This window comes from Cajanus cajan, chromosome 6 (genome assembly GCF_000230855.2).
Source record: "Cajanus cajan strain Asha chromosome 6, NIPB_CcT2T_4, whole genome shotgun sequence".
Lineage (NCBI taxonomy): Eukaryota > Viridiplantae > Streptophyta > Magnoliopsida > Fabales > Fabaceae > Cajanus > Cajanus cajan.
Window position 1 is genome coordinate 36,521,133 of NC_138522.1, and position 70,555 is coordinate 36,591,687.

The following is a 70,555-nucleotide window of genomic DNA, read 5'->3' on the forward strand; positions in this document are numbered from 1 at the left end:
ACCTCTTCTCTCACAAACCCATTTCCTATCCCAGGTGCTCCCCTTCCACAAGTTCTTCTAGGCCCGTTTGCGTTGTCACTGGTGTAAGCCTTTTATTTATTCATTCATTCATTTTTTGCTGTGTTACTATTTAACTGCATATATTATCATTAAGAAACCTCACCAACCATTTATCATGCTTGAAGTCCAATAGTGTTAAGCTTGACAAGGTATATTGGAAAAAAATAAAACTCAATTTTCACATCTAAGTTGGTTTTGTAAGCTTGAACTAGACCCATAATCTACTTTGTAAAATGTTATGAGAGCTATCTTAAATCCAATTTAAAAATTCACATTCCATTTATCAATGTACCAAACCCATTGAACGGGATGTGAGTGGATGTATTGGAAAAAAATTGAAGTTTTACATCAATTAGAGTTAAGGCAAAGATAGAGAATATATGTATTGGAACAAATCTCACCTTATAAACCCGTTTTGTTAGACCTATAATCCACTTTCTAAGATATACTCTATCTATTTTATTATTGGAATTCCTCAATTTCTTTTTACTTTTGGTTAATTTTGTTGGTGTAGGCCACGTCTGGCCTGGGATTAACCGCTGCGTATGAACTATCGAAGGAAGGATATGTTGTTGTGATTGGTAACACTTTATTGTTAATCTCATTTGAATCTCGATACTAGTCATGTTTTTTTAACTGCTTTGCTAATCATGCTAGAGTAATCATATATATAGTTCATATTTCTAGTCAAAAGAATGGATAAGAGCACACTATTATTAATATACTCTTTTCAACTTTTTCTTTATTATTTGTGAAAGTGTAATGTTTGTCTCACACCATTTATAGAGTGTGAGAAGAGTGCAAGGAAGAGAGAGATTGAAAGGGAAGAGAAAGATAAAAAAAAAAAAGGGGAATGTAAAAGTAATTTGAGAGAAAGTATGAAAAAATTGAAACCCTTTGTGAAATCCTGTACTAGTTACGCTAGCAAAGAATGCGGCCAAGTTTTTTTAGTGGAATCCACACGAGATTCACCCAATAGTGGTGGAAAGAGTGTGTTAAAAATGTTTTGTTTGCATTCTTCTTCTAGTCTATGCAATGATGTATACTTAAGATTCCAGTTGTGCATGCAGTTGGACGTTCACAACAGTTATTGTCAGAGGTATTTCCTACATCACTTTTTTAAAATCATGGCGATGATGACTCCACACTTCATAAATTTCTTATCACTGTTCCTGCTGTCTGATAGACCATAAGAAAAATCAAAGATTGGAATAAAGATGCCCGACTCAAAGCTTTTGAGGTTGATCTGTCATCAATTGAGTCAGTTGTAAAGTTCAAAACGTCCTTGCGACAGTGGCTCTCGGATTCTAATTTGCATTGCTCGATACAAATACTGATAAACAATGCTGGAATACTTGCAACATCACCTAGAGTTACACCTGAGGGCTACGATCAGTAAGTAATAAGAATTTTTTTTTTCTAACCTTCTTTGGTAGTATTAAAGAATTTTTGCCTTATCATTGAATAAATTTTGTGCTTGCGCATGCTGTGCAATGCATAGGCCACATGCTTGCAAATTATATTACTTCATGACTGTTAATAATCTGTTTAAGCTATGTAAATGGTTACGAGTGTTTGTCACATGTAAAAAATTTGGAGACAATGTTGACTTGCATGATCAACATAAACTTTATGGAATCTGAACCTGAGAAAGACACATGGAAGTGTTTATATGAAAAATAGATTTATTTTTCTAATTTTATACTTGTTTACTCCATGAAGGTGAGCCTTTGAGCAACAGTAGGGTTGTTGCCTTGTGACCTAAAGATTTAAGGGTCTTGGAAACAGCCTCTCTGCTTGCTTGCTTATATATACCCTTCCCGTAATATACTAGATGGTCACACTGCCCCCATTTTTTTTATACAGCTCTTTGTTTGTTTGGTATCTTAGTTTTATAATTAGCAGTAACTTTTAAAATGTACAAATGTTTACATTTTTTTTTCTCGCAGGATGATCAGTTCAAATTATATTGGCGCATTTGCTTTAACCAAGCTTCTATTACCACTTCTTGCAAGTAGCCCTGTATCTGCCAAAATTGTGAATGTAACGTCCTTTACACATCGAGCTGGTAGGGATAACCATTATAATCTTTACTTCTTGGTCTATGTTATTGTCAGATGATTCAACTATTTTAATTTTATTTTTTTTCCATAAATTGTTCGTCACATGGTCTCTACAACAACGCTTCTCCTATTGAAACTGATCAAGCTCGTTTCTTTAGTCACTGATGTGCAGGTTGATGAGGAAACTGTATCTGGGAAGAGATTTTTGAGATCAATGTGCTCATCATATCCATGTGCTCATATCTATGAGTATTCTAAATGTAAGCTGAAAAATCTGGATTATGTTATACAAATTACCTTGTGTCTTTTGTCCTAACTAGCATTTAATTTTGCTGAAGTATGCCTACTTCTCTTCTCATATGAGCTCCACAGACAACTTTGTCTAATGGGAAAATCTCATCAGATATTTGTCAGGTATGTAATTACTTAGCTGCTTACTTCTATTTCATTTTCTGTCTTGTTTAAAAGTGCTGTGTACTTTTATATGTATTGTAAAAGTTTTGGATACTTTTACTGTGAACTAATTAATGCATTACTGTCAACTATGTTGTTTGAATATGATCGTCTGCTTGCATCTATTACTTGAAGACCTTCATGAATTAATTCACAAGTTTTAGGGGGACATTTGGAAGAGCTTACTTGAGCTTATGGAAGTGGCTTATGACTTCCTATAAGCTCTTTTTAGCTTATTTCAATAAACTATTTAAGTTAGTTCTTTTTACTTATTTCAATAAGCTATACAATCAAGTTTATGAATAAGTTCTCAGTTGATAAGAACTTATTGAATAAGTGCTTATTAAACTGTTTATCCAAGTGTGCAATGGGTTTCCTATGTATTTTTCTGCCCAGCCCATGGCTTCTTTGTTTTTGGTGAAAGCATTTGGACACAGAGTGGCTTGATTGCCAATCTTGTGCCATGGGTGAAATTCATGCATGTATGTTTGACAAACCTGTAATTCTCGTGGTTTTGGACTTTCAATTAAAGGCTTAGATTTATTATCAGCCTGTGTTGTTGGGATGTAATGATGTTACTGTCAGTCTGTCACAAATCTTTGGCTCCGTACCAGGATCAGTGCCTAGTGAGGCTTCTTACCCCAGCCCCCTTCCTTGCCCCCGAAAAAAGACCACGAGTTTTAAATTGCTCTGAACCAGCTACAACCGCATAATTATCCAATGAGAGCATGTTTGGAAATATTATCTTCCCACTTTCAGCTGTTTTTTCTGGGAAAAAACTGTTCCCAAAATAAGCTGTATGTTTGTAACAACAGCTTAAATTTGTAAGCATTTTTTTTTCCTGAAAAATAAACTGTTTTTTAAGAAGTTGAAAATTTGAAGCTTATGATTATTTTTCAATATACATATACATATATATATATATATATATATATATATATGTATATTTTAAGCCGATTTACTACATGAAGCTGATTTTTTGTTTTTGTTGTATTCAAATAAAATTAAATATCTTAAAATTCCTTTTCAACAAGCTTACTCGAACAAAATTTCATGATTATAAATAATCGATTATTCATATAATCGATTATTGAAATAATTTAGTTTTTACAATTTATAGAAGAAAAAAAAGTTTAAATGTAACCAGCTACACTCGTTTAATCCACCGGTGGTCAATTTTGAACTAGAGTTGTCTAAGTAGAACCCAATAATGGCTTTATTGGAGTGGGTCCAGCTTGTTTGGTTAGAGGATCCAATCTGCTGGGTGAAAGGGAATGAAAATTCTCAAAGAATAGAAGGAAAGAAAAAGAGATGCAAAATCTATTAAACTTTCTGTATAATCTTTATTCTCGTGTATCAAGGATTCTACTTCAACTTTTACATTCAGTTTCTGTATTGTTGCACATTAGTGTTGCGGATCCTGGAGTTGTGAAGACAAACCTCATGCGGGAACTTCCAACAATAATATCTTGTTTGGCATTCTTTGTATTGAAACGTCTACGGTTGTTGCAATCCCCTGAGTGTGGGGCTAACTCTATTATTGATGCTGCCCTAGCTCCACCGGTAAGTACTTTGGTACTTAATATTGATTTACATTTTTTGCAGCATGTATTTATTCTTACCCTTCTTTGATGGTAAATTGGTAATTCATCTTGAACTCGGCCTAGGAAACAGTATATTGGTCAATTATTTCAACAAACTTTTACATACATTAGAGAATCCAGATACACTTTATAAAACACACACAAATGGATGGTTTCAGGTAATAGGTTTCTCTCAATTTTCATCCAGAGTAACTATGCGTTAATATTCATGAAATAAAATTTCTCTTAAAATAGGAAACTAATATGTATGCTCACAAAAAATATATATTTTTCCTTCTGTTATTCTTGTACTACTAAATCCTCTGAAGCATGGTCTGAACGTACAAGGTACTGGTACACATCAGTTACACTTGAGTACTCAACAATTTTTTAATTTTTTTTAATTTATACACAACCTGAGTATGACTCTAACAAACTAGGTGTGACTTGGGATATAACTAGGTATGCCGCCTCAGATATTAGCTATAGGGATTTTTCCGTCTTTCTCTCAATTTTCCTATTTTCTTTTTGCTATTTAATCAAACTCATCCATCCTTGTGAAATGAGAGTTTGTTAATTTATTTTATTGTAAATATTTTCATAAAAATATATAAATGTTTTATACTCTTTATTTTACTATTTAAAAGCTATATTTGCATACTCATCTTTAATTTAAAATTGTTGTATTACATACCAGAACCACAACAAGAACTGGGTACCAGAACCACACACACTGGTTATTTAAAAGCTATTTTCCTATTGCATATTTTGATCTTGAAATTTCTCGTCAGCCAAATTGTCCTATGTATCAGGTTACTTTTTATTTGCTGTCTGTCTAAATCATTTCCAGTCCTGCATCACTTCAGTGGTTCCCAATTTTCCCAATTTCTCCAGCAGCCGCAAACTATTGATCTGTGAATTTATGATGTTTGTTGTATTATTGTAAATGACCAAACCATCTACATTAATTTCTCATCTTAACTAAAGTAATCGTTGCCTAATGGAAGTAAAAAAATCTGTCTTATATTGATTATTCCATTTAGGGTTTGTTTAAAAAAACTTTATCAAAAGAAACTTCTGGGAGGAAAATATAGAGAGAAAAAATGAAATATGTTTTTTCACAATCTAAAATTAATTTTTTTTTGGTATAAGTTAATTTATAGAAGCCTTCTTATATATTTTCCAAAAAATTACTAATAAGTTTATATATTAGTTAGTTTTAACTTATAAAGAAACTTACTTTTATTTTTATTTTTATCTCAAAAATATTGATAGAGAAGTTTATCCAAATAGATTTTTATTTAATTGACTTCCAATTGCTGGAAACACCCTTTAGCATCCTTTTGTTTCCTCCATTTTATGAAAATAAAATAGCAGGGCTTATGCCAATCTCCATAAACATAACTTAATTTTGAGCTCTGCGTTTATCACTTCATCCACCTGTACCTAGCAGTTCAGACTGCCCCTTGCATTTCACCATTAGTTTGAATAATTCATCTAAATAATTAGTTGTGGCATTCTTTATGCTGATGCTTACACTGATCTCTCATGCCTGCTCTAATTTTTTTTTTTTAATTTTAATTCTCCTCTTTTTGCCTTTGAGTTGATGATGTTAAATGGACTCGCATTTTTCAGGGAACATCAGGAGCATACTTTTTTGGGGGGAAGGGTAGGACTATAAACTCTTCAGCACTTTCACGTAATGCCAAATTAGCACGTGAGCTTTGGGAAAGTACAAGTAAACTGCTATCGGTGACCCCTTTTGGTGCTGAGGGAAACAGCTGGTAGCATTGGTTCGGATGTCATGTCGTATAACAAAGTGAATAGGTCGCAGTTGGCCATGTAGATTGACAGATGACAACCCATTCTTCGTATGAAGTTGAGGTTTATATTGTAAGACATGTTTGAGAAAAGTACAATACAACTATTTGTGTACGGTGTACCTTCGCTTAGTAATTGCCAGCAATCATTATATTTTTCAGCATTACCACCAGTTGTTTACATTTCATTTTCTGGTATTATAATTAACTCATGTGCCAAGTCATTGTGATAATGCAAGTGTTTAGTTTCTAATTAGTAGATTGAATTTTAATGAATCATTAAAACCGGTCTAGCAGTGGAGTTTGATAGAATAAACAAGATTTTAGGTTTTAACATTTTTTTACTAATAAAGAAAAAGAGATTGAATTTGAATTTAACCAAAAGAAATTTTAGGAAAGAAAAAGAAAAAGAAAACCTTAATGGTCTTGCACTGTAGAATTACATGTGGTGAGTTATTTACTAAGAGATCTCTATGATTAGCCCATTCAAAGGAGGACATATGACTGTACCAAAAAAAAAATTACCCTACCAAAACAAGTGGGCATATGTTACGTTGTTAGGGTTTAAAAATGTTCTGTAAATTGGAAGGCACAACTACCGCAATGTTTTGTGAGAAGAATGAAAAAATATTGGCATAATGACTTTCAATTAAAGTTTTTTTTTATATTTAATTTATATTAAAAATAGTTTAATTCATTGTATATATTATTTTGTCTTTGATTTAGTAAGTATATATTCATTGATTACATGACACTATGATTCACTCTAGAACAGGCCAATAACCCATTGAATCTAAAACTTTTCTTTGTTTAGATATAATCAATATTATAGTCTATGTAATCTATAAGTTAATTATTTATTATATTTAACTAAAATTTTAAATCATTTATGCATATAAATAAATATTATATTTAAATATGTAAATTATATTTAAAATTTAAATTAGTATATTTTTAAATATATTAAATTATATTTTATATTTATTATAAATAATGTACATATATTATAGCACAATATTATTTTATTTATTGATAATTTATTTTAAAAATATTAAAATTTAATTCATAAATAATTATGATGAATAAAAATTGAATTAAATATGAAGTTAAAAGAATCTCTAAAAGTCTTATCATAAAAAAAATTAAAAATATTTTTACACATTATAGTCATTTGTATTTTATATAGAGAGGTTGATTTAATATGAATTAGACTACATACTTCTAAAGAAAAGAATAAAATCCACTTTAACTTGTGATTGTTTTTGAATTTTAAAATAAAATTAAGTCAAGGATAAATTAAAAAAAATGATTGAATTGCAATACAATTTTTTAGTTCTTTAAATTTGTCGCAATCTAACTTGTTGCACCTTTAACACAATTGAATTATCGAAGTCTAACTAAATGGTTAAATAGAGTAACGTGAGTTGTTGTAAATTACCTTAGTAAAAAACCAAAACAATACATGAATAATGATTGTATCGTTATAGTTCCTATAGGTTCAATAATTAAAAATTCAAAGACAATACATAGTGCTATTTAAATTATTTGTTAAATATTAAAGACAAATATTTTTTAAATTGTGGATTGAGATAAAAGTGAAGGATTCAATCCAAACTGATTTACCAAAATTTTCAACAAAATCAATCAATTTGATCCATACTTCTCCAATTTAACGAGTATGGCTTCAATAGTGCTAAGTTTAAGAATACAAAAAAGTAACTTTTAAGTTATGAAACTCGAAAAAAAAATATAAAAATATAAATATAAAATATCTTTTTTAAGGAAACCTAACATGAGAGTTTTGTTGGCCTTGTAGCCTTGAATTGTGACAGAGCTGTTATGCATGCTGGTAGCTTAGCTGCTTGCGGTGATGTAGTTAGAGGTCATACAAGTGTCTTTATTTGCGGCTTTGGAGCAAAGATAGATGGTTGTTCGATTCTTGAAGCATAATTATGATGAGACATTCTTTTTTATCTTAAGGTGGCTTGGGCTGTAGAGGGTTTCAAAAGATTCATGTGGATTCGAATTCTCTAAATGCAGTGAGACTTCTAAAAGGAGGATGTGGTAACATACATCCTTGTTATAGTATTGTTACTGAGATTCATGTAGTGTACCAGGATGGAGGCAACATCACTTGGAATCATGTTCTCCAAGAGGCAAACTAGGTGGCTCATAAGTTGGTTATAGTGTGGCACTTGACTGTATTCCAAGTGCCCTTCGAGCTGCCATTGGAGCTGGTTTATCTCAAATCTCTTTTCTAAAAGGCTTTTAGTTAGTTACTTCTCGTGTAATTCAAAAAAAAAAAATGGTGGGTAGGTGAGAGTTGAGTAAATTATATATATGATGTATTAGCTTTCATTCTCATTGTCATTGTACACACAAAATAAATGTTGAAAGTTTAAATGCATGTTATGAACAATATAATTTATAACGAAATTATTATCATCAATTTGACACAAAAAGTAGAGAGAAATATGGGAAAATATAAAAGAAAATAGAATTAGACAAAAAATGTGATCAATAATGTGACATTTTTTATTCCACATGTTATAACATACAATATATTGAATAACTGAATAACTTCAAATATAACTAATAAACTCAAAATCATACAGGTAGAAAGAATTATATTTTAATATAAACTAGACTTAACAAAAATATTAAATTATAAAGGAATTAAAATTAAACTACTTAAATTAAATAACATAAATTAAATTCTAACTAGTCCTAACTAATTTTTGTGTGTAATGTATCCTATTAGAGTATAACTCGTCTATGAAGACTAAATCTTATCACCAACATCTTCAACATCATGTTGAAGATTACCTGCAACAACATATAAGAAGAGCAACATAAAACAAGGAAGTGACAAATATCTCACTCTAACTCACAACGTAAGATATAACCAGACAACCAAACACAAACAATACATATATCAATATAACACAAACATATCGATCATATAACATATTTCATCCATTCACAATATAACAACTAAATATCACATAACATTAAGGTGCATTATGCAATGGACACAGACTACATGTTATCATGCATGTAACATTAGTAAAAATATCACATATCACACTTGTGCATTGCTGCTAGCAATATACGTAGAGTAGTCTAAGAGTACATGTCAGGTCACATCTTTTACACACTCTCATCAGAAGGACATACTACAAGGATTTGGTTGGGATAACTAAGTCGTGCAAGATACATCACATGCTCACGAGGGCAAGACTAAGACTTCCAAACCAAGTTACCCCTAAGGTTAGTTCCCAAGCTTTTACACAAGGGACCTTTTTTGACGGTGTATTTCATATCATATCCTTTAAAAACATTTTATGTATATGATGCATGTCAAATAAACTCTATGCATTACATTCACACGGTCTTATACCATAACACATCTTATCATATCATATCATGACTAAGCGTCACTTAGACTTTTCATCATATGAACCTCACAGGATCCATACACATCAAATGCATCAATGTCAAGGCACATCAATCAATTCATACATAGCTCACAATATGTCATATCAATGACATACTCACACATTACAATTAATTATTAAGTAATACAATGATTACACAATATCATTGAATACACTTCAAGTAAGAAGCATTATGAGATAGTTTAATCATATGTTAGCGCCTTAACCATAGCCACTGAGATCAATGTCACTAAGAATTTCTAGCAACTTTATTACTATTAGACATGAAGTCCTTAGATATCGCTATCGTTAAACCACTTTAAGTCATTAACAATCATCTTACATCAGAACATATTAACAATTGTTTTAAACCATAATTCATCCTTGAAAAACATTGATATAAGTACCTCAAACTATTCATAAGATCAAACACTTCAAGGGTAAAACTATTCATCATCCTCATTACAAACTACATTTCCATAACTTAACCTTCTAAGACATCATGTGATCTAAACGTCCTATATAGAACTATATATATATATATATATATATATATATATATATATATATATGATATCAAGTTGATCTTAATTTTATTAGAAATACAAGAAAATTATCTCCAATTTCTATGTTGAGCCTAAGAGGTAATTATGCCATCTACTATTGTTAAAAAATACAAAATTGCAACATTTCAGTTTAGACCTTCGCTTACTAATTTAATCATAACTTAAGTTCTAGATCTCTTTTTTAATTGATTCTAATGGAATTTGAAAGCTAACATTTAGGAGTACAACTTTTATAGAGATTATAGAAACTAATTCTATCATTTAAGTCTACTTGAAAGGATTACAACGTACATATGTTACATTTTACACATAAAATATGATGCTCATCTTTTAACTCACATAACTTGGTCATTTCTTAGCACTTTTATTTGATTCTTAAGTCTAATCTATAGCACCAAATGTGTACTTACTAACCCAACAATCGAAACTCAATTTCATTAATCACACATAGAGAAATCACATAAATACCAAGGTATGTTCTTATTAGAATTTTCAAAATAAGGCATAACTCGCACACAAACACTTTTCTTCCAATCCAATCGAAAAAATATATAAATTAAAGTCTAATACTACTCTATTATACCATCAATTACTCAAATACAAAATCAATTTCACATTCTAATTACATACTCCTATTAACTACTCACATAATAACATTTAGGGTTCAAATTCACATACAATCCAAATTTCACAATTATATGTTTAATAACAAAATTAGAGACATATACAACCATACTACATCAAATAGAATAATAAAGAATCATATGGAAGATCAAAAAACACATAATGAAATCAATTGAGAAAATCCCCTTCATACAATACAAGCAATAAAGAAGGGATTGAGGGTCAATCCTACTACCTAACATATACATTCTAACTCATTCCTAGAGTGAGACTACTCACTCCTCCTTTACCTCGATGAAGGACGTAGATATTTGACATGTTAACTCTAGTTTTCCTTCTCATTCTTTAGAATGATAGAAAATGAGAAGCTTAAAAATAAAAGAATTTTTGGAACCCCTTTTTTAAAACTTAATTCATACTTAACCCTTTAGTAAAAATTCTTTAACTGTAATTGTCTTTTTCTTTCCCTCAAATATTAAAATTTATAAATAAATAATATATCAAATAAACATATTTCTTTTAGGCCAAATAATTAAAATAAAATATATAAACAATTACAATAAAAACATAGTTTTCTCAAAATACTTATTATAACAAAATATCATAAAAATGCATATTTCTCTAATAAATATTATACAAAATAATTTTTATAAATATTCATTATTTAAATAAAATACTCATAATTATTAAAAGTCTCTAAAATATTTTATAAAATTAATTTAATTAATTAAAATAATTATAAGAAAATAATCCTAATAAATATAAAAATAAATAATAATTAAACTATTATATTAGTAAAAAATTTGATGTGTTATAAACATCACAATTCTTAGAGATTGATGAGTTGAAGAGAATGTGCTACAGAGAAATGAAATTCTTTTACAGGAATCAAAAGTTCTACTAAAAAATATAAAAAACAAACTTTTTAAAGTAAATAACTTTTCTATTACCAAAATGTAACTTATGTACAAAAGTTAAAGTTGTGCTATTTATATGTTGGACCTTTAAACTCAGATGTTCAATCCAAACTAAAACCAACAATAATTAGGTCAATACAATTAAAAAAAATCTTAATATAATATTTGACTTATATAAAACCATTTTACAAGCATAATATGATCTTCATCATAGACCCGCCAAGTTTGTGCCTGTTTTAAAATCACCCTAACCTAAAATGGATTTGTGTAATAATGCACATGTTGATTTGCTTAAACATTCTTGCAATATACAAAGGGAGTTATTTATATACAAACTAGTTTCAACAATCCGATTGTTACTACTACATATGTATGAGGTCGGATGATTTTCTAGTTCTTTATAGATATTTGTGGATTCATGGTACATGAAGGAGCACATCTTTTACTGTCAAACTAAAACAATAAGTGATATTCAAATAGTAATAAATTAGGGTATGAAGAGCAAAAGTTATAATAAAAGGTCATGGTTTTGGAAGAAATGAAGCATGAAAGGTTATTGGTAGAATGAAAGGTTATTCATAGAAGTAATATACTATTAAATTTTATACAAGATGTGATATGAATGCCACATAATTGATGTAAGTATCATTGAAAAAAACATGTGTGTAAAATTAATTTTTTTTTTGAAAAGATTACAAGGAAAAAAATAGATCACTTTTTGTGAATGAACAAGTCAATGTTTTAGAATTAAATAAATGATTTTATTAATGAAGAGGGATCCATTCAATAACTCATGTTCTACATCAAATTTTAATAATTCAACCATTAGATTTAAAGTTCTTAATGCATAGATAAAATCTATAAATTTTTTAAAATTTTGAAAATCATTTGATACTTCATTTCATTAATTTAAATTGACAAATACTCATAAAATCATTTTATGCATTGATTTGAATTAATGAAACGAAATATCAAATAGTTTTCAATTTTTTTTAAAATTTACAGATTTGATCTATGCATTAAGAACTTTAAATTCAACAGTTGGATCGTTAAAATTTGATGTTAAACATGAGTTATTGAACAAAATAAGTTTAGGTAGACTTACTCTTAAAGTAAACGGATCCCTCCTCTTTATTAATATATAGTTAATTTTTTTTTTGAAAAAAGATCTATGTAAGCCTTTTTATACTTTTAACTAATTATGAAGTAATTTAAACATTTTTTTAAGAATATATGATATAAATAGATACATATACTAATTTATACATTTAAAAAAAAAAAGATATTTTCTTATTATAGGATGAGACTAATTACTTTAAAATTTTATCCAAGTGAAATTTTTGCTTTTTCTCAAAAAAAAAAGAAACAAAGAAATTCTCCAAGGCTATATTCAAATAATCAAATCTATGTTAACATATTTAAAGAACTTAACTATCTACTAAACACACTACATCTTGTTGATTCATATAATAATTTATGTACAATATTATATTTTTCCATTAGATTATTTATTACATATCACATCTCATAACTTATTGTACATTTTGTTAATTATACAAATAATATTTCTCCTTTTTATGTAATTATATATATTATAGATGACAAGTACCATTTAGTATAGATAAATTGACTAGAATTAGACAAGACTACTATAAATAACAAAATTCACCCTTCAAATATTATACTCAAGACTTGAATACAATATTGTCAATTGGGTTAGAACAATCTCACACTAGTTGATTACATATTTGATAAAAAGAATTTATTTATAAAAATTATAATGATGAAATAATTCACACTAAAGATCTTATATATATTATTCCAACTCTCACTACTATTAATTTGTTTACATATTCATTACTTAGTCATTCATTATTATTAAATGATAATATAAAAATCTTTACACTATTTAGTATAGAGATGACAAGTACCATTTAATATAAATAAATTGACTAAAATTAGACAAGACTACTATAAATAACAAAACTATTATAAAAATTATAATGATGACATAATTTAAACAAAAGATCTTATACATATTATTCCAATTCTTAGTATTTGTTTACAATTGTTTACATATTCATTACTTAGCCATTAATTATTAAATAATAATATAAAAATATTTAAACCATTAATATATTTTAATTACATTCTAAATAGGTTGGATTTTTGAACAACTTTTTTGACCAAACTGGTAAATCCAATTTAGTGTTTCATGCATAGCAGCTATTCACACCCACCACAAAAATAAAAAAAACCAAATAATCATAAAAAGAAGAAGAAATTAAAATCCTCAAGGCATAAGATGCAAACCCAACTCCGAAGATGACGAGTTAAAAGTTAACCCTGGTTAAGTTATTTGGGTCCCACTCCATTATAAAAAAGGGTATATGGATCAAGAATTAAAAGAGAAGAAAAAAAGAAGGAAAAAAAAAGGTATTAACCAGCTCAACACAGAGAGGGTTCCCATTTTTCAGTAGTAAATTGGGGGAAATTAGATTCTTCACAGTTGTTGAGGGCTTTGACAGATGGGTCATTGTACATGGTGACGGTCTTCTCAGATTCAAATTCCTCAACGTCAGTCACACAGCTCTCTCCAATCAGGTAATTTCACTCACTCTTCCTCACTCCTTCACTGCATCAACACATCGCTTATTTCCCTTTTCTTAGATTCGCGCTTCTACCTAGGGTTTCAACCTCAATTTGTAGATTTTCAGTTTCCTGAATTTGACCGTTGTCACTTATTTTCAAACGCGCTGCTCCTGTAGATCCGTGGCGGGATTCTGACAACTTGGAATTCGGTGGCTGAGAAAGAAAAAGAGGTTCGACTCCGAACATTTCGCTCTGCTTTTTCTCCCAACATTTTTGCTTGTTCGTTAGGTTTCGTTGCGAAGTATCGTGCCGGCTGGTGTTGCGTGAATTTCGCGTATTTGGGGATTTTGGGATGCTGTCGATGATTCGAATTTTGTTGTTTATTTTGATTATTACTATTATTATTGTTATTATTCGGAGTTGATGCTTTTGATTTGTGATTGCTTCACGCTGGGTACTGAAAGCTATGAAATGCGGTATTAGTACTGTATTTGTTTCCAAAGGGGAAAAATTGGGCAGAGAAAAAGCAATTATTATGATTTTGCAAATGAATGATTATTTATCGGAAGACATTGATCTTGTTCTTGTGGTTATATGATTGGAAAGAGTGCTGGTAGTTGCATTTTTGGTTGGGTAAACATGTTTTATATGATTGTTATGGTGGTTTGCAGTTTGTTTTCGTGTAGATCTGTCTCACCGTCCTCCTTGATAACTGGAAAATATTTAGACTATTATAGTTTAATACATGCTTAGAAGTGTGTTAAATTCGGCCTAACTTTCAGTGTCAGTGAACAACTTAGCATGGAGAAGAGTGAAGTTTTGAAAATTTATTTTGATTACACAGATGTATCTGTATAAGTATTTGAGTAGGATATTCTATACGTGGATTGTCTTAGTGTTATATAACAACAAAATTCTTATCCCACTAGGTAAAGTTGGGGTACATGAATCACATGATGTCATTGGGCTTGGTTTAAGAACAAATTCTTAATATATTATTCACCATGATATCTCTCTCTTAACAATCTCCTTCAACGTCATTCTTTTACATGATTAAAAATCATGCAATTTACTCTCATTTCCAGTGACTTCTGAATGTGTCCAAACTCCTTAATTGAGTTTGTGTCATATCTTCCTCAGTCGGTGTCACACCAATGTCTTTCTATACACAGATCCATCTTAACATTCTCATTTTTGTTATTGTCACATTTTCTCTTGTAATCTCTATAAAGTGTAACAATCACTTCCAGAGTATAGCCATACATATAGCAGAATGATAAAATTTCCTTTTGAACTTGGTAAGTATTTTCCAACCACAAATAGCCCCATGATACCTTTCTTCCTTTTATCCATCCAACTTATATCATGTTATAAATTATACTGTGTTGAAAAATATAAATTAACAGAGAAGGGAGATTGAAAGCACTGCTAAACATTGTGCCACGTTTCCTGCCTCTCTTTTCACTGTTCTGATAAAAAAAAAAGAACTATAGTAAATGGAACGTGCTTATAAATATTTTGGCCTTCGGAAAGGAATCTTTTAGGTCATAGGAAACTTAACCATTGGCCTTACCCTAGAAGTTAAATTGAAAGTGGCTACATAGCTTGCCTAGTGCCTACTGAGATGATATGTGCAATATTTATTATTAGAGAATATTGAGTTGCTCACACCTTATTGTGCTGCTCTCAAGGGGGGCTTACTGAAAGGCAACATGTCATCAACAAATAAACAAGTAAACATTCATTTATGCCAATGCATTACCTTTACTGCTTTTCAAAAAGGGCTCTTGATGATTTAATCAGGCTTTGTAACTATATAAGTCTGCTATGTAAGTTCTATACATTGATATAATGGCTAAATGTTGCGAATGAGAAAAGGGAAATTATCCAGTCTCTTTCTACATAAGTTCCAGCCAAAATTATAGTTAAGGATCTGGGATTGACTGAGAGAAAACAAATGCTGAGATTGACATTGTTACACCCACATATCGTGCTTCCATCAATCACACTGTAATATTGATATGTATAGTCACTAGGCCTGGTTGGAGAACATGTCCGTACCTGTAAACTGTAGGATTTAAGGTTACATTCAAGGGAACGTCTTATCATTTCTCCTCTTTATTCTTCATTTGAATTTATGGTGACTTGCTATATAATCTTTCAATTTTTTCCCTAGACAACAATTACACTTATATCTGGTTTCTGTTTGACACACACATAACATATATTGTTCCATACATGCTGTAATAGAGGTTTCCTATGATAGTGCAATGCAAGTGACCCCACATTTAATTATTGAAAATGAAACTTCTTTAGAAAGTGCTCAAACAATGTCACAAACTACAGCTTTTGCCAACAATTGTTTTGAATATCTACTTTTGAATTGTGATGCATACTTTGAAAAGTTGGTTTTGCTTATAAATGTTGCTCCACACACATAAATCTTAAAAACTTTAGTGAGTGTGTCTCAATTTCTTTCTTCATTGATTCAGGTACAAGGTTTAGGGGTTTCCTCAAGCAAAGGAGGCCTGATATAAAATCCAGTAGTTGTGGTTAAATTCTCTGCCTTTTAACTAGCTGAGGAAGTAAGAAGTAACTTACCAATAAGACTACTGGAAAATGATGGAGTGCAACAAAGATGAGGCACTTAGGGCCAAGGAAATAGCTGAGAGGAAATTTTCAGAAAGGGAATATGTTGGTGCAAAGAAGTTTGCTCTCAAGGCTCAAAATCTGTATCCTGATTTGGAGGATATTTCCCAGCTTTTGACAACAATTGATATTTATATATCTGCTGAGAATAAAGTAAGTGGAGAAATGGATTGGTATGGTATACTTGGAGTGAGCCCCTTTGCTGATGAGGAGACTGTCAGAAAGCAATACAGGAAGCTGGCTCTCACCCTTCACCCTGACAAAAACAAGTCTTTAGGTGCAGAGGGTGCATTTAAGCTGGTTTCAGAGGCATGGAGTTTGTTATCAGATAAGACCAAGAGACTAGAATATAACCAAAAGAGGAGTTTGAAAGGATTCCAACATAATACTCCCAACCATGTTGGAGCTCAATCAGATGTACCCAGTTCAAACGGTTTTTATAATGTAAAGAAAAATGTAACTTCAAATGTGGGGACTGGTAATGGTCGGGCACGGGCACCTTCAACTCCAGTTCCTCCACATAAAAAGGCTGAAACCTTTTGGACTATCTGTAAACGGTGCAAGACACATTATGAATATCTCAGGGTTTATTTGAATCACACCCTTTTATGTCCAAACTGTAATGAAGCTTTTGTTGCTGTAGAGAGGGGTCCACCACCCAATGTTTTTAAGCCACCAAATTGGTCTTCTCATCAACGACATCAGACTTCCCAACACCATGCTGGAAGTAATAATACAAACTTTCAGTGGGGTTCTCACTCCAGAATGGCTGGTTTTGGTAGCACTGATGGATCAACATCTGTTGCAGCTCAAGCTGCAAGTGTTGTGCAGCAGGCAAGTGAGAAAGTAAAGAGAGAGGGTTCTTTTCACAAAGCTGAAAAACCCATGAAAAAAAGGAGGACAGATGATGTTCGGATTAATGGCTATCAAGGATACATGGCAAATCATATGGCTACGGGACATGGAGCAGCTGGTTTTGGCAGCTTTTCTGAGACAGGAAAGGCTAACTTGGAAACTGAAAGGAATCATGGTTTTTCAGGTTTTCCTGGCAAGCATTACAGCACAAGAGAATTGTCCATGTTGGAATTACGAAACATGTTGATGGATAAGTCACGCCTTGAAATTCGTAAGAAACTTCAAGAATGGAAATCCATAGCTGAAGCAAAGATTAACAAGGACAAAGAGAATAAAAGACAGAAAAGCACATTTAATGGCAAAGCAACTGATTCAGAGAAGCTGAGGGAGCCCACAGTTAATGGTAACAGGCATCCGGACATTGATTCTTTCCCTGTCAGATCTGATGATACAGTTGAAAAGAACCAAACTTATGTTACAATCAATGTTCCAGACCCTGATTTTCACAATTTTGACTTGGATAGAGATGAAAATTCCTTTGCAGAGGACCAGGTATGGGCTGCTTATGATGATGATGATGGAATGCCTCGATATTATGCTAAAGTTCACAAGGTGATCTCCATAAAGCCATTTAAAATGCGAATTAGTTGGCTTAACTCTCGAAGCAACAGTGAATTGGGCCCAATTGATTGGGTTGGTTCTGGTTTTTATAAAACTTGTGGGGATTTCAGAACTGGCAAGCATGAAATATCTGAATCGTTAAATTCATTCTCTCACAAGGTTAGGTGGACAAGAGGCACGAGAGGCGTGGTTCGTATCTTTCCAGGAAAGGGGGAAGTCTGGGCTCTTTATAGAAACTGGTCTCCTGATTGGAATGAACATACCCCTGATGATGTGATACACAAGTATGATATGGTGGAGGTGCTTGAAGATTTCAATGAAGAAGAAGGCATATTAGTTACCTCCCTTGTTAAGGTTGCTGGTTTTAGGACTGTGTTTCAAAGGCACATGGATCATAATCAGGAGAGGAGGATTCCTAAAGAGGAAATGTTTCGATTCTCTCATCAGGTTCCTAATTACTTGCTTACTGGCCAAGAAGCTGATAATGCTCCAGAGGGTTGTCGAGAGTTGGATCCAGCCGCTACTCCTTTAGACCTCCTTCAGATAATAACAGAAGCTAATAAGACATCGGATAATGCTTAGGTAGCCCGAGGAAGACATGATGCCCAGTTTGCCTGAAGAACATGCCTTTGAAATGGGAGAGAGAATGCTTCTAAACCTTGTAGTAGAGCAGAAATGTTAAACGAGGGTAGTAAACAGAAAAAAAAGGATGATAGATAACAGTGCAAAGGATAGAGATGTTGGTGTGACTGATGATGCAAAGGCTTGAGAATCAAAATGAAGATCGATGAAAATACACTCTTTCATTTTGTAAGCCTGACACAGATATTCTATAGTGCCCATTTGGTGTTATAAATGGATCGAAGGGGATCCACAGCTTTCCGGTTTTTGTTGTATAATTTCCAGACATGTTATTCGTAGACTCATGGCAGTTATCATTCATCATTCTGCAAGCAAGATGAATAGACTATAGTTCTGCCATTTCATGTCGTCCATAATGCCTGGTGCTTTGCTTTCCCAGTTTATGGACGTGCATATTCTGTCGTATGTTATGAGTTTTAGTTACATCTGATTCATTTGCTAATTGCAGTGTCTTCCCTAATACAATGATGCCAGTGATTTGTTTAAAGCTGCACTTTTCTTTAATTGTAACTTTGCCGATTAAGATTACAGTCAAATGCCCTTGTTCTTCTCGCACGATCTCCGGGGAACTGTTCTATTTTTAATGGGTAGTGTTCTTTGTATCCGTGTGATGCACGAGCCTTTTTTAGGTTATATGTGGGGTGTTGATTAAATTTATACCCTTCCTAAAAGTTTTTTAAATGATTTTTTTAATTGAATATCTTTGATGTAGGTTAGAGAAGTATTTTTTTAATATTATTTGTATTCACTAGTATTTTTCTCAATAGTTAAAAAATTGTAATTCTTTAATTGAATTGTCAATTTTAACTGATTTTATAGAAAAATATTTTATGTCATAAGTAGAAAAATAAAATTGTATTTAAGCTTCTTTGAATTTAAATATACGATAGAAAAATATTTATCAATTATATATGACTATATCCAGATTAAACTTTTAAAAGTATACACACCTTGTTTTCTATTAGCTCTTTTAGATTATCATAGTTTTAAACATTTTTTCCTAGTAAGTAAATCCATCAAACCTTTCAAGATTTTTATAGAATTTATCAACTCGAGCAAATATAAAATTGATAAAAAAAAAAGATGCTCTATTGATATTGAGTGCAAAAAACCCTTCAAAATATTCAGTAAAAAAAAAAGACCCTCAAAATAATTTAAATACATATATTTTAATTATAAACTTTTCATCTTCTTTTAATAATACTACACTAACTTGCAATAATCATTGTGCCTTGCATTTGTAAGATATAGTAAAATATTTGAGATATAAATTTTTACCTAAAATAAAAATAATTAATGTGGGATTGTTCCAACATCCGAAAATAAGATAAAATGTTTAAATGTTCTTAAACTCATGACTGTAAATTCAAACAATAACACTTAATTATTAGGCCAAAATGATTTTTTTTTGATAAATATATGATAGTGATGATATATATATTGAATCGAAATTAACATTTCACGTATGTTTACTCTAATTGAATAAAGAAGTTATATTATATTATATTATTGATACTATTAATAATATTATTTATAAGTTAATACTAAAATATTATTAGTGTATTAATAAATTATAATATATTTTATTAATATTTTATAATTATAAAGATTTTGACCTATAAAAACTCAGTTTGTGTTTTCGTGTATTTAGTTTAAAATATAAAAAAAATAAAGTTATATAAATAATATTATTAATAGTATCAATATAATATAATATAACTACTAATGTTAAAATGAAACTACATGTCTTTGTGTATTATTTTTTAAAACTAAAAACAAAATTATAGTGATCGATTAATAATTAGAGGGTAAACAGTTTTTGAATAATTATAATTATAAGGATATATTTTTTTTTTAAAAAAATGGAGGAGAGAATAATTTGAGAGGTAGTAATAAAAGTAAAATTGTCAAAAAAAAAAAAATATACCAAATAAAATAATCTCCCTGATTAATAACTAGTGGAATAAAAGATACTTAGTACCTTAGTGATATCTTCATTGAATACACAGATGTTTTCAATTATCGTATATTTTATGGATAAAATTTATACAAGATAACTTTTATGGCCCTTATTGATTATTATCATATATTTTATATAATTTTTGTAAAAAAAATTGTCAACAATAATGTGTATACCAAAATCGTAAATTGCTTTTATCTATAGGTATAATAATTAGTAGGAGAAAAGGTAGTACGTAGTTTTGTTGAATAAAAAAAGGTTTGGCAATTAATTTTGATTGTGTGAACTGTTTACTTGAGAAAAAATATAAGAAGTTTAAATAATGAATTTTATGGTGAAATAAAAAAAAGTGGTTAAAACTTGAAAGGTAATTTATATGGTTAAAATTGTCTAAAAATGTATACATAAAAAAAGATTAGTTACTTAGAGAAGACACCGTGTACCTTCCATAATAAAAGAAAAAAAAACAATTATCTTTTATGGAATGATTAGTTACTTAGAGAAGGTGATGGTAGTTAAAAGGTAATTTATAAAAATAAAAAAGTCTTAATAATGTGTAAACAAAAAAAAGTGTATCAACTTTATATATTGTTATAAATTATAATTTTTATTCATATGTCAAAGAACATATATTTATTACTAGTAAATAAATAAAATTCATACATTTCATTAATATTAATAATATATTTATGAGTAAAATAATAATTTATTAAATATAAATTTGAATATGTTAATATACTTTTATACAAAATATAAATATATAAGATATGATATAAATATATATTAAAAAGAATATCAATTAGAATATATAATATGAATATAAATTCTAGTTGCTAAAATGAGAAAATTAAATGCTCAATACTCATATCATGTATTTTTAATTAACTTTTTATAATATATTTATATTATTAAATTATTAAATATTTTTTAATATACTAATAATATCATTAATATAATTAACATTAGTTTATCTGCAATATTTTTATATATTACATTATCACATCATATCACAAACACTGCATCATTTATCATATTATCCATTTATATATGATAACAAAAATTTTTTGCTAACTTTTAAATTTAAAATTGATGGTGAAACTAAAATCGTAAATACATTTAAAAAAATATTAAACTTGCTGTGTAGATAAAATAGAACAATTATCATCTATTATTATCTTAGGCTCTGTTTAGGTGAATCAACAGAATATCTAGTTCATGGTGGAGAGCTAGCAGAAACATGTGGTTCATCCCTGAAAAATTAATAAATATTGTTAGATTTATGAATATTTAAATGAATGAATTAAATTTATCATTTAATTTTTTAAATTAAATTTATATAATAATATTGAAAATCTTTTTAGATCTTGATATTTTCAACTACACTACAAGAAAAATACTAATTTTCGACATAAATTTTTGACGAAATTTTTTTACAGAAACAAGTAAATTTTCGATGTTTTTTTTTTCCGACGGATTTAAATCTGTCAAAAAAAATAGCATCGAAAAAAAAATCCGTCAAAAATAATTTAATATGTCGGAGAATTTCGTCAAAAATTATAATTTTTTTTTAATTTTAATTTTAATTTTAATAAATTTATTAATGTAACAGCCTTCATATTTGGCCTCTCAAGGATTCTATTTTACGACATTTCATTTTTTAGCGTGTTTTATCCTTAAATCAAACATATAAAATTCAAAAAATGTATTTATTCTTGTTTTATTTTCTAATTATCAACCATTAATAAAATACTAACTTAAAATCTTATCTAATTATATTATAATATTCTCATATCAAATTTAAAACTAGATATTAGTTATACAAAAATATTAAGATCATGTAATAAATTGTTAATAAGATTTTAGTTAAATAATTTAAAATAATTAATATTTCAATTATATTGTTAATTAGCAAATAATTTATTCTAATGTTAATTAATTTTTAAATTTAATTATTAGTAAAATTTAATAATTTTTAATTTAATAATTAATTGGATCAATGAAATTCAACACACACCATGAGTTATTGAGCGGAATAACTTTACCAAGAGTTATTTTGTAAGTTATCTTAAATCAAACATATAAAATTCAAAAAATGTATTTATCCTTGTTTTATTTTCTAATTATCAACCATTAATAAAATACTAACTTAAAATCTTATCTAATTATATCATAATATTTTCATATCAAATTTAAAACCAGTTTTTACATTTTCGACAAATATAAATTTGTCGGAAATATTCCATCAATAATATAGCTTTTCCTACGAAATTTTTTTTCATCGAACATATAAATTTTCCAACAGATTTAATTTTATTTTATAAAAAATCATCTTCGATTAATATAAAATTTTATATATATGATTTAAGAGTAAATAATTTTCAATTTAACGGTTGGATTTACAAAATTCACATTTAATATAAAGTTATTGAGCGGTGTAATACTTAGTAAAATTTATACCGTGCAATTATAACTCCCCTCATATATATATATATATATATATATATATATATATATTAAATGTGACTTTTACTAAATATTACACCGCTCAATAACTTTATATTAAATGTGAATTTTGTAAATCCAACCGTTAGATTGAAAGTTCATATCTCTTAGATTATATATACAAAATTTTATATTAATCCAAGATGATTTGATACTTCATTTTTATAAAACAAAATTGATGTAATATATTCATTTCAAAATACACTAAAATATGAACACTTTGATTACCTTCCAGTTGTTGTTCAATTTTAACAAAATTTGATATACACGTATAAAATGATATGAACTTTCAATTTAACGGTTGGATTTACAAAATTCACATTTAATATAAAGTTATTGAGCGGTGTAATACTTAGTAAAAGTTATACCGTTATAATTATAACCCTCTCTCTCTCTCTCTCTCTATATATATATATATATATATATATTATGTAATTTTAAGCTTATTACTTCTAGAAAATAAAAAAATTGTTTTTTCTTCTAAAATATAAAACTACTATTTATGTTAAATAAACTAATTATTTAATAGAAAACTCATGAAACACACAAATATGAAAATATTCACACTTGAACTTGCTTACTATAATTTTAAAGACAATATACTAACATCTCTAAGTATTTTATATATCTTTAAAAATAAATATTATTTATATAAAATAATTGTTAAGATCGAAGATATTAATTTTAGAAGGTTTAAATATATTTTAGTCCCTATAAGATGGGTGATTTTGATTTTGATCTTTGTAAATTTTTTTCTTTATTTTTCATCATTGTAAGATTTATAAAGATTATTTTGTACTTGTAAAATGAGTAAATTTTGATTTTAATCATTGTAAAATATTTTTCTTTGATTTTCGTCCCTCTAAAATATAAATTCACTAGTTTGATTATTTTAAGGTAGATAAATAATATTTATTTTAAAAAACTATTTTTTTAGAGGTGTTAAATATCAATATGATAATAGTAATTGTTGTAGGTGACACCTAAGATAATTATTTATCTTTTTTTAAAAAAAATAAAAAGTAGTTAAAAATGATTACATAAAAAATAAGAATTAAAAATAAAAATTCCAATTTTAGAAAATGAAAAACAATTTTTTTACAGAAACTAAAATCAAAACTTATTAATTTTATAAGGATTAAAGACATATTTAAGTCATTTTAAAAAGATAAAATTAAAGAAAAATATTTTTAAAAAATAAAAATAAAATTTATTCATTTTATAATATTAAAAATAATATTTATAAGTTAAAAAAAAAGCGATGATTGGATTCTCGAAGAGTTCAAACAAGGTCTTAAATTTTTCGACGGAAACAAAAATCCGTCAGAAATGTCCGACGGATTTATATTTCCGTAAAAAATTTCCAACAGAATCTTGGGGTTTATATTTCTGACGGAAATTTCTAACAGAAATTTTCGTCAGAAATTTTTTGTCAGAAATTTCCAATGAAAATATAAATCCGTCAGAAATTTTCCGTCGTAAAATATAAATTTTCTGACGGATTTATATCCATCGAAAATTTTCCATAAAAAATTTGCATTCTTCTTGTAATGCTAGTTCTTCTTCCCTCTTTGTTCTTGTTCTTCAATTTCTATCCATCGCGCATCGTCTGTCATTGAGGACCATTTGCTCTGATAAACCTAAGTTTTGGTCCACCTATTTTAGCATGACTGATCCTTGTAAACATAGACATCATTCGAGTTGTGATGCTTTCATGTGTTGTTCCCTTTTTTTATTTTGTCGGGTGCATATTGTTCACACGCTACCTTTTGCTTATTGTAACTCCATTATATGGTCACTATCTTGCTTGTTAGACCCTTTTGAAATTGCTTCTAAATGTAGTTTTTCTTTTTGGCCTTGTTTGGATTATGGGTCTAGCCTTATTGTGCTCCCCTAAAGACAAGGGGAGTTCACAATATCGTCCTTGATTTCAAGAGTGAGTTTGGGTTGAGTGGAGGAAGTGACACAACTTTGTGACAAACCTAAGTTTTGGTCCACTATTCTAGCATGAATGATCCCTGTAAACATAGAAATCATCAGAGTTGTGACGCTTTCACGTGTTGCTCTCTTTCTTTATTTTGTCAGGTGCATATATTGTTCACGCACTAGCTTCTACTTATTGTAACTCTATTATGTGATCACAATCTTGCTGGTTGGAGCCTTTTGAGATTGCTTCTGAACATAATTTTTCTTTTTGATCTTGTTTGTATTATGGGTCTAGTCTCATTGTGCTCCCCTAAGGAAAATGGGAGTTTATTGTAACATTGGTAACAATATCATCCTTGATTTCAAAAGTGAGTTTGGGTTGAGTGGAAGAAGCAACACAACTTTGTGACAAACTTAAGTTTTGGTCCACCTATTCTAGCATGACTAATCCCTGTAAACATAGACATTATCATAGTTGTGACGCTTCCACATATTGTTCCCTTTCTCTATTTTATCGAGTGCATATTATTTATATGCTATCCTCTATTTATTATAACTCCATTATGTAGTCACTATTTTATTCGTTGGATCCTTTTGAGATTGTTTCTAAAGATAATTTTTCTTTTTAACCTTGTTTAGATTATAAATCTAACCTCATTGTGCTGTCCTAAGGACAATGGGAGTTCATAGTAACATCGGTAACAAAATCATTGTTGATTTCAAGAGTGAGTTTAGATTAAATGAAAGAAACGACGCAACTTTGTGAGCCTCCCATCGGTGGTGGGGATGGAGAAATCTTTGGACCTAGAGGCCCAAAATCTAGAAGATGCAATCAATGTGAAAGCTGATTTGGTGACGGAAGAGAGAGAAGATGGCAAAGGAATGGAGATAATGAATGCTGTAATCAATTCATGAATGTTCAGACAACCTTGTTATTATATGGGCGGAGGGAAAAATGGTGTTGGAGAGGGAGACTCTAGAAAAAAGAGGAAAGATTCCAGTAGGAAAAAGGTTTTAACATGCAAACTAATGGTAATTTTACATAAATAAATTAAATAATTAAAAAATATATTTAACTAGAATACTACTATTTTCCTTATCCATCCATAAACCACACTAAAACATTATCCACCGTAACAGTTAACTTATTGCTCTTGTCCAAATCCAATACACAAATAGGAACTAGGAAGGCTTTCTGAAAGTCATAAAAAAAGATGAGAGTCATGGCTGCAGTCATAAGATGACAACATGACTTGATTGGTTTAAGGAAGCATCCTATGAAGATTTAAATTCCAAAACCTTAAAGAAACACAGGAAGAAATAGAAGGGATTTTTTTTTTTTTTTTTTTTTTTTTTTTTTTTTGCAAGACCTATAATGTAATTTGGCCATCGTTAGAACTCGTGGATTGCATCAGCATAATCCAGTATATCCATACTTCCCATACAATCAATATTAAAAATAAAAAGCATTACAGAATTGATGAAAGAAAATCTTACGGTGCATCATACAACAGCTAAAACTAAAATAATTAAGATTATACCCAAAAACTACTCAAATATTTTTTTTTAAAAGAAAATTTAAAACCACAATAATAAAAAGATACCCCTAAATCAGTAGTCAAAGAGAAATTCTTTTTTAGGTGTAAAAATTATTGAAGTGAGTTTTACTTTTACCTATGAAGCCTTATTCATAAGCACTATTAGATAATTCTACCTCTATATTAACATGCAGGACTTATTATTGGTAGAATCATGATAAGGTTACAATTCTCAATCCATACAACATCTATATATTATATAAACGAACTATTGTCATTGAACAAGTACAGTACTGTTTTTATGTAATTTTTTTTTTTTTGAGAATTTTTTCTAAAGCATTTCTTTACGAACAATGTCGTTTATTTATTTTTTAAATCACGAAAGTACATTCTCCTTCTTTAACATTGGGTTTGTTAAAGCTGATGGACTTGGCTCTCAACTGATAGCACACTTTCATTTACAACTATGGTTAGGTTCGGATAAAAGTTAGCATTTTAATGCACATTTTTTTTTGTCTTTAAAGTACAAAATAAAAAAAAATGTTGTTTCACGAGTAAAAAGTTTTTCTTACATCAATCCAAACATATATAATAAATGTTGGTTTCTCTTTGTTGGTATAAATTACTAATATATTTTATAAAAGGTAATTTTGTTAAGTAGGATAAATTAATATTTTCTCTCTAAATATTTAACATATTAATATATTCGAGATTCGACCCAGAAATTTCTATTTAAGCGAAAACATTCTCATGTTAATTGATTCATCGGATGAGTAGTAACATGTTTGCTTCTCTTGTCAGTGTATTACCTGAACTCGACGTGTAAGTTACCGTGCATGTTCTGGATTTTCGCTGTGGTGTATACTATTAAAACAAGTTTTCTATTTTCTTTTAATTTATTCTAGGAAACAACAAATTACCTTGGTTCATTTTGTGAAAGAGGATTGTTCCTTTGAAATTATATTTAATGCTGTCTCTTGTTCAAAGACATGTTTGCAAATGCCATCTGCATGAGACAGAGAATCCCACGGGCACTTTCAATGCTGATTTTATTTATTTGATCACTGACTAGGCAAGTAAAAAAAAATGGTGGAGGAAGGTTCATGGAAAATTCATAATGGGTCAAATTCAAGGAATTTGAAGAAAGGTTCATTTCATTTGCATAACAGAGCCAAATCACTTTGCTTGTTTACTAGATCGCTCATTATTTTCGTCAACTGCAAAAGATGGCTCTTTATTTTACTACCTTATTTTATAAACTTTCGGTTTCCTTAATGAGAGGCCTAACCTCGTAGGGGTGTTTGGGTAAATGTCCACTGTTAAATGAAACTATTGACTCAACTCACCGACTCTGCATTCTGCATGATTCTCAGAGGATTTCAAACATGTGGTCCTAATCCTAATGCATTCTGCATTTTCTTTTTCCAAAAAGTTTAGATAAGTTACGATCCGAAAATTCACCAGAATTAAGACACGCTTCAAAATTCCAAGAACGCTTCTTAAACTATTTATAAATTATTCATCGATTTAAATTCTTACATCGTTACGACATGAAACCATTCCTTATCAATTGACACGCATTTGTTACTAAACAACAAGTGAATTCTTCTTATTTGGAAATGCTTAGTTGAGTTCTGAAAATTTATCAAGATCACACGTTTCAAGATTTAAAATCGACAAAATTCTTGTATCAATATTGAAAATCGAATTCACATTCTCAAGATATAAATCCGACGAAATGACCGACATTTGATAGTAACATGTGGATGTTATGATGAATCGACGTTTAAGAAATGTCAGAATAAGCCAAAATTTCCACCGAAACTTTAGGCAATGACCAGAAGAGGTGTCATAAAAAAAAAAAAAAAACAGAAGTTTCACATTGAGTTTCATTCTCTTTTCCTCGTTTTGTCTTTTTACTTTTCCTTTATTTTTCAAAGGTAGGTAGAAGTATAGTTCTCAACTTGACTTAGGAAAATATATATATATTTGATCGTTTGAAAATGAGCTTTACTTTCCTTTGCAATATTCCTTTTGGGTTAACTTGCTGATACTTTAATTATAGATCGATTTTTTTTCTTCCAAATCCTTAACTTTTTTTTATTTTATTTTATTTCTTGGGTTCAACGGCATCATTAGCATTCAATAATGTGTAGTGATTAACCTTTTTGCATTAAGAGTGACCGATAATTTACAATATGACTTTCGTGCTTATAAACTATGACTTGCACGGCACATATTTGACATTTCAATCCCGAAATTACAATTCGATTCCATGTAACTCCTCCAAAAATAATTTTAAATTTCCTATGTTCCTATTAAAAAAAATATATCCACATTAATCGTATCTGATCAATACAAATGATAACAACTTATGTTTTTTAATTCAATTGTTCATGATTTGGATTTTGATCTTTGTTTATATATAAGTTAATAAATATTTTTGAAAATTTCTTTATTGAAAATTACCTTTTATTTTTAGTAGAAAAATTTTAAAAAATATTTTCTAATTTTTATTTAAATATGTTCTACATTGAAAGAGGAATACTCACTTTGTATGTGCGTTTAAACTTCCATAAATTTGAGTATATTTTATTTTAATATTATGATTAAAAAATGTTAATATATCTAATTTTCATTTTTCTTAACTTTAACTACTCTTATGTAGTTATTATAAGCATTCAATATTTAATTATTATTTTTTTGCCAAGAGCCTAGGACAAACCTAAATCGATGGCTCAACTCGAAAATTCTAACATGATGCTTCAATTGGATTAAAGAAAACTATAAAGGAGGAAATTTAGTACAATAGCATAGATATTGTTAATGTTATTTTTTAATAATAACTGAAATTTTAACTTCATATATTTACAATTAATGTAATCTGAATAATATATAAATACGAATATTATTGAAGTATATCTCTAAATTAGATCAGATAAAGTACCAACAACATTAGTATTTTTTTTTATTGCGAATAGTTATGGTATTATACCTATGTTTGTTCAATCCTTAAAATCTTATCACTTATCAACCAAAGCGAATGCCTCATCTTGGATTGCCTGATGACCTGGATTCACTCTAGTGTATGTCACGAGGAAAAGTACATGCCACATTTATGAGGTATTGCAATGCTTTAGCTTATTTCGTGAAATCCACACCTTCTTTTTTCTCTGCACATTAATCATGTTTTGTCACATCATAGTTCTTAAAAAGAATACTAAATAACCTTGATCATTGATTCCAACCAGAACAACTAAACATGCAACGAACCTCGACCTTCCATGACGCAATACGTCTGCATACAGTTACCAACTCATTAAAATTGGTAAACGCCACACATTTGATGCAAAGGTATTTCATAAATCTAAGGCTATTTTATTGTAAAAGAATAAACAAATATGCTAAACTTTATCAAAAAGACCAAGGTCATGTATGAATATAGAATTAAGTGTGTTTTTTATCTTTTTAAATATTTGACTGTCCCAAAATGTAAGGAGTATACGTATTACGTTTCTAAATACAGGGGTATAAATATAAGTTGAGTTGAGAAATCAAGTTACATATTTTGATTATCTTTTATTCTTTACATTCAACTTTTAAATTTTATTTTTTAATAAAATTTTAAAATGTATATATAATTTGTTGACACATTTTCTTACTTTTATCATAATGTGTTTATTATAATTTGAAATAATTTTAAGCAATATTTATTTAATACTTAATCAAATTTAAATTTTAAGTAATACAAAAAATAATATAAATAATATAAATTATAACTAATTTATTCAAATATAAAATTAAGTATATTATGATACATATATTTTTTTTAATCAAATTGAAAGACAATGTATAATATAATAAGTTTTTTTTTCTAAATAAATATAGTATTTGACATAACTTAAATTATTATTTCAATGTTTCGGAGTTTAAATATCTATTTAATTGGTGTCAAAAAATATATTTTGTTAATTCTGGTAATATATCATTTTTCTTTTAATTTTAATCCTTATAAAATTATTATATTATTTTAATTCTTAAAATACACTTGATAATATCATGTTGAGGGATCAAGTCTTAAAGGAGTTAATAGGAGTGAGGTAAGCTTAAAAAAAGAAGGTTCAACCTCTTATTGAGTTTTGAGTTAGTTTTAGCAACTTACTTTCTTTTTTTTGTAAATATTTTTTTATATAAAAATTTTCTTACTTTTGACTTTATATTTTTGGATCAAATAGTATAGAAAATTAATTCCTTGTAATAAATTTTTTTTAAAGTGTAATTAGTATTTTGAGAGGAGGGTAACTAGAAAAGGAGATTTGAGTTTATTGGGCTTAATTGGTCAATGAGAGCATCTCATGGAATCATGGTCCATGAATGACTCATGAGAGCATCTATTGGATGCATATCCTTGGTGTAGATGTCCAACTTGTGATGGAAGCCAAGTGATTAATTAGATGTCAACATCAAAGGGGGACAAGATGTCTCATCGTTCATTCAATACTCCAACAAACCACATGACCTTGTCTAGTTACACCTTTGATATCTTGCTTACAATTTTTCATTAGTTCTTTTAGTCTTAGGATAGTGATATTTCAACCATGTCACTAAAGTTAATTATCTTGAGTATAAATTGACTAACCTTGATTACACTTAACTAAAGTTAGTCTAGCTTGCACCATAATCTAAGAAAACTCTATATATACTTTTACCTTTCATGTAGTCGATCACTTTAGATGATTCAACTAGTATTGAGAGATGTGCTTATTGATGAAGATTTTCGCAATCTCTCCACTTGGCAAGCGGACCAAGTTTCGATGTAGTATTTAAGTATCGTCCTCAGGGATTTGAGAATTTAGTAATTCTTACTCTAATGATTAATATAGAGATGTTGATATGATTGGAAGTGAGCTAATGTGAGGCAAAATTAAAACGGTAATGTAAAAGTTATAAGAACAATTATATGAAACAAGGATTGGACCCTAGAACACTTGCTAACTCCTAAATTTCCTTAAAATAAATATGATTTCATCTTCATGACTTCCACGTTCATTTAGTAATTCAACAAGATCCCTCAAAATTGAATCCTAAAGTAATTAATCTAAAACATGATTCCTCTATGTTTTATGATTAACACTTTGCATTAAGAACAATGACTTGAACAAGGTGACTAAACAAATCAAGTATATTCCTAGAGCAAGAGATGTTTAGGTGCAAGATTCAGTTCGGGTTTTCAAAAACGTTTTCCAACCGGATTCAAAAACCAAAAATCATACAACGGGTGATCAAGCCGATATAAGCATTAAGAGAAGAATCAAACACAAGTAATGAAAATGAAATGCATATATATATTTAAGAAGAAGAAGAGTTAGTAGTTACATCTAGACCAATCCTCAAAGATTTAGCCCCTCATGGCCATTTACAAGATCAAAGGAGTGGAAGAAGAAATTACAAAGGAAGAGATGAAGAAAAGGAGTTGATCCTCGTTCCCAAGTGATCCAGCCTCCAAATCTTCGTTCCCACTCTGTTCTTTCTTCCTCCTGTGCTCCCAGCTCTTGTTTTTCTCTTTGTTTTCGTCTCTCCTCCCCTTTTCTCTCTCCCCTGCCCTTTTATAATTGCTAGAATTAAAATAGAGTAGGAAGGAAAGAGAAGAATCCGCTCAACGCCTTGAAACGGCTGAGCGGATTGGGAGTTCTTCACCATGAAGAAACCTCAAGGGCTGAGCGCCTGAGATCCGCTGAGCGCTTTAGAGGCAGAGAGCACCCCTTGTTCCTGGATGAAATCCGCTGAGCGGATGGGAATGGCTGAGCGGATTGAAGGCAGAGAGCACTCCTTCTCCTCCAAGGCCAATCCGCTGGGCGCTTTGAAGTGGCTGAGCGCCTTGGTTTGGGAAGTTCTCTGACCTGATTCCGCTGAGCGCTTTAGAATGGCTGAGCCATTCTTCTCCAGGTTTCAAAACCTACAAAATAAGCACCAAATTGGATCAAAGGCTTCCTATTCCCTGTACTAACATTAATCAAAAGCACCTCTTTGATTCTAAGCATATATAGATCAAAATAATATCAATATGTACACAAAATGTGCTAGATAAGTGTCTCAAGTGAGTATTAAATCAAACTAATTAGATACTTATCACTTATTAGGCTTGATTAGACCATGAGAGAGTGGGTTGTATTAACCTAAAGAAGTGGATGTCCATTCTCATTGAATTCTCTCTCATTAGTTCAAACGAACCCTCTAAGTCACATGTTCATAAACTAGTCATACTTTTGACATGTTTGCTTCTACATCTTGTTTTTCTTCTTCTACTAATACACCCGTCATCACACCTTTTGCACTTTGTCATATGGCAAACTTTCATTTATTGTTTTAGATCTAGATTGGGACGTCCCATTTTGCCGAGAAAGTTCAAATTTGAATTTAAAATTTGAACTAGAGTTGGTTAACTCAAGTATAAGTTAATTAACCTAACCTTAGTTACATTTAACCCTATCTGACTAGCTGAACTTACATCATAAGCTACCAAACTCTATATATATACATGTAACCCTCACATGACCCGTCACTTTGAACATACATTGAGATTTGAGTTTTCAAAATTCTTTCTTCAAAGTCTTGTTCTCTCTTTAGAGGATTTTCTTTTTAAGAACTTTTATCAAGAAATTTCTCCTTGTGACAAGTTCATCCTTTCTTGCTTATGTTTCATTTGAAAATGCTGCACCTTCATCTACCATTCCTCTTCCATTTTTGTTTTGTTTCTTTTCTATTTGGAGTCATTAATGAAGATTGAAAGAGTAAGGAAGCCAGATGAGAAGATTTAGTGATCATCTCTCCACTAGTTTCCATCAGAGATACATCTCATTCATGTTCCTAATGTGAGATAAGGTCGGGAAGCCACAAACACACACACAAACATAGTCACAAAAAACAATGTAGAATAACATTCTCAATAAACAACATATACACATTAATAGTCACAAGAAAAACACACACACACACACATATAAGTCACAAAAACAATGTATAATAACATTCTCATGATCAATAAATAATATATACACATCAATAGTCACAAGACAATCATTAAAAGAAAAATACGAAGGATGCACTCACTCAATCTATATATACATGTAACACTATTCAAAACACAATACCTAAAGGCTCAAAGAGTAGGCTTAGAGTACATGTTGATGACTGACACTTGGCCAAAGATGCTTGCCACAGGAAAAATTTGTTGCAACAAATTACACCCTATGCACTTAGTAGATGAGACCGAGGTTGCCAACTCTCACTATCCTTAAGGTCTAGGTCATAAGACCACTAGGAGGCCTCCTTGATAATGTATTTACACCAATACTCTATCACAAGAACCCATTATTATGCACATGATGCATGTTACACAACCAAGAATTAGTGCACGACATATACATTTCTCAATTGTAAATATTCACTATATTAATTGTACCCAATTGTATTCACTATATCAACTAGCTAGACACTCATGTCTAGACTTTTCACAATGGTAGAACTCCATTTAGACTCCTCAAATGACCAATTGTAAACTTGGATTTCCCCTACTAAGTAGTTGCTTAAACTTATCTCATAACAACATTACATATATCTCATAGGCATAAGCAACTCATAACACAATGTCTCAAACACATAATTGTAATTCTTAACACTTCTCAAATACACAACACAATTACTCTTTAAACTTTCACATAACAAATCATAACACCATGTTTCTCTCAGTTTTCTCTTAGTTATTAGCACTCACCATTATAACTCACAAGATGTTTTTTTTCTTATTTAAAGCTTCTATATATGACCTCATGTGGTATAAAAACTATATATAGGGTTATAACTATGTTATCCAGTTGATCTTAATTTTACTAGAAAGTTAATAGAGTTATCTATAACTTCTATGTTGATCTCAAGTGATGGTTTTATCATATACTATTCTTAAAATTACAAAATTGTACTATTTAAGTCTAACTATGACAAGTTGACTTTAACTCACTAATTTGATCTTAACTTAACTTCACAACATTCTTTTTAAGAGATTACAAAGTCATTGGTTAGCTAACATCCAAAATCTTATGAAGATCGTGAAGCCTAATTTGGTCATATAATATGCTTAATTAGGCACACAACTTTTTGCACAAATTAAAGCCTAATCTAAGAGTTTCAACTCATCCTTAATTAAGTCAATTATTCAATCAATTTAATTACCAATTCATTCTATTAGATTTTAAGACTCCTAGGGTTCCACACACATATCCCTAAATTATCTCTTTAGAGTTAAAACCCAAACCTCCAAACACTTTAATTAATCAATTTTTAACATTATTACTACTCTATGAATTTAAGGTTCTTAAGGGTTCTTACAATACCTTAAGAGTTCTCAATGAGATTCAAAACAACCATTTACAAAACAATTATGAAAAAATGTACAATTTCACAATAGTTACATTCAATCCAAGTCAAACAATTGAAAGTCACCCAAAACAACAAATCTAGGGACTCTTGTAGGCCCTTTCACAAAACAAAGAAACAAACAAAGAGATTGAGTGTTAATTCTACTATTCACAATTACCTGGATAAAATTCTTACAAAGACAAGGGTGTTGTGTTGTGAACTCCTCCTTCACTAGGTCTAAACTCCTTTACTTTGGATTTTGATGGAATGAGAGTGTTCCAAGGGACAAACAAAAAACAATAGTACTAGGTCAAACCTAATATTCTCTTTTTTAGGTTAACCAAAGGTTACTGGACAAGGACTAATCCAATAACATAAAACACTTTTAATTTTAAAATCTCTTCTTATTAAATGAAAAATATGATTTTATTTTCAAAAGCCTTTTTTTTTATCTCAATTAATTAGTATTTTATTAAAATCAATATAAGTTATTTTAATTTCTAAAAACATATAATTAATCTCAATTCCTATTTTATTTTATTTTTTGAAAATTGAAGAGTTACATTACACCTTCAGCTTGAAACTTGTGGGGCTATGTACCCTCGCATATTGGAAATTAAGTTTGCCCTCAATTTTTGATCGAAATATCCACTACTTCTCACTTTGTAATAGGTTTTGGTGTCGAATTAGAAGGTCAACGTTACTAGTTGCTTGACTGAGTCAAAGTGTTGGTCATCAAGGATCATGTATCAAACTCTAACTAATTTATTGGAAGATATGGCGATACCCCATATCTCAAATTATAGAAGTCAGGGGGCAGGAAAAAGGGTGGTTAATGGTGAACTGCTTCCTAAGAAGCCGAAATGAGGGAGTTAAAACTTGAAAGAGTTCTTAAGGTTAGTCTAAGTTTTTTACAACTCACACTTGAATGCTATAACAATAAGACTTACCTATTACCGGAATAAGTATAAACATATTTTTAAGATTTAATATAAAATTCATGATGATTATTTATTTGAAAATATTTTATAATAAGATCTATATAGTATATGACATAAATATATCTTTCAATAAATTTATAAATTTTATTTTTTTATATAAGTCAAGACATCCTTAATATTTTAAACAATATAATTTTAATACATTAAGAATATAATATTATAATAAAATATTTATTTCTACATAAACAGCTTAATTTATTAAGTCTTTTTTTTTTATAAATGAATTAAAAGTCTAATGTTTGATTAAATAAATTTTAGTAAAATTATTGACTTGAAAAAAAAAACCTTGAATAAGTGTGAACGTGATGTAAACTAGATCACAGACAAGATTTAGCCTATTTCTAGCCCTATACAAAGCATGCAAGTTCAAAATATGGAATCTCTCATTGCATGGCCCACCTTTGGCACTTGGCACTCAACCAAACCCCATAATCCTCTAAACCCCCTTCTATAAATACCTCTTCCCTTCTTCTTTCCTTTCTCCTCTCTCTCTTCTTTGCTTATACCTCTTGCACTCTTATCTTCTACTCTTCTCGGAGGTCACAAGTAGTATTTGGCAACGAAGCCACCACCTCCGCCGCACCATAATCTTGGTAAGCCTCCATGCTCTATCTATGTTACTCTCCCTCTTTCTGTGTGTTCGCCAATCACCATCTTTAACCATTCCTTTTGCTTCCATATTGCAATATAATGCCATTATTCTATGTCCACCTCTCCAAATCGCATTATGCAGTGAATATTTCCGTTTCACTTCCTTGCATGTCATTCATATGTGGAATCCTCAACAGTCTCGATTCCATTCCATTTTCTGCCTTTTTTTTATAAATTAAAAATAATAATTGTCGGCGAGATTATGTCCGTCACCTCCACTCTTTTTCTTCGGTTGATTTTGATTCCCTTTCAATCACGGCTCCCATTAAATTTTTTTTTTCATCACATTTAATAATAATCATGGTTTTTTGGTTTCATGGGAAAAAGCAGAAGGAAAAAAAAGTGGTGTGCACGAGAAACGAGAAAAGCGGTTGGAGTTCAGTTTCTTGGTTTTTCCTTTCTCTGCTTTGTATTGTCCCAAACAAAACAAAACAAGGAACGCAGTCGCACCTCTTCCCAACGCGCTTCACTCCAGAGCGTGTTGTCAGCGGTGAAGAAAAACCAAGGTAGGTTCCTGACACGCGCTCTTGGGCTTTGCCTCAGCCAGTGGGCCCTCAGACGTGTACCACACACGTGGCAGTTCGTTGGGCCCACGGCCCGTGGATCTGTGCCTACGTGAGATTGGGTGAAAGGACATGTGCCTAGATAACGGTTAAAGACAGTGGCATAGATTAGAATAGGAGCAACACAAAATGTTCCATTTCTGTCCCGTGTTGCCTCAGACTCATACACACTCACCTCTTTTCTTTGTCGTGTCAACTTATCACACTTTCCTCTGCTTTTCGCTCTCTATTTTCCCCCCTCCTTATTAAAATTATTTTCTTAAATATTAATTTTTAGTTTCTTCCAGCATTTTCCATTACGAAATGAAAAATAAGTGGAATTGCCGATTGCCTGCAGATGCTGCAACAAGCATCTTCAGAGCCTTTAACTCTCAACTACCTCTGGACAAGTATATTTATTATATGATAGAGAAAGACTTGTCTGATTTATCTATAATCTATAATACTAGTATATATATATATATATACATGTGAGACTCTTTCTGTGTGCTGCTGCAGCTGTCGGTTTGTTGAGTCAATATATACTACTACTATAGTATATTTCTACTACAAGATTTCAGTTCGGACCCTATAAAAATTTAAGACCTAGATTTTCTTGTCTATAGGCCAGGACAAACGATCATTGAGATTATTATATAGCTACCCCCTTCATCTTCTTGCTTCAATTGGATTTTTATCTTTAATTTAAGAACAGACGTGTGTCTAATGCACACAGAAATTAATATATATATATATATATATATGCTATTTTTATATAGTACAAAAACACTTATTTGTTCTTTTACTTAATTGTTAATTTTGGCTTTTAAGCTCTTTTTAATGTTTCCTTAAAAATATAAGTTGAAGCTTTTACGAAACAATTGAATCAATGACAAAGTTTTGCTGTCCTTATGAGAGTTCTATTGTGACAAAGACAACATTGACTGTACTTGAGTGCGAAAGAACTATATAATAAATACATGAAGCTGTTTGAAATCACAAAACCTGGATACTGCATGGACCTTTCGTTCTGGTTACTCACTAGTTACATCTGTTATAGTCCTTTGTTGCTTTACTAAACACTCAACCGTTAATTAAAAAAATGCTAACAAGTGTTTAAAGACATCCACTGCAAAAAAAAATGTCATGCAGTGATTTTTTTTTTTATTCGTCCCTGGAGTATCTACCACCGATAGTGGTAACTAATCTCCTCGCTACGTTGGAGGCACCTCAAAAGGGATAGCTGGTCCCAAAATTTAACATGACTGCATACACAAGACAGAATTCGAACCCCTGACCTTGCTTAAGGCGAATCAACCCTTACCGATGAACTACACGCTTAGGATTATAGTGATTTATATTTAATAGTAATATTATTTTTTATTAAAAATTATTTTTACTTACACTATAAATATAACATATTTATTAAAAAGTATAAATATAAATTATAATAATACACAATATATATTATTAAATCTTATTAAAATTATATATAAATATATATTAAATAAATTTATATTCATATATATTATATTTATAATAATACATTTTTTAATATATTATCATGTAATATTTATTATAGTGAATATTAGTGTATATTATTTTGGATTCCTTAATAGTTTTATAAGAGTACTATTCAGCGGACCCTAAGTGTCTCACTGAAATGTGCACGGGCCCTTCCATTTAATTGTCCTTTTTGTCTTTTCTTATATGAGGGTAGTAGTATTTTCTGTTTTTGTTTAGCTAGCTTTTCATGTCAATAGTTAGTTCTTTTTTTATTCTTAGAATGATATACTTCCTGCATCGCTTTTCCTAGAACTAGAATTATATACTTTCATGGTAGAAAGTACGTACAATCCTCATAATTATTATAATAGATTTGACCAAATGAGATTAAATTTTGCCAATTATTTTTTTAAGAAGTACCAATAGTATTCATCTTTAGGTACAAATAGTTTTCTTTAGATTTGAGCAGTTTGTCGTATTAAGATGTCGGGGTCTCTGAATGACCAACCCATGTCTAGATGGGTGCACCTTACACTTCCCAGTTTCTCAAGCCTTCATCACCAACCGTTTTGTTAACCGACACGTGAAATCTCTTTGTCCTTTTATGATCGAATTAATTAACTAATATCCAATACATTACTTTTCTGTTAGTTGTTATTTGTGTTCAGACTATGGCCTCAAAAGTCAGGAATCCTTTTTCACTTGGCGTATCTTCAACTCCCTTTTACCTGTTGTTTTTAACTGGTATAAAAGTATATATTTCTGGTTTCTTGTTCTTACACGTGTATTATCTATGCGTGTCACTTGTTGATTCTTATTTTTTTAATTATTTTTTTTAATTTTTAGTGTTGTGTTGGTTTCTGATATTTCTTTTTCATTTTTATAGAACTTGTGGTTTGAGAACAAGTTCACCAATCTTGATTTGTCACTTTTCTTTAGAGGAAAAAACAGAGTTCAAACTGTTTTGCTAACCAGCATGTTTTGTTTATTCTGGGATCCTGAGACATAAGTCATTGTCTAATATAAAAGAAAGAAGTATAAATCATGTATAGAGATAGAGTCTGTGGGCATGAAATGATGTTAAAGGACACTGAATTAAAGGTACCTGTAATTCACTCACTCACACTAGTTTAGTTAGGCTATATACTTTAATACTTATCTGGTTTAGATTTTAACTATATTTAATTATTTTTCTGGAAAGAAAAAGTGGATTTTCAATTTCTGTCTAATCTATTTGTCAATTCTGAGTAAAGCTAAAGATTTGTTTATTCAATGACAAGTAAAACCTATATATTATTTCAATGGAAACCATATATTTTACACTCCTGTGATCTGGGTTGATCTAAAGGAACATTTTTCTTTAAGAATTTATTTCAACTTATTTAATACATTTGAAAGACACACATTTGTTGTAGTTTCACTGCCCAGTTAAAGTTTCCTAAACAAGGGCTGGTTTATGACTATGTATTTTTTTATTTTTTTTTAATTATAATTTTTTTTTGATAATTATAGTAATATTATGATCTTCAATTCCACATGATAGCAATAACAACACAGTACTGTTTCATTTTTGGTATAATTTGATTGTCAATTAGTACCCATATATTTTGTTAGGATTAGTAATAACCTTGAATATATTTGACCTAACTAGGTGTCAAATAAGATGTAGCGTTAGCGGAAGAAATATTTTGAGAATAATATAGACTACAAGTTTAAGAAAAGAAATTATAATTAATAATTTTTTGATTTTGCCTTGATACAAACTTATATTACTCTTATTTATACTAGTAGTTCTTTCTCAATCAATGGTTAGAATTTTGTTAACACAATTTTATAAGTCAAATGATTACAAATAACTCTCTAGAATGTTCTTCATAGATACAAACCTACTCACACATTCTAAACAATTCTATATGTTACTGTATAATTATCTTCTAAAGTAATTCTTCTAGAATATGCTTCTAGAATTTGACCTCAACACATTTCTATAAATTGAACTTTTAAGAATTATCTTGTTAATTAATGTACTTAAAGTACTTATATTAAGAAATCAAAATGCAAAATTTTTTTGTTAAAAATGGTACATTAATTATATAGAAAAGTTTGCAGATATATTTTTCAATAAAAACTTTATATTTTTAATTTTTAATCAATACTTTTATAGCACTGCTTAATGTATTTTTAAGAGAAAATCAAGTTTATATTTCAATATTAGCTCTTCAAATGCATTATTTCTTCCCTGCATATGATATTGCAAGTCCTTTTCCTAGGGTTCAACCTGAACTCAAATGATTATTGTTGTTACTATTAGTCTCATCGTAGAATCCACTAGCACTAGGCAACAATATGCCTAATCACTGCTGTGTCATGCGAGACTGTCTGAAAGATTATTAATTGATGTAACTTATATGGATGTGTCATATAGTCTAACTATCTTAGAGTTTGATTGGATTAGTCAATGAAGAGGGAAAGAAACTGAATCAGTTAGAAGGGGGGTTGGGATACTCTGGGGTAGTTGAGTGGAGCCAAAAGACTAATCAACACATAGATCAGTTACTCCGTTGATGTAGGGCTAAACTCAACTTTTTTTAGCTTGTGTCCCTCTCATCTGAGTCAGAATCGACTAGTATCCTACCCTACTTTACAATTAAGTCTTTCAAACTTTGCCTTTGTATGGGGACAAGTTGTCAAATCTTATGTTTCAATAATGTGTTGCCCTTTTGTTTTTTGTTTTGTTTTCATGCATTTCTATCTAAACGACAGAAGAAAAATTTTACATATGGAAAATGACCTCCATGTTGTGTAACCACTTTATACCTTAATTACTTGGCCCACTGAAAACATTTGTTAGCTGATGGTTTCTTCAGAGTGATTATGCATATTAAAATTGTTATTGAACTTGATAGAGGTGAAAATGACTTCCTAAATAAAATTATTTGAAGCACTTCAAGTGTAGTCTTATTGAATTAAATACTACTGTGCATGATTTTGATTGATTCTCCTTCATTTTTTTTATGTTGCCAGTACAACAACCTCTTTATTTTTAATTATATCAGATTTTTTGTTAGGATTGAAATATTAGCAAACAAATACAATATTTGCTCGTCCTTTCGAGGCAATTCAAAGAGCATATTTAATGGAATTTGCTTACGAGAGAGCAAGATTTGTCAATATTTTGACCGTCTTCTATATTAGTGGATCACATGAAGAATGATCAAACATCTTAGTAGAGTATGATTACATTTTTTTTTGGCATATAGATATTTTTTTGTGTTCTTAAGAAATAAATTTTTTATTGAAAAATATTTGTTATAATTTTCAATAAAACTTTTTATTTTTTATTCTTTAATTAATTTTGGTTAACATTTCTCATATTCTTTCAATAACATTGCAAAAGTTTTTCAACGTAGCAATTTACCGATACAAACTAGGTTTTTTTTATAAAGAAAATTAAATTTTGAGTTTTGAAAATGAAAAACAGTTATTAACAGAATTTTACCTCTTTAAATAAATGTGCCTAACTTACTAAAATTAGTTCAAGTTAAAGGTACGTAGTTTCAAATACTTTTAGATTTTAAAAAAATTATTTAAGCTTTTATAATGCCTTAAGTGCAATTTTTTTGTTTCATTTTTTAAAATAACTATTTTATAAAATTCTCTCAAAAATTAATAAAAAGATAATTATTTTCTAAAAATATAAATACAAATAGAAGAAGTATAAATGCAAACCATCAGCTTAAAAAAAATGTTCTGCATTCATAATTGCACTAGAAAAATCAGTTAAAAATAAAATTTTCAACATGAATAAAAAATAAATTATAATTCTTTTAAACTATTTTACTAACAATCACATCTTTCTCCATGTCTCATAGCCATACGATTTGCCATGTATCATTGTAGATTTGTGGTTGTTGGACATTTTTTTTTTATATTAATTGATTACACTTCATTTCATCGTGACACACACGGAAACTTGGGTATGTATCGCACTCACGGCCCACAACTAGTTATGGGCAAGCTTGTCAATTTTTTTTTACTGGGCTGATTTGTCTATGGTTCATGATATATAAACCTCCTTTTTTCTATAGGTACACCTCCTTTTAAAAAAATTAAAATTTTAAAATATTCTTAATTTTTTGTTTTAAATTTTTAATTTTACATCTACAACATTTAATTTAGTACTTTTTTTTCACATATCTTTCCTCCTTTTTTCAATTTTTACATGCACTCCCTTATTTTTCTTTCACCCTACTTATTTTGGTAGCATGTGAAAATTGAAAAAGAAAAAAAAAAGTGTGTGAATAAGAAGAAGAAAGTAACAAATTGAAAGTTGAAAGTGTAAAATTAAATTTAAAAAAAAAATTATAATATTTTATAAATTTTTTTTTAAAAAAAGGAGGTGTACTTATAAAAAGAAGGAGGTGTATATATCATGAGCCTTTGTCTATATCTCTAAATTATTAGTTGGGCTTGGAGGACATGACCATACATGACCTTTATTCGGTAGCAATTTTTGAATTTGTAATTGAAGTGGATATGGAAAAATGTTTGTTCTATAAAATTTTTTTTATACATTATTTAAATTTTTTTTGTTTTTTTTATTTTTTCTATTTGTTTAATAATAGATAAATTTTTTATGTCATTATGTTGATTAATATCATTTACTGTTTTGTTTCAGGAAATTGGTGTCTGAAGAGTTGACAGAAATTACTATTGCATATTCTAATTGAATATGAAATATATATTTCTTTTCCTTGTCATTTTCAAGGTAAATCAAAACATTTTTTCTTGTTAAACAATTCATGTTAACACTAACTTTACGTTTAAGCAGCAGTTTCCAAAGAAGTAATCTAACTAGTCATTACTTTTTTATTTTTTTATTTTGCATATATTAGATTATCAAGAGGAGATTGACAAAGTTACAAGAGACTATGGGATTTCAAACATCAAATAGTACTAAACGGATAGCACAGTCAATTTTCAAAGCAAAGGAGGACTCAATTGATGCACATGAAAACTCATTAATTCAAAGGACCACAAAGAACTTCATTGATAATACCCAAACCAATACCACCGAATATGATTCATGGGTGGTAAGTACCAATCCAGTAAGCACGATTTGGATCAGTTCTTTTGTTTTAATTTGAAAACAAATATCTATGATTTTGAAATTAAGCAATCTCTCAAGTGATAAAAAATTCAACGGCCGAGAAACATGGTACGACAAATAATAAGTTCTTATATAAAAGACAATAGTTATGTAGTTTTTTTATTATTAGTGACGCATATATATGCACATGTCAAGATGTATTGTATATATTTTCACTTTGATTGAGATTTATTATATTTTTTTTTCCTTTTCACAATTTATAATTTCAAAACATTTTTTTTATGTACAACACATTTGCATGTGTGCATACACGTTCGTTACAAATGTTTTCAACACATTTTATTTTATTTTATTTTATTTTATTTTTTCTTCTTCCTTTCTTCAAAGTAGCAGTATAGAAAGCGTTAAAAGTTGATATATGTGTATAATTTGAAAATGCATAATCATTAATTATTGATGATCATTTTAAATGATATCTGTAATTTGTATGTATATATGACTGACTAGGTAAGGTACCCAAAATTGATATATGTGTGCCTAGTTTAAAAATGCATAATCATTAATTAGTGATGATCATGTTAAATGATATCTGTAATTTGTATGTAAATATAACTAGGTAAGGTACCCTTCTGCATTGAACTCGTTTGATACACTTATGAAAGCAGCCACTGAAAAGAGGATCATCGTTTTTTTGGACTACGATGGTACCTTATCACCAATTGTAAATGATCCTGATCGTGCTTTTATGTCTGATGAGGTAACTAATTAAATACAACAATTCTCCATATAAACTACTTTTAACCTTGACATGTTACAACATTTAATGTAATATTTATGTGGTGCATAATGTAAATGGCAGATGCGTGCAACAGTATTTGAAGTTGCTACTTATTTTCCTACAGCAATAATTAGTGGAAGAAGTAGAGATAAGGTAAGTAAATTGATTCGGAACCGAATTAATTAATTAGTATAAGTTTATTTATTTATTTAAAATTTTCTTTCTTTGTTTTATGATTTAGGTAAAAGATTTTGTGAAGTTAAATAATTTATATTATGCTGGGAGCCATGGGATGGACATAATGGCACCATCAATGCCAGTCAGATCTTCTGACAGCAAGGATTTTGACATCGTCCGTAACACAAATGTGAGTTATTTACAATGTTGAACCCTTTTTCAGAATGCCTATATGTTTTAGGAAATTGTTATATAAACAATATCAAAATGAAGAAAAAAAAAAGAGGGAGAGAATTAAATATGAATATTGGATTTTATGTCATATAATGACTTTTTGTAGTATAATGTAAAAAAAATTTTTGGACGTGTCAATCACAGAACGATAGCTTATGGTGTTCTTTTCTAAAATCTTCAATAGCTTATATAGTTTATAGGAATTACTAAAGAGAGGTATAAATTAAACTAGTTTATATTGTCACTGTTTTGCCTTTTCTTTTAATGTAAATATTTTCAATTTTAGGATATTGAAGTTCCCTTTCAACCTGCGAAGAAGTTTTTGCCTGCAATTCGAGAGGTCAGCAAAGTTATTTAAGAACATTTTATGGTTTTGTATAATAATCTTTCCATCTTAATCATTGAACTAATTGATTCCATATAGTACATAGTAATTAATAATTTTCATCACTAACTCTTAAAAGATGAAATACTATTTGTTATTTATTTTTATTTTTTTTATGTGTTTAGTAGTCACACTAAAATTAAAACTAAATTATAACTAAAAACTTCATACATATTATTTCAACTAGTAATTCTTAGAATTATTTGTTAATTATAATTTTTTTTATTATGTAATATATTAAACTGAAGGCTCATAATTCAAGTTTAATAATTAAATATTCAGAAATCTAAACAATAAAGAAAAAGTTATCTATTAAATTAAATGATACAAGAGAATCCCTAATAAACTCAAATTTCCATCAAACACTTTCATGCATATTATATACTCCCTGTCCAGTATACAACAAATTCAAGGAACGGATTTATAGCCAGAAATAACACCTAATTTATCATAAATATTGTTCAATTCAAATTACTAGTACAGGTTATGCGAGCTAGAGGTGTCAAATTTAATAATTCAAACGTGTTACAAAATTGAATGTTTGACTGTTTGTGCCGACAGTTATTAAGAAAACTAGAGAATGAAATTAAGGAAATAAAAGGAGCAATGGTAGAGGACAACGGATTTTGCATCTCTGTACACTTCCGGCAGGTCCAAGAAAAGGTAACCTTTGATTTCTAATATTTTTTTTATTATCATTCTTTCTTGACATTTCTCTTTTGCTTGAAAATATTTAGTAAGCAATATTTATTTACTTTTTTCAAAATTGCTCTAGATTTAAGATAATGAATGATGTTTAAATCCAGGATTATGACGTTTTGGAAGAGAAAGTGAAGTCTGTGCTTGAAAATAATCCACAATTTTGCTCAACAGAGGGTAAAAAGGTATCCCATATCATATGCATTTTTAACACTACCTGATTATGACAGATTCAATTCTATTGGTTTTCTCTTCCGTGATGAACAAAAGCACTGAATAATGTTTATTTGTAGGTTATGGAAATAAGGCCATCTATAAAGTGGAACAAAGGAAATGCCGTAGAATATTTTCTTGACACATTAGGATTAAGCAGTTGCACTGATATCCTTCCTGTGTATATTGGTGATGATAGAACTGATGAAGATGCTTTTAAGGTATGAACTTAGTCTAGTTTTTTCTCTTTTCTGCTGATACTTAACCTCTACAAGTATGTTTAGATGCATTACAAAAGAATAGCTAAGAAAAATTTATATTTTCTCCCTGCCAAAAACTAGCTTAATTGGTAATAACTTCTCTTAGTTGGTAATCTCTCTTGTGTCTTACCTGCATTAAAATAATAAAGTACCATGATGATATCTACAAATGCATACAATACATATTAGGTTGGTTTTCTTGGTCTGTCACGCAAAGTAGTTTCAAAGAGGACATTTAGTGCTTCAATATTTGTGAATGACTGGGTTCAATTTATATGGCAATAAGGAAAATCTCTGATAGAATATTTCCATCACTTTACTCTTTGACGGGGATAATACCATGTATACCAAGTTGATAATTATATTTTGCCAAATTATTGCAGGTCATACAGAGCAGAGAGCAAGGTTATCCAATCATAGTGTCTTCAGTTCCAAGAGAAACCAACGCTTTGTACTCTTTGCGTGACCCATCGGAAGTACTAATCTTTTTGTCATGGTTGGCCAAATGGAAGAAAGCCTCTTACTAAAGTATGCCTTTATCATCAAAGAGGTTGGTGGTTGGTTTTGACCTTGCATAGGGTTGTGACTTACCCTAATCTAAACTTTTACATTATCCAAAAAAATAAAAAAGCAGGTCTTTAAATTTTGGTTAAGGCATGGATCATCTGAGAGAGAACTTTGCCAAGCACATAACAACTTCCCAAGATAGATTTGGAAAAGTGGGAAGATTGTTAGTTTCTTTTGAAGTAGTTGGTTTGTAAAATAACTCTGTATATTTCCTGCTTGTAAAAAAGATTTGGAGAAAGAATAACTTCTCATCTTTTGACATAAAGGTACACATAAAGTTCATAACATCAGACAAGGTATAAGTAGTCTTTTTTTTTTTTTTTGTTTAAAGTAAGGTAAACATAGTCTATATAACAATTTTCATACTAAAAACGATGCCCCAGACAATGGGGATGGTAAAATGAAGATAAAAATTAACACAAACTTTCTTCTACTTGAATCCCTCTTCATGCCATCATAGAATGACACACCTATAGAGAGGACACATCAATATTCTCACTATTATCTGTTATCACACTGTCTTCTTCTGTGCATAAGTTTCACTTTTTCAATCTTCATCCTAGTAGGATGGTCCCTCTTATTGAGCCCTGTTGAATGCAACAAGTCATCATAAATGATCACTCAATATTCTAATAAGATATTTAGACAAAATCATCCACGCCTATAACTGATAAGCTTGAATTTAGTATCCAATCGTTTTCTCTATATTACAGGCTGTGAAAGGAAACAAACTGACATCAATGAATTTCCAGAAAAATAGATTTTCTGTTGCATCTCAAATTAATTCCATTTTATCTACCATTTATTGAAGGGGGTGTTAAAATAAAGCATTACCCAAGGATTTTTGATGATGAGGAGTGATATTTAGTAGAACCTTCAGAATTTGCCACCTCTCTAATACCACTTCGTGAGTTTTCACCTCGACGTGATGATTCATTTGAACCTGAGGAACGGTCCAACACAAGCTACTTATTATAATGATGAGCTATGTATTTTTGTCATATGGATTCATGGTAAAAGCTGATCGAAAATGGGTAGTAACAACAAATCTCACTAGTACTAACTACTAAGCATCTGCGATGGATCATGGATGAAAGTCATATGGTACGTTGGCCACGTAGAAAGAACACATACCTGTCTTCAACTGACCAAGGATGGGAAAACTTTCTTTTGAATTCAAATTCGTATCTCCCCTTTCAGATTGTTTACCCTTCTGTTCATATTTGAGATTTCTGAGATAACGACTTCTGTGATGATGTTTTCTCCTGTAATACCTCTGCAGGAATGTAAACATGAAAATCATGTCATTTTCCAGAAAATGTTTCAAGACCAAATTTCACGAGCAACATTTTCCCCTAGTAAGACACAAACACAACCGAAGCACATGTGACTACACCTTCACAATAAGTAGCCCAAAAAGATGGTAAAAATATTAACTAACCTGGAAATAATTTGATGTGTTTGGCAGGTAAGTCCCGGTCCCATCACTAAATCTAGGAATCCAAAAACTACCACGTTCATTAGTACTCCCATGCAAGGGAGAAGCACGTCGAGGTGGCATCACAGGAACTGGGGTTTGAACATGCCCCGTATTGTTCATGACATCAGTAGATTTCTTATTCCTTGAAAGTTGTCCCCTTAAATGCATTTGCTGTGTAGTAGAGGGAGGAGGCAAGGACTCCAGTAGTTGTGGATTCTTGTAAATCCTTGCATATTGCAGATTCACCCAATAGCTTGGAAAATCACCATCCAAAATATCTGAACCTTCTTTCACAAAGTACCCTGATGCATCATAACTGGTATGATAAGCATGTTGAGTAGAATCCAAACCTACAATTGATGACTCATGTGGATAAAAATAACCTAGCTCAGCATCCATGTGCCCATCATTGGTGGCTGCAAAAGTAGTTCCAGTCTCAGTGGGGAGATTGTAGTATGAGAACATGTTAGGAACTTGAAATGGTCCAGAGGAACCATCTGCAACTGGTAACAAACTTTGGCTATCAACAGCTCTCTGACTTGAAACAAAAGGACCAGCATAAACAGGAGATTTCTCAGGAAATGATGAATTAGACACAATCATTGGAAGTTTCCTACTTAATTGAAGATTATGAACATGTGAAGTAACAGCTTCAGTACTTGTGATCTCACACAAGTCAGTGCCTATTGTTGATTGACCAATACAGTTTCCACTGACACCATCAGGTTGAGGAGTTTCTGAAGATGGTTCACTTGAGACATTAGAGGAAGGAAGGCTGGTCCCAGGGGTTGGAAGCAAAGAAGATTTGGAACCAGAACTTGCTCCAGTGTTCACATCTTTATTTATAATTTTATTGTCTGGTGGACTACTACTACCTTTTTCTCTGACTACCCATTTTTGTTGAGTAGTTACTCCATGATTTTTTGGTGTGTAACTTCTAGCACCAGAATGCAAAGATGAATTACCAGATCTGGAACCAATGTTAACAGCCATTTGCCTTTGCTGATCTGAGCAAGGTATTAACACGTTATGATTAACTGGTTCAGCCTGTTCTTCCTCATACAATGGAAACCATTCTGAAGGAAATGGAGCTGTGCCATGAGAGTAGGGCATATTGTGGCTTGGAAAGGATTCAAAAGAATGGACATCTTCAGGAAACACTTCAAGTGAGTTTTCATGTCCGTATCCTGAAGTTAAAACATGTGGTGGTGGTGGTTGTGGAAAAGATGCTACATCACTTGAATTCACATTCACTGGTGCTTGCAGATATCCATTGAAATTAGGATAATTATGCTCTTCCTGATGCATCAGCATTCCCTCGTCAACAGGAAAGACATTTTGTTCATTGACCACATAGCCATATTCATGATAATAATTGCTTGAAGTATTTTCTAGGTCATATGCATATCCATTTACCCAATCGAATGAAATCTGCCCAAAAGATTGCTGATTTTCAGGTGAAATTCCGGTGTTGTAGTAATGATGAGTTGGAGCTTCACTATACAAATGACTAAACTCTGAACCAGTATAATACCCTTGAAAGTGAAGCATGTCCTGAACTTCATTTGATGAATACATAGGACTTTGGGCTCTATTAGCTATTGCATTGTTCGTGGTATTTGTGTGCTCTATACCAGAGGTCATTGCACCAGTGAAAATGCTGTTATTCGTTGAGCTCCAAGTTTGAGAAGCAGCAGATACATCAGAGGTTCCAAACATTTTTGATTCCTCTAAATGGTTAGCAGGAATTTGGTAAATACCATGAGAAGCTTGAGTCAACTCAACCTCAGATTCATGACCAGTAACATTATTATTCTTTAAACAAAGATCATAACTGTGTGTATCCATCCAGTAACCATTCCCATTTCTATCCCATGTGTTTTTGAAGAACAAATCAAATTCAGCTATTATTTTATCTTTTGGACAATCCAGCAATCTCTCTATCTGTTTAGCACCAAAAGCAATTGCACTTTTTATCCTACAGAAGTTACCTGCAGAGTATATTGTATACATACATATAACCAAACAATCATATAAGAGACTTATTTAAATAGAGGAAGTAATACAAATGATAGGGAAAATAAACTACGTACATCATAATCTAAAATTATAATTTCTTATCAAGATTTCCATTTATGGGAGAAAATATATTTATCAGCCAAAATACCACATTTAAGAATATAATGCAGACATACCCTTATTGATGCTACGCCCCAAATTGTTGTTAGAACGCAAAGGATCAACAATGTTGAGGAATTTGGAAGCAAAAGGTTTCTCTCTGAGTTCCTGGCTGCTAGGCATTACACCATAGCAGGACTCGCAACCATAAAGAAATTGTTCTCTGAGCAGCAACTCTTGGCAATTCTTTCGTGGAGGCTCAGCTATCATGATTTTGAATTAAGGACAATGGGAAAAGAAAAAAGGTCATCAGCCACAACGCATAAAACATGTTAACACAGATACGGTGAACACAACAAAATTTTTTCTATACCTCTCATGTTTGGGAGTGAACTGATACGCACAGGTCCCCGCAAACTGATGCAATAATTCGTCCAGTCAAATCCACTGAATAAATCCAGAAATCGAAGAAGTACCTAAGATATGCCAGAAATGGAATAACAAATACATTAGTTTTCCTTGTTCCTTGCTCATAAGCCACAAATCACAATAATATATACAACAAAGTAAAAAGTTTGTCACCTCAAGTGGCCCAGCAAATGTTTTACTGTAAACATGAAAAACATAAATGACTAAAGTTTCCAATGCATAGGTTGAAATGAGTCCATGGTGAGAACCCAGGATGCGGCTCTCATAGTAACACCATGCTTTTATCAGTATGACACTTCTTTTGAATAAGTGGTCCTGTTGTATCATATAGTCAACCTGGAACAGAAAATTACTTGTTTTAGATCTCTGCAAAAAATTAGAAAAATAAATAATGAAAATAAAAGCTTTGACAATCAGAACTTCAGTAAGAGTGAATCACCTCCTCGAGAAAGCACAATGTTCCTAGACCACTGATTTGATTGAAGGATATATCAACAATATAGCTTTCCACTAAGCATTTTATGATTTTCACCTGCCATTTAAACAACCATAAGAGATACATGAAAGGTGAGAATGCAGACAAAACAGTTGGAATTATTCAAACCAAGTCCGATAAATAAATGTGTTGAATGTGTATCAGCAGTTGGTTTAGATTTTTAATTTGTTGTTTAACCAAGTCTTATGACCATGTATTTTTTACTGTTACTTATTAGTTGTTTACGTCAGTGGTTGTTTCAGAAGTTTGTTATTGCTTTTAAGAGTTCTTTCGATTACCAAACTTGTATTTAAACATATTACTATTCAATAAAATAATGCATTCCTCTACCTTCAATTAGTGAGTTACGTTTATCACACCAACACTTTGGTATACAAAGCCTTCTTAGAGGGACTTGTGAGTGAATTGAGTGAAACCCATAACAAAAAGCCTAAATACCTTGCTTCAATTCATCAAGTAAATGGATTCTGAAATGCCATACACAGCAATAGCACCTCTTGTGTTTGATGGTGAGAATTATCATATATGGACAGCAAGAATGGAGGCACATTTGGAGGGAAATGATCTCTGGGAAATTGTTGAGGAGGACTTCAAAGTTCTTCCTTTAACAACTAATCCAACAATGGCTCAGATAAGAAATCACAAGGAGAAGAAAGCAAGAAAATCAAAGGTGAGGGCTTCTTTGTTTGCTGTTGTCTCAAAGGAAATTCTCACTAGAATCATGACCATGAAATTAGCAAAGGAAATGAAATGATCAAGGGAATGCAAGCTCTCAATCTGGTACGAGAATTCAAGATGCAAAAAATGAAGGAGTCTGAGCTTCTTAGCATTGCTAATAGAGTAAGATTACTGGATTCTAAATTTTCTAATTCACGAATAATTGAGAAAATACTGGTGACTATTCTTGAAAGATTTGATGCTACTATTACTTCCTTGGAGAATACTAAGGATCTGTCAAATCTTATCTTTATAGAACTGGTAAATGCTTTGCAAGTTCCAGAGCAAAGAAGAATGATGAGGGTTGAAGGTTCGGTGGAAGGAGCATTACAAGATAAATGGCGTATTAAACATGGATAGAAAAATAAGTGGAAGAAATACAATAAGAAAAATTTAAACACACAAGAAGCTACAACTAATACTGGCAACAGTAGTGGAGACAAAAATAAAGAATCTCATCTTTGCATGCAGTGTGGCAAAATGGGTCATCCTTTTTTCAAGACGACCTGATGTAAAGTGTAAAAGGTGCAATAAGTTAGGACATCATGTGAGAATTTGCAAAAGCAATTTTCAAAAAAAGAATGAGGCTCAAGTTGCAAATCAACAAGAGGAAAAGCAGTCGTTAGTAGCAACATGTTTTTCACGCAGCAGTTCAAGTGAATGTTGGCTAGTGGATAGCGGTTGTAGTGTTGTACCAACCACATGACTCACAATCAAGAGCTTTTCAATGAGTTGAAGGAAAGGGAACTATAGCCATTAAAAGTTGCACAGGTACAAAATTAATTTATGATGATTTATATGTTCTTGAAATTGATCAAAACTTGTTAAGTGTGGGTCAATTGGTTGGAAGAGATTTAAGGTCATCGTTGAAAATAAATTTTGTTTAATTAATGATGTCAATGACAAAGAAATTTTCAGCATCAAAATGAGAGGCAAAAGTTTATCATTTGATCCGATGGAGGAGGACCAAGCTGCATATCCAGCTACCATAAATGGTATAAAGGTTTGATATAAAAGGTTGGATCATTTTCATCATGCAGCTGTGTTGAATATGCAATGTAAGGAGTTGGTTCATGGCTTACCTCTCTTGGATTCTGAATTACCAAATTGTGAGACTTGTCAATATGGGAAGCAAGCGAGATTACCATTGAAATATAGTCAACTTGGAGAGCAATGAAGAAGCTACAATTGATTCACACAAATTTGGTCGAATTTCAAAGGATTGCTTCGCTTAAAGAGAGTAAATATTACATCATTTTCATGGATGATTTCAGCAAAATGTGTTGGATTTACTTTCTTAAGTCTAAGTAAGAAGCTGTAGGTGTATTTTGGAGATTTAAGCAATGGATTGAAAAGCAAAGTGGATGTATGATATAAGCTTTGAGATATAATAATGGCAAGGAGTACACTTTAGCAGAATTCACCATGTTTTGTGAGGAAGCAAGCATTTAACATCAATTAAAAACTCTTAATACCCTAAACAAAATGGGGTTAGTGAAAGAAAGAATCGGACGATAATGGAAATGATCATGTGTATGTCTCATAAGAAAAGATTTCCTAAGGAGTATTGGGCAGAGGCTACAAACACTACAGTATTCTTGCTAAATAGACTTCCTACCAAAGTAGTAAATAAGAAGACTTCTTTTGAGGTTTGTTATAGTTATAAACCCTTGAAATTTTTTTTAAGTATTTGGATGCTTATGCTTTACTTATGTGCCATAGAGTAAGAGAGACAAGATAAACAAGAAAGTTGAACCTGGTATCTTTGTGGGGTATAGCTCAGTATCTAAAGCTTACAGGGTTTTCTAGCCTCACACAAGGAAAATTGTGATAAGTGGGGATGTGCACTTCATGGAGAATGAGCAATGGAGCTGGAATGATGCAGGAAAGATTCCAGTTGCTGACCCTTTGCTAAATCAAGATGAGTTAGTTGATGATGCATCCAAAAGAGGCACTAGATTACTCTCTAATATTTATCAAAGATGCAATGTTGCAATCTTGGAACTTGTAGGATACTTGGATGCAAAAGAAGATCCCAAATGAAGGGCTGTAATGCAAAGGAGCTTGCCATGATTGATAAAAACCAAACTTGGGAACTTGTTGGAAGGCTTGAACATAGAAAATTCATTGGTGTGAAATGGGTGTTTAGAACAAAGCTGAATGCAAATGGTTCAATTAACAAGCATAAGGCAATGTTAATAGTAAAGGGGTGTGCTCAAATTTTTGGTGTAGATTTCTTTGATACGTTTGCTATAGTTGCAAAATAAGACACCATTAGGATGTTGTAATAGCAAAACAGGACATCACTAGGATGCTGCTAGCTATTGCAGCACAAAAAGGATGGAAGATCTACCAACTTGATATCAAGTCAACTTTCTTAAATGGATTTTTAGAGGAAGAAATCTATGTTGAGCAACCTGAAGGTTTCTTTGTGGAAGGACATGAGGACAAAGTCTATCTATTTAAGAAGACTTTGTATGGTTTGATCATAGACCCCAAGAATCTGGTACAATAGGATTGATGAGTACTTATCAAAACTAGGATTTGTTAAAAGTCTTAGTGAGTCAACTTTATATATCAAAGGTGATCAAGCTAACTTTATTGTGATCTCTTTGTATGTTGATGATCTCCTAATCACTAGAAGCAATGTTGAATTCATTCAACAATTCGAAGATAATATGATGCAAGTCTTTGAGATGACAAACCAAGGGAAAATGTCCTATTTCCTTGGTATGGAGGTTAAGTAGAATGAAGGTGATATCTTCATTTTTGAGAGGAAGTATGCAAAAGAAATCTTGAAGAAATTCAACATGGAGAACCATAAAAGCATGAACACACCTATGTGTCAAAAGGAGAAGTTATGCAGGAATGATGGTTTAGAATAAGTGGAAGAAACACTTTATATAAGCTTAATTGTCTACCTAATGTATCTCACAACAACAAGATTAGATATCTTGTATGTTGTAAGTGTACTTTCAAAATTCACGAATTATGCAAAAGAACCTCATTTGAAAGCAGTAAAAAGAGTGTTGAGATATGTCAAGGGGACTTTAAATTATGGTATCAAGTTCAATATGTCATAAGATTTCAAGTTGCAAGGATTTTCTAATAGTGATTGGGCAAGGTCTTTGGATGATATGAAAAATACCTTAGACTACTGTTTCAGTTTTGGATTAGGGATTGGTGAGCCAAAAAATAAGAAATTGTTGCACAATCAATTGCTGAAATAGAATTTATAGCAGCCACAACAGCTACTAATCAAGCATTATGGCTAAGAAAAATGCTAACAGATTTGCACTTGGAGCAAAAGACAGCTACTAATTTAATGGTGGACAATCAGGCAGCCATAGCTATATATCTCTAGAAATTCAATCTTTCATGGAAAAACAAAATATTTTAGCATCAAATTATTTTTTCTCGGAAATGTACAGAGGGAAGGTGCAATGTGCTTGAAGTTCTATAAGACTGAAGATTAGTTGTCCGATATCTTCACCAAAGCTCTTCCAAGAAGCAAGTTTGAGACATTGAGAGAGAAACTTGGACTTGTCAACCATTAGTTCAAGGAGGAGTGTTGAATGAGTATTAATAGTTGGTTTAGATTTTTTATTTGTTGTTTGACCAAGTCTTATGACCGTGAATTTTTATTGTTACTTATTAATTGTTTATGTCGGTGGCTATTTCAGAAGTTTGTTATTATTTTTAAGAATTTTTTCAATTACAAAACTTGTATTTAAGTAAATTATTATTCAATAAAATTATGCATTCCTTTGCCTTCAATTAGTGAGTTACGTTTATCACACCAACAAATTGGATTGAACTTGTTTTAAATAATAGCAAATAAGAGGATGTTTATTTTTAGTCCTCAAAAATAAATCATCTCTTTTTTGTCCTTCATTTTTATAAATTTGTAACAGCATGTAATAATAACTTATTTTCTTTTGGTCTCTCGAATATAAAAATAAGGATTATATCAAACATATTTCATAAATCAAGAACTAAAATATATGTTTTTGAGATATTAAAAACAAATATTACTCTATTTACAAGAATGAAAAATATATTTAATTCTAAATAATTTTATCAATTACCAAATGAGTGGGAAAAATAGATGATCCATATGTTTATATAGATAAGATCAAATGTTAAAAAAAAAAAGAGCAATCCTTGATATTGCGGAAGGGACAGATAAAAAGAGAATCTTATACAATATTCTCCTGAATTTTTTATAATATTGCCATGATATCAATGAATTTAGCGTTAGATATATTATACATACATAATAATGAAAAGATAATACGAAGAATACACAAGGGTTTGATATCCATGCAAGAAATATTAATTTAAGGATATATGCAATTCAATCTTAAATATTATTACTCTATCTAGTCTCACAACTAAAATTAGTATGTTGCTAACGTGCTAAGAATTGGCAAATTTTGCATCAATTTTAGATAGCACTAGCGATATTCATAATCCGGAAACTCTCAAAGTTGCACAGTCAAACAAGAGACAATTTCCCTTCTAAAGTCCATCAGAACTCATCACTTTATGCACATTATTATTTATTGTCAACATACGAAAATGCATTGGATAACTGTGAATTCAGCTAATAAGAATCACGTACCTCTGCACGGACATACTTAACCTCTTTCACATCAAATTCCGCATTATTTTTCTTCTCTTCTCTTTGCAAAACCTGCAGTACATCGTGGATCAGTCTTTCTTCCGATTGTTGATCATCACAAAACGCTGTTAGATCAATATCCCCATCTGGTAAATAGGTCTTTAACGGTACGGACCCAAATGCAAATACCTGTGATTCCAGAAGAAGAACATCATTTATTAAACAAGCATTAGATAGTTAAAGCTTTTGACTTTTGAGGTTAATTTTCTTCTGTTTCGTGCTTTCCTTCCATGTGTTCAGGGACGGAGAGACATAAGCAACATTTAAAAGTAGATGATTGAAAGACAAAATACGTCAACAAGTATTGTTGTTTAAAACATGATATTGTGATTTGTGATGGGTTTATCTCAACTGAAGAATTCACCATACTTTCACTTTGATCTCGTCATAATAAAGCTTGCAGTTGCAGTAAATGAAAAATAATAAACATGAATTTTTTTTTTAATCAAGACTCGTATATTACAAGCTTTTAGTATAGTGGATGACACTGAAGACAAGTTCAAAAGTAAAATTACTAAAGGCTACGTTTTAATTCCATCGCTAAAAGATTATTTATTAATAATTTTTATAAAGGAAAAGGATCACTTGACTTTTTACAAAAAAAAACAATTAATATTTTTTCTCAAAATTTACTTTATGTCTCAAATATAATTAAATCGACCTTAATTAATGACGGCAGTAATAATAACTTTTCATTAAAAAATGTTTCAAAAGTACCAAAGAAAATCCAAAGTAATATATATTAATTAGATTGATTTCTTGGTGTTAAGAATATCTACCAAAGTTTAACTTGATTGTTGTGTAATAATCTAATCAAAATTTTAGATAAATTTTTTGCATTTAATCTTCAGAAATTACTTTCTATTAATCATACTCGACATGAAAAAAAATCGATATGTCAATCAATATCCTATATAGTTAACAAAGAATCTATATGCTCAATATGCATATAGTTATAAAAGCCTAAAATCCACAACTATTTTATATCATAAAGGACTTAATTAACCAGAATGGTAGTATGCCATAAAGTAGGAAAACCAACTATAACTAGCTAGCAATATATGCAGCAACATGATAAGGTTAAAGTAATATTAATCATTTGATATCAACTATAATCAAGGTTTTAGATTGACATTGTGGTCGTAGTTTTGTCATGATCCTTGATGTTGCCTGTAGCTGTAATATTGTGATCACCATGCGGTCACAACAACTCCAAAAACCTTACTATAATTAATGTGCATAAAAAATACAAGGTAAATCATACGCAAAAATGTAACACTTGAAACCGAAACTATGAATTAGAGTTTTGGCATGCACCTGACAAGGGGTACGCTTCATGATCAGTAATCGTAGGTAAGATACGACAGCATTTCGACGTGCTTCTGTTATGGGGTTGGGTTGAATATGTTCAAGAAGCTGTGTAGTTCTAGCTTCAGCTTGTGACCATCTATCCTGGTCAAGCACCTTGGTAACACAGTGTGCTTTACTAGACAAGACACCGTTTAGAATAAAGTCACTCCCACTCTGCATGCCGTGTTCCTCCATGTATAGAGTCTGCTTTTGGACAATGCATATCAAAGTGTCAGAATTTGGTAATATTACTATCTCTCAAGAAGCTACACAATTGAGTCCGTAAATAGTGTCTAGTGTCACACTCAATTTTCATGCTCACTTTGGCATAGATAGTTGCCTTTCTATTGCCAATTGTTAATCTACCAACCAAACAAGAATGAAAGATTAAAACTTGACATATATGAGATATTTGTAACTGTACATGTTATTGGTGTCTAAACAGTCCTATCTCTAGGTATTTTTACCTCTTTTGACAAATAAATGAAAACAATGATGCGACGTTATAATATTTCTAGAATTCCTCAAATAAAAAAAAATAGTCTTTTTCAGGTTATAAAGACAATAAGACATTTAGAAAATAAAGAGAGAAATGAGATTGCTTGCTCAAATTTATTCTAACATTCCTTTTCGCTTGCTTTGATGTATAATCCTTGCATATAATAAAAATTTAGAAATTAAATAAATAAAAAAATAATTTTCATTATATATATATCTCATCCTTTTATAATTTATTTTTATCTCAATTTTCATTTTATATCTTTAAATCATATTACATGTCATATTTATTATTATTTTTTCTTTCTCTTTATCTCTCATCTCTCTTTTCTTCATTCTAATTTTTGGACAAAAATAAGATAAACATATCACATGTCATATTTATCATTTTTACTTTCTCTCAATCTCTCTGATGGACATCACATGTCACATTTATCAAATTTTTTTTCTTTATCTCTCTCATACAATTCACACTCTCAAAATGGGTTGATACTTTTCCATAAAAAGAATATATGAACAAATTTATTCTATCATTTGCTTGCTTTGTTGGATAACCATCTCATATAATAAAAATTTAGAAATCAAATAAATAAAAGAGTAATTTTTTTATACACATCACACTTCTAGAATTCACTTTTATCTCATCTTTTTTCTTTATCTCTCCTCTATCTATTCTAATTCATGACTAATATCTATAAACATATCACATGTCATATTAATTACTTTTTGTTTCTTTTATTCTCTCTCTTCTCTCTTTTTCAACCCACATCCTTAAAATATGATAGTTGGTGATACTTTTCCATAAAATAATGTAACATATATTATTCAAACACTCCCCACATATAAAGTAACAGCAAGTTCTACTGTAAACGTTGAGCAAGTATCTCCAAAGTACCGATGAATTCAGAAATTAAAAATACATATATAAATTAAATTTTTATGTTACATTTCAAATTATTAGAATAATTTATATATATAATTATGCATAAAAATCATATAAAAATATAAAAATTCTGGAAGTAGTTGCCCCTAAAGTGCATCAAGTAAATCTCTAAAACCATTTTCAATTTCAACTTTTCATGAAAAGAAAAAATCTAGCAGGGAGAGCATCGGTGCTGTGAAACCATTTGAAAACGACATGAACACAGTAAGACCCAATAAGACACAGGATCCTGGTGGGACCCACCTGACAAATGAGGTCCACCTTGATTCTGTTCCTTTTTCTCTCGTTTCACTATTCGAGATGATGGTTTCTGAACAGAATATTCTATTCAGCTAGAAAAGCTTGAAACTTTTTTTTTATGTTCAATTCAATTAATCTATATTAGTCAAATCCATCATTTTCAATCTTCTCCATTTCTTTTTCACAGTCCGACATGGTCAATAAGACAACAGGCAAACCTCGTCACCAACAAAAAAAACAGGAAATATAAAAAATAAATAATCAAAAACAATAACAGAGATTTTCGTGTTGAAAACAAGTGAAAATCCATGTATGAGAAGAAGTTTCAGCATTCAATTAGGTTGAACAAATAAAAGTAAAAGAAAAGAGACACAAATTAACGTACGAATGAAGTGTTGACGAGAAGTGACGAATGAAGGAGGAACCTACTGAAGCAGATTATGACGTAGGAGTGTAATTTTTGATGGCACAGATTGTGTGAGTGACTATGACAGAAGTGAAAATGAAATGACAAATTGGGTATATTTATATTTATAAACCTTAACTCATGAAGTGGCTGAGAGAATTAGGATGCCAGACAAACTACAATAAATACCAATACCATTACCCTGTCTCTGGTTAAGAAAATAGAGTCTCATTTATTCTTGTTAATGCATTTAATTTTTGCATACACTTACCCTATTCACTAATTAATTTTATTTTTAAATAATTATTATAGAAGTCAGTAATCTTATCATATATGATAGTTGATGGTTGATTGACAAGTGACAATATAAAAAAATCTTTAATATGTTTTAATTAATTTGTTTATATTACATCAATATTCATTCATACTTTTCTGTTTTTTATTCTTATCTTTGTCATGATTATATTCATCTTTCTTGCACAAAAACGTTTCTTAAAAAAAAAGTCTGTTCTAAAAAAATAAAATAAAAAGTTAATAATTAAGATGGAAAATATTACTATCCAAGAAGAGAGAAAAGAAACCACTGAATTTATTTTCTCCTTATACATTGGGTGAGGTTAAAAATAAATAATTACTTTATTCTTTTCTTCTTCTTCTTTTTCTTTTTACTTTACTGTAAAAAATAATCTTTTATATCTAACTCTCTATTAGTTTTAATTACAATATGTTATTAGTATAACATGATTTTATAACACTTTTCATAATATATTTAATATATAATCTTATACTTAATTTTTCTCAATATATTTTTTAAAAAATTTAATGATATTACTCTAATGAATTTTCTTACTTGGTCTCTATTTTTTCTTTAATTTTTTTATATTTTAGTATAAAAGGGTTATTTTTCCTTCTTTAGTCTCTGAATTTTTTCTTCAAGTTTCCATAAGTTTTTTTTTAGTTCAATTATATTACTATAAAGATATATTTTTATTTCATATTCAATTTTATTTATTCATTTTCTGGTTTTATTATAAAAATAAAAAAAATTTCCTTTTAAGTTTATGTATATTACTTCAAAAGAATTTTTTCTTATTTAGGATTTATTTCTTTTTTATTTTTGGAAACTTATTTCTATTTCAAAAATAAATTAAAAAGTTTAATAAGAATAGTTTTTAAAATCTATTTTCAAAACTAATAATCTTTTTTTAAAACCCAGAAAACTAAACATTTATAAGTTATTTTGGTTTTCTATTTTCAATTTTTTTATTTGTGCTCTTTCTTATACTTTTACACTTAATTCTTCAATTTTTATTCTCCATAAATTAATTTTAAATTTTTTTTTATAAGATACTAATATTTAAAAACTGAATATAAAAACACAATCAAATACAACCTTAGTCTCTAATTTTATTTTTAAGAAATATTAATTTTAATGTAATTAAAAACTTTTTAAAATTAAATAGTCATGTATATTTGTTGTACAATTTTAATAAAATAAAGACTTGAATATATTGTTAATTTCTCAAATTTAGAATAAAATTTTTTTTTGGTCTTTTAAATTTAAAATTTATCCTTTTAATTCTCTTATAATTTGAAGAAGAAAACTTTATTTTAATCTTATAGTCAAATTTCGTTAATGAATCTGTAAAATATTATTATACAAATTCAATTATTTATACCTTTATACTAATGATAATATCACATTAAATTAAGTTACTGCTACATAATTGTCTCAATGTATCATTATCATATATGTTACTTGTTACTTGTGACCTGGAGAACTAAAACAACATTTTTAATTTATTGAGATTTAAAATTTTATTTTTAAATTTGAGAGATTAAAATTAAATTTCTTCTAAATCTAAAAGAATAAAAATATACTTAAAGCTAAAACAAATCTTACATAATTATTTTTAAATAAAATTTCATTGAATTGAAAATAATTATTATAAAATCAAATAAAATTTCATTGAACAGAAAACACTAACCCCGCCTGTACATTTTCTGTTCAAAAATTTTTGAACAAGAAACGCCAACTTTGAGTGCGATTTCTATTATCCAGTGTCACCCTAACACAAATTCGATAAATAATTTTTTATTTTTGTATTTTATTTTTTTATTTACATTGACCAAAAAGTAATAATAAGTATTTATGTAAAAAAAAAAAGTAATAGTAAGTATTAAATTAACATAAGTTCTAATGTTAACATATATGAATGAAAAAGATTTTTTTTTTAATAATTAAGAGATGTTTATATCATTGTAAATATATTTAATATAATATATTGATGGCATATATAATAAAATAAAATAAAAGATAGATTTAAATTAAAAATTGTCAATCAGGTGTTTTATTTATTTAAATATAAAAAATATAATTATGGATGAATTCAAGTTAAGAAGATAACATTAATTATCAAATTTATGTCAAGTTGACAATAACAATATCAAATAAGCAAATGATTACTAATCACTGTAATTATGATAGAAACGGTTTACTCTAACATCTGTCGGTGTGTAACAGAAAGATACACGCATCCTAACTTTGAGTAAAAGAAAAATACAGGGTGAGATATATTTTTTTTCTTTTTGATATTTTTTTAATTTAAATTTTTAGTTTTTATAGATTAAAATAATTTTTTTAATTATTATATTTTAATTTTTAATCTTTTTATTTTAAAATTTAAGATATTTTTTCTTTATATTTATAATTATTTAATTCTTTTAGTCTTTATAATTAATTTTTTTGGTAATATTTAGATGTGATAAATATATTAATTTAATTTTTTTTGTTTAATATTAAATTTACTTTGTTAAATTATTTTAAAATAGGTCTCAATGTAACATTTTTCTATTTTGTTTTTTCTTGCAATATTTATTATTGAGACACATTTTTTTATCTTCACAAAATTAAAAATCTCTACAACATCAAAAAAAAAAAGATAATATTACAAAATTAAATTAAGATAAAGATTAAAAATATTACAAAAAATTATAAATATAAAAATTAAAAAAAAAATTGTATAGACTAAAAATAATTGAAAAATAAACATAGAAATTAAAAATGTCTATCTTAATTATAAAAACAAAAAATAAAATAAGTGAAATTATAAGAACTATTAAAAAAAATATTTTAAACAAAATTAAATAAAACCTAATTTCACTTTACTTTTTTATTAGTATTTCAAAGGAGTAGGAGTAATAAATAAAATTAAATCAGTTAAATTTGATTATAATTTGATCTAAAAAAATTAATCTAGAGAAAAAGTCGGTAGTGTAAATCCATAAAGGATAATGATTTTGATAATATATTTTTTTATGTTGAATTCATTTTACTTGTTATTTATTAAAGAATAATATATATATACAATAATTTTTATGATAGAGATAAAATAATTAAAATCCATAAAATGATGCAAAAATAAAAATTAATGTCACATAAATTACGGAATATATAGAATTACCTCTACTATTTTTAATTATATATATATATATATATATATATATATATATATATATATGAGGGGTTATAATTACATCGGTATAATTTTTACTAAATATTACATCTCTCAATAATTTTATATTAAATGTGAATTTTGTAAATCCAGCCGTTTGATTGAAAGTTCATATATCTTATATCATATATACAAAATTTTATATTAATCCAAGATGATTTGATACTTCATTTTTATAAAACAAAATTGACATAATATATTCATTTCAAAATACACTAAAATATGAACACTTTGATTACCTTTAAGTTATTGTTCAATTTTAACAAAATTTGATATACATGTATAAAGTGATATGAACTTTCAATCTAACGGTTGAATTTACAAAATTCACATTTAATATAAAGTTATTGAGCGGTGTAATACTTATGAAAAGTTACACTAGTGTAATTATAACCCTTTATATATATATATATATATATATATATATATATTTACTTACTTCAAGAGTAAGTTTACTTAGACTTATTTTGTTCAATAAATCATGTTCTACATTAAATTTCAACAATCTAACTGATAGACTATGGCCAAGGCCAAGGAATCCAAGAGGTGATATCATAAAAGAACCAAGAGGAATGGGATGATCTTCAAGACCTTTTCATATGTTTTGTACATAGTTTCTTTTGTATAGGTTATTTTTGCCTTTGTATTTGTAAGGCACTTTATTTCCCTTTTTAGTAGCTATTGTATATTGATTCTAGGGTAGGTTACTTGGACACTTTGACTCCATTTAACCTAACCTAGAAATACATTCTTTTCTTAGTTTTCTAGTAGGAGTGGCATTAGCAAATTAGAGAGTGTCCTTAGTAAGCTAGAGAGTGCTCCTAGCAATTTAGCCAAAGGTGGTCCTAGGCTAAATTTTTCATATTGGACTCATTTTACTCCTAATTTTTCATAGATTTGATTTAGCTAGGTTCCATTCCCATTGAATGAACCTAACTAAACCAAATTAACCATTTTCAAATCAAAAGGAGTAAATTAATTCCAAGAAGCCACCCACTTTAGAAGTGTGTTCACACTTGTGTTCACACTTGTGTGAACACTTGTGTTCACACTTGGACGAAATTCATGGAGTTTCTTAAGCTTGGAAGCTTGAAGCACAAGCTTCTCCTTGGCTAGCTTACCAAGCAAGCCAAGTGAGAAGCTTGCTCTCCAAGCCTCTTGACCTAGTTTTAGCACTAATATTCAGTCTTGAAGGTGGTTGAGTGCTTCTTGAAAGGTGTAGGAGGCCAAGGCAAAGGACATCCACTTGAAGGCTTTGGTGGTTGCTTAGGGAGTTTGTTCTCTCTTGGTGGCTAGGCTCTTGGAAACACCTAGAAGTGACTAACACCAAGGTTGCTTCTAAGAAGAGTGAAACACCTTGTGAGGCTGCAATTGGTGGCTGATTTGGAGCAAGAAGAAGTTATACCATTTGTAAAAAAAATTTGTGAAAATTAGAGACTAATTTAGTGACGGAATTTTTGGTTCCAAAACTAGTTTTCCTCACACAATCCGTTGCTAAATTTGTTTCTAAATTAGTGGCAATTTGTTTTCTTTGAAATTAAAGTGCGGCCACTAAATTCATTTGATTGTGAATTTACATTTCATTTCGAGTGTGAATTTGCATTTCATTTGAAGAAAATTTGAATTTCATTTTCTTGTAATTTTTTTTAATTTCCAAATTTTTTGTACAAGGCCTTTATTAAGGAGTGTCTTGGAGTGCCTTTGGTGTATCTCCATCTCTCCTTAATAACTCTTAATAGCTAATCACGTGTAGTACTTGTGAGAGTGGTCCTTGAAGGTCTTTGGTGCCTTTCAAGCTCTCACTTAGGTTTAATTGCTTTCAACGTCTAGTTTAAGTTTTCAAGCAATTTATGTTTTAAGCAATTTATGTTTTCAGTCATTTAAGTTTTCAAGCAATTTAAGTTTTCTTGCTCTTTATGTTTTCAAGCATCTTATAAATTGTACACATAGGCACTTGCTTGTTATTTTTCCTTTAAGAAAAGTTCTTTGTGAAAATTGTTTTGTGCAAGACAAAAGTACAAGGGGGTTTAGAGATTTTTACTTGAAGAGGCTTGGTTATTAAGTGGCTCTTTAGTAGCTCACCTCCCTCCAAAGTTCAATTTGTACTCTTAGACCTCTAAGTGCCAAGTCTAAAGCACTCCAAAACCTTATTTTCATAAAAACTATTTTTGTGTGAAAAATATCTCTTGAATTAAAATGTCTCAAAATTCCTCCAATAGTGAAAGTGATGGCTCTCCAAAAAGTCTTTCTTATATCACTAAAGAGCTCAAATCACTTAAACTATGGAAAAAGCAAGAATCCATTGAAAGAGAGAAGGAAAGAATTGAAAGAGAAGGACATCTTGCTTATCTTGAGGAAGAGTTGAGAATTTTAAAGCAAGAGGAAGAAAAATTGAAAGAAGATATGAGAAAACATAGGAAAAAGAGTAGGAGTTCACATTCACAATACACATCTCCTAATGAAAGCCTTAATGTAGGTAACCATTATCAACCTCCCCCAAGAAGAACTATTAAAACTAGGGAATCCAAGGTGGATCTCCCTCAATTTTTTGGGAAGGATGATGTGGAGGCCTACCTTGATTGGGAGATGAAGGTAGAACAACTCTTTGCTTGCCATAGGGTAAGTGAAGAAAGAAAAGTCCCTCTTGCAACCCTTAGCTTTCAAGGGCATGCAATGTATTGGTGGACCTCTTTGGAAAGAGAAAGACGTCTCCACAATGATCCACCTATCCAATATTGGAATGATCTTAGGAGTGCATTGCGGAGGAGACACATTCCCTCTTACTATGGTAGGGAGCTTATGAATAAGCTCCAAAGGCTTCAACAAAGAGATATGTCTGTAGAACTCTATAGACAACAAATGGAGCTTTTAATGATGAGGGCATGCATAAGAGAAGAGGAAGCCACTACAGTAGCCAGATTCTTAAGTGGTCTTAACTTAGAGATTAGAGACCAAGTGGAGCTACTACCCTACAGGGACCTAAACGACTTGGTCCAACTTTGTGTAAGGGTAGAACAACAAATGTTGAGAAAATCTTCTAAAAGAGAAAGCTCCCACTCTAGATCTCTTAGGAAAGACTACTTGGAGGAAGAAAAACCTTTTGAAAAGAAAATTATTTCAGAACCCTCCAAAGAATTGGCTAAAAGGAAAGAGAAAAATAAAGATAAGGATAGAGATCTCATCACTCCACACACTAGCACAAAGACTAGTGATATTAAATGTTTCAAGTGTCTAGGGAGAGGTCACATTGCTTCTCAATGTCCTACAAAGAAAGTTATGATCTTAAGGGGGCATGACACTTATAGTAGTCAAGAAGAGACTACTACCTCCTCTTCTAGTGAGAGTGAGGTTGAAACAAAGCTTCAGAGGTCCAAAGTGGAGCCAATTTATCCTTATGAAGGAGAGCTCCTAATGCTTAGGAGAATCCTTCATAATCAACCTAGTGATACCCTATCACAACGAGAGAACATCTTTCATACAAGATGTAATGTTTTAAATAATGCTTGTTCTCTCATTGTTGATAGTGGTTCATGGTGCAACTGTTGTAGCACTAGGTTGGTTAAAAAGTTGAGTCTAATTACTATGCCACATCCTCAACCTTATCATTTGCAATGGCTTAATAAGGATGGTGACATAGTAGTTAACCAACAAGTGAAGGTCAAGTTTTCCATTGGGAAGTATGAGGAGCAAGTTTTATGTGATATAGTACCAATGGAAGCTTGTCATATTTTGTTAGGAAGACCATGGCAATTTGAAAAGAAAACAGTACATGATGGTCTTACTAATGAAATTACCTTCACTCATAAGGAAAAGAAATTTGTGTTTTATCCTCTCTCACCTCAACAAGTGGCTGAGGATCAAACACAAATGAAAATAAAAAGAAAAAGTGAGAAAGTAGGGAAGAGTAAAGAGGAAGAAATATCCTCTAAGGGAGTTATGTCTAAAGAGAATTACTTTGTCAATAAAGAACCTATGAAAACTATTCTCTTTATTCATAAAGACCTTAACTCTTACCCTCACGCTGCCACTAGTCTTAAAGAAGAGATTCACAAATCCATTATTTTTAAAGAAAAAGAATCTCAACTTCAAGATTTTGTGAAGGAGAAGTGGACTTCTTTTAGTTCTACTTCTCATGCTACTTCCTTGGTGGTGCCCAAGGTAGATAGTCTTCCTACCTTAGTTGTGTCAATAATGCACCCAATTTATGGAATATATTATTTGTTGGATATAACATCTGAACCTTCAAGGTTCCTTGTGACAAATTCTTTTCATAACTATCCAACAAATAATATAATCCAAAATTGTTTAGGAAATTTCTTAGTAGTGTTTTCCTTATTTTTTAGGAAAAGCCTAGCTTACCACATAGGGTACTTTAGGCAAGATATTTTAGTTTTTAGGATTAAGTCTTTAGTATGCTATAGTTTTAGCTTTAGCACATTTTTAGGATTTAGAAATATACCTAGTCTATGTTTAGGAGAAGATCCTATTCATTATATTAGTAGGTCTAGTATCATAGATTTCTTTAGGTTTCATGAAAGGATTCCTTCTAGGATATTCCTTTCACATTTATTTGTTGAAAATATCACTTCTGATGAATTTCATTATATATTTGTAGGTATGGCCAATAATCATGAGGACCCTCGAGATTTGAGGTCAAATCCTTTTCAAGAGGGAGGGGATGATAGACTATGGCCAAGGCCAAGGAATCCAAGAGGTGATATCATAAAAGAACCAAGAGGAATGGGATGATCTTCAAGACCTTTTCATATGTTTTGTACATAGTTTCTTTTGTATAGGTTATTTTTGCCTTTGTATTTGTAAGGCACTTTATTTCCCTTTTTAGTAGCTATTGTATATTGATTCTAGGGTAGGTTACTTGGACACTTTGACTCCATTTAACCTAACCTAGAAATACATTCTTTTCTTAGTTTTCTAGTAGGAGTGGCATTAGCAAATTAGAGAGTGTCCTTAGTAAGCTAGAGAGTGCTCCTAGCAATTTAGCCAAAGGTGGTCCTAGGCTAGAGAGTGGCCGTTGAATTTAAAATTTTTAATGCATAGATCATGTAACACCCCAGTTTTCATACTTTTTATTGAGGGTGATTTAGTAATTTTCATAAAGTTTATTTAGGGTGTTTTAGTAGTCCAGAACAGGTCGTTCTCAAATTGGAACGGGCTGTTCCAAGCTACTAAAAAAGTTTGATATTTAGTAGTCTAGAACGGGCCGTTCCAAATTACCAAAATAGCCTATAACCCTAGTTGGCAACGAGCCATTCCAAAGTTGAAAACGAGACGTTCCAAATATGGACGTTGTGAGTTAAAACTCATCTCCGAAACGGGCCGTTCTAGTTTGAGAACGGGCCATTCTAGATGTGAATTTTCCACATGATGAAAGGATCCAGAACGGGCCATTCTGGATCTGAAACGGGCCGTTCTGGAATGGCCCGTTCTGGCCACTATGGAAATCTATAAATAGAGCACTCTGGCACTGTTTCTAAACACTCTCTGAAGACCAACCAAGAGAAGGAGATCGACCAGATTCTTCTCTAGCTTCGTCTTTTACTTATCCAAGTAAGGGGTAGTAAGAAACTGCGCTCGGGGGTTTGAGAATAATTATTGGGTAGCTAGATTTGCCCCCAATCCCTTGCCTGATGTATGCTTCTAGGAATAGACGAAATATGAATGTTTTCTATTTTGTCTTCTGATTGTTCTATTGTGTTCCTTGTTGGATGTGATATATGAATATGTGATTAATTTTAAAAGTAAACAAGTTTTGATATGAATTAGAGTGTTCTATGGGTTCCTGAGCCAAATATGAATGTTTTCTGTTTTGCCTTCTGATTGTTCTGTTGTGTTCCTTGTGTGATGTAGAGTGTAAATATGTATTTGATCTCAAAATTAGATAAGTTTTTATATGAATTAGAGTGCTCTGTGGGTTCCTGTGTGAAACCCTATTAGGAACAATTATGAGTATGACTATGTGAAATATGAACAAATGACATGAGACATGATGTGAATGAGAATGTGAAACGTGATGAAAGGAGATAAGACATGAAAATTTCATGAAAAGTGAAATGTTGAGTCAATGAAATAGTGAATGTGTGACATGCATCATGTGCATATATAATTTATTCCAGGTGTGTCCCTTAGGCTGCATACCAGTGATGTAACAAGCTATGAGATGAAATGACCTATTCCAAGTGTGTCGCTTAGACCGCATACCAGTGATGTAACAAGCTGTGATGAAATGATTTATTTCAGGTGTGCCGCTTAGGCCGCATACCAGTGATGTAACAAGCTATGTGATGAAATGATTTATTTCAAGTGTGCCACTTA

General features: G+C 30.2%; 4 protein-coding genes across 7 annotated transcripts in view; 3 read left to right on the forward strand and 1 right to left on the reverse strand.

Annotated features, from left to right (window-relative positions):
• The window catches only part of LOC109797908 (uncharacterized), a 6,474-nt gene extending 328 nt beyond the window's left edge, over nucleotides 1-6,146 (forward strand). The window contains exons 1-9 of the mRNA XM_020358067.3: nucleotides 1-83; nucleotides 575-641; nucleotides 1,131-1,159; nucleotides 1,247-1,455; nucleotides 2,010-2,128; nucleotides 2,282-2,383; nucleotides 2,462-2,537; nucleotides 3,986-4,139; nucleotides 5,795-6,146. The exon at nucleotides 1-83 is cut by the window's left edge and continues 328 nt beyond it. Of these exons, the coding sequence (XP_020213656.2) occupies nucleotides 1-83; nucleotides 575-641; nucleotides 1,131-1,159; nucleotides 1,247-1,455; nucleotides 2,010-2,128; nucleotides 2,282-2,383; nucleotides 2,462-2,537; nucleotides 3,986-4,139; nucleotides 5,795-5,947 (992 nt within the window). The 3' untranslated portion in view covers nucleotides 5,948-6,146. The remainder of the gene's footprint in view (nucleotides 84-574; nucleotides 642-1,130; nucleotides 1,160-1,246; nucleotides 1,456-2,009; nucleotides 2,129-2,281; nucleotides 2,384-2,461; nucleotides 2,538-3,985; nucleotides 4,140-5,794) is intronic.
• Nucleotides 6,147-13,932: 7,786 nt separating this feature from the next.
• Nucleotides 13,933-19,369, forward strand: LOC109796165 (uncharacterized). 3 transcript variants are annotated; one of them, XM_029270865.2, is made up of 3 exons: nucleotides 13,933-14,127; nucleotides 14,194-14,345; nucleotides 16,608-19,369. In XM_029270865.2, the coding sequence occupies exon 3, from the start codon at nucleotides 16,735-16,737 to the stop codon at nucleotides 18,820-18,822; it is 2,088 nt and encodes a 695-aa protein (XP_029126698.2). In that variant the 5' UTR covers nucleotides 13,933-14,127; nucleotides 14,194-14,345; nucleotides 16,608-16,734; the 3' UTR covers nucleotides 18,823-19,369. The 3 variants fall into 3 exon arrangements, with proteins under 3 accessions (XP_029126698.2, XP_029126696.2, XP_020211414.2); XM_029270863.2 differs by having other exon boundaries at nucleotides 14,233-14,345; XM_020355825.3 differs by having other exon boundaries at nucleotides 14,292-14,345.
• A 17,221-nt stretch (nucleotides 19,370-36,590) lies between these two features.
• On the forward strand, nucleotides 36,591-47,611 carry LOC109797337 (putative trehalose-phosphate phosphatase C). 2 transcript variants are annotated; one of them, XM_020357348.3, is made up of 12 exons: nucleotides 36,591-36,817; nucleotides 37,206-37,381; nucleotides 43,602-43,691; nucleotides 43,819-44,016; nucleotides 44,650-44,790; nucleotides 44,893-44,964; nucleotides 45,053-45,178; nucleotides 45,509-45,562; nucleotides 46,169-46,270; nucleotides 46,414-46,491; nucleotides 46,600-46,740; nucleotides 47,163-47,611. In XM_020357348.3, exons 3-12 carry the CDS (start codon nucleotides 43,656-43,658, stop codon nucleotides 47,304-47,306), a joined length of 1,092 nt encoding a protein of 363 aa, XP_020212937.1. In that variant the 5' UTR covers nucleotides 36,591-36,817; nucleotides 37,206-37,381; nucleotides 43,602-43,655; the 3' UTR covers nucleotides 47,307-47,611. The 2 variants fall into 2 exon arrangements, with proteins under 2 accessions (XP_020212937.1, XP_020212936.1); XM_020357347.3 differs by lacking the exon at nucleotides 37,206-37,381 and having other exon boundaries at nucleotides 36,592-36,817.
• Nucleotides 47,605-59,962, reverse strand: LOC109797485 (uncharacterized). The gene is made up of 10 exons (XM_083076986.1): nucleotides 58,584-59,962; nucleotides 57,211-57,401; nucleotides 51,813-51,905; nucleotides 51,527-51,709; nucleotides 51,318-51,420; nucleotides 51,022-51,207; nucleotides 48,788-50,817; nucleotides 48,481-48,622; nucleotides 48,181-48,289; nucleotides 47,605-47,933 (listed from the first exon to the last, which is right to left on the reverse strand). The coding sequence occupies exons 1-10, from the start codon at nucleotides 58,813-58,815 to the stop codon at nucleotides 47,924-47,926; spliced, it is 3,279 nt and encodes a 1,092-aa protein (XP_082933112.1). The 5' UTR covers nucleotides 58,816-59,962; the 3' UTR covers nucleotides 47,605-47,923.
• Nucleotides 59,963-70,555: the final 10,593 nt, after the last annotated feature.

Bases quoted from the DNA above. Each gene is read 5' to 3' on its own strand.
- LOC109797337 (XM_020357348.3), top strand. From the start codon at position 43,656: ATGAAATATATATTTCTTTTCCTTGTCATTTTCAAG. The intron at 45,563-46,168 runs GTCAGCAAAGTT...TTGTGCCGACAG, and splicing joins TTTTGCCTGCAATTCGAGAG to TTATTAAGAAAACTAGAGAA. The intron at 46,271-46,413 runs GTAACCTTTGAT...GTTTAAATCCAG, and splicing joins TCCGGCAGGTCCAAGAAAAG to GATTATGACGTTTTGGAAGA.
- LOC109797485 (XM_083076986.1), bottom strand. From the start codon at position 58,815: ATGGAGGAACACGGCATGCAGAGTGGGAGTGACTTTATTCTAAACGGT. The intron at 57,402-58,583 runs ATGCCAAAACTC...TTCTGGAATCAC, and splicing joins GCGTACCCCTTGTCAGGTGC to AGGTATTTGCATTTGGGTCC. The intron at 48,623-48,787 runs GTTAGTTAATAT...ACATTCCTGCAG, and splicing joins ACACATCAAATTATTTCCAG to AGGTATTACAGGAGAAAACA.
- LOC109796165 (XM_029270865.2), top strand. From the start codon at position 16,735: ATGATGGAGTGCAACAAAGATGAGGCACTTAGGGCCAAGGAAATAGCT.